Source organism: Oncorhynchus masou, chromosome 8 (genome assembly GCF_036934945.1).
Source record: "Oncorhynchus masou masou isolate Uvic2021 chromosome 8, UVic_Omas_1.1, whole genome shotgun sequence".
Taxonomy (NCBI): Eukaryota; Metazoa; Chordata; class Actinopteri; order Salmoniformes; family Salmonidae; genus Oncorhynchus; species Oncorhynchus masou.
Window position 1 is genome coordinate 19,640,560 of NC_088219.1, and position 60,948 is coordinate 19,701,507.

A 60,948-nucleotide genomic window follows, 5' to 3' on the forward strand; every position below is an offset into this window, starting at 1 on the left:
TTCCTCGCAGCGCAGTGACGATGGTACCCTTCTGCAGTGAAGGTGAAAGAGACTGGGCAGGATTTGGCCTATAAACAAGATGAGAAAGAACACGAACAACCTAGACATCACTAACATAATGGAGGCTCCCAGTAAAATACATACGATTTGGGTAGCATAATCATTCATGTGGCAAAATGGCACAAGCCAGAAAATTAATGTTTCCAGACAGGGCTTGCTTTTGGACTGATAAAGCCAGGCAAACGAAAACATCAGGAGTGTACAGAAGGATTTGTAGCTGTGTGTGACGGACTTAAAGGTGACCTTTATACTGAGTTTTGTCTCACTCTGCTGGAGGAAGAGGGTCACTGCCGACAGGAGGCAGCCTCAAGATGTAGTTGAGAAACAAGATTGAAAGCGGTTCATACTCAACGCTGTGTATTAATTATTTCCCACTTATCCCTATAATAACCCTATGATTATACAATAATAAAAAGGCTACAGAGACTTCAAATTAAATAACGTTGAGTTTGATACTCACTCTCACATACAGTTAGAGCTATTACTGTTCAGTATTTATAAACCATTCAGCCTGTTGAGGCTCATGAAAGATAGATATTCTGCCTACCTTTCCCATCATCCAGTCAAGCTGTTGACTTGATCCAAACCTATAAGGTCGAGATTCAGCCTCAGTGAGTACTGTGATGGTGGATAATTCCAAGCAATCTGGAGGCGAAAGAAATACACACCTGTTTAGGTGAGGTGCTTGCTAGCGGAGTAGAAGACTTGAAAAAGAAAAGGATAATTCCAAGCAGCGATGATTTGATAGTAATTTATTTGACTTTTATGTACCAAAGGGATTGGTTTGCCTATTTAGTAGATGCATGCATTACTACATGTTCATTCTTACATCATTGAAGGTGAATAGACTGACTGACTGTAACGGCGTTCTTCGTTTGTCGCAAGAAAGTTGGACCGAAATGCAGCGTGGTGGTTATTCATGTTTTTAATGAATGAATCGCGGTACATGAAATAACTGATACAAAATACAAAACAACAAAACGGACCGTGAAACCTAATTACAGCCTATCTGGTGAAACTACACAGAGACAGGAACAATCACCCACGAAATACACAGTGAAACCCAGGCTACCTAAATACGGTTCCCTATCAGAGACAACAAGAATCACCTGACTCTGATTGAGAACCGCCTCAGGCAGCCAAACCTAAACTAAACACACCCCTAATCAACCACAATCCCAATGCCTACAAAAACCCCAATACGACAACACAATAACATAAACCCATGTCACACCCTGGCCTGACCAACTAATTAACTAAAACACAAAATACTAAGACCAAGGCGTGACACTGACGAGTTGTGTTTGATTGACAGGTCTGCCCCAGCTGCTGCCGGCGCCCCCGCAGATGGAGCGGCGCCCCCTCCCAACCTCACCAGCAACCGCCGCCTGCAACAGACACAGGCTCAGGTGGATGAGGTGAGGAACATGCAGACACACTCACCTTGTATTACACACGTACTGACCCACAGAAATATCTTTACATTGCTCACATGCTGTGAATAGTCACAAGTTGACATGAACTGGATGAATACATGTCCAACACACTAATGTAAACAATACATTACTCTATGTGACACTGTGGAGAACACACACAGCCACTCAGTCTGAGATGATTGAGTGATTCACCCTGTCCGTTTTCGGCCCATGTTTCTTCCCTCCCCAGGTGGTGGATATCATGCGTGTAAACGTGGATAAGGTTCTGGAGCGTGATCAGAAGCTGTCAGAGCTGGATGATCGGGCCGATGCTCTGCAGGCTGGAGCCTCACAGTTCGAGACCAGCGCTGCAAAACTCAAGAACAAGTATTGGTGGAAGAATGCCAAGGTAAGGGTATAGACTGGGATAGATAGTACATTAATTCATGATAATAGTAATTTCCTTTGAGGCTTTTCAGACTCATGTTAAAACATAATTAAATGAATTAAAATTATACTTTGTGATTAACCTCATGTTTCACCCCCCCCTGATTTACTGCCTCTCCATGTCCAACTCTGCTTCCTCTAGATGATGATTATCCTGGGGCTGATATGTGCGATTGTCCTCATTGTCCTCATCGGTAAGGTTCACACCCACACTCTTCCTGCCATGGCAGTTTGAATGAAGATATACTCTCTGCTTTAAAATTATATAAATATATATATATATTTTTCTCTCTCTCTCTCTCTCTCTCTCTCTCTCTCTCTCTCTCTCTCTCTCTCTCTCGCTCTCTCTCTCTCTCACTCTCTCCTCTCTCTCTCTCTAATTATCTCTCTCCAGTCTACTTCAGCACCTAAGATAAGTGGCTCCTACCCCAGTCTGCAGTCAAGACTGCCCGCTTCCTTGCAACAGAAAATCCTTTAAATTGACGAGGAAATTATCCACTAACGTTGAATTCATTAAATTGCTCCTAAATAGTCTCAATATGACCCTGCCCTGAACGCCCTGACCCCCTCAGCCCCTGCTTCCACCGCCTCACCTCTGGACTCCTGTCAGTCTATGTCCTGTAAATCTGTGGACCTGCCTCCTTTGTAAATATGTCCTGCTTTTCTAATCTGTCGTTCATACTCAGACTCCAATACTTGTTGTGATTGCTACCGATGACAACAACAGAAAAGGAAAATGATGACCCTGGTGATAATTGTTATATACCAGACATATATATATATATAGTTCTTTGTAGAGTTTTATTCTGATATAATGTTTTTGTAGGTTGTGTGTGGGTGTGCGTTTTGTATTTTTTAATTTTTGTATTAATTTGACTTATGCTTCAGATTTGAACTACTGCCTATTAATCAGAGTGTATATCTTGCACATTCTCTCTCACTGTCTCTGCCTGTCTCTGGATTTCTCTCTCTTGCTCTGTCTCACATAGAGTATAGGTGCATCTTTGCACAGTGACATAGTCTCCTTTAACCGAGGTACTTCATCAATATTCCCATCCTCTTCTCCCATCTTTTGCTTCTCCATCACTTTCTCTCTTCTATACCATGTAGCCATACTGTCTCTTCAGAATCCTTTCACCCTTTCTCTTTGTTTTTGTTTCTGTTTCCCTGCCTGTTGTTTCCTAGTCATATACCTTCTCTTTTTAAACTACCATTAGAATTGGACCAATGTCTGTAGATGTTTTTTATTTTACCTAGTGTCTTATTTCGAGAACATTCCTTGATGGCAGTCTAGTACAAATGCTGTCACTGTAGCACATGTATGTGTAAGTATCTTTGAAAACAGAAAATAGATAGCCTGTATAAAGTAACCGTAAATATTATCGTAGAGATCAATATGACAAGCCAGAGTGGGGAAAATAAGAATGTTGATAGAAAGGAGGGCTGACTAGTTTTTGTTTGGTGGATCATAATTTGAACCTGATTCATTTGTTCATTTCAACAACATAAAATTGCATAAAGTTGCTGTGACAATGGACCAATCCTACAGAGATGTCATTACTAACTAAATAATCACAATGACACAGTAAAGCCTTAGTCTCTAATCAAAACGTATCACCTTTAATGGTCAAAATGTTCCCACCCACTCTTTATTTTGTGTAGGGGGAATGGCTGACTGAAAACGATTAGGTGGTGTGAAATGCACAAAGAACTTTGATATTGATGGCGCTGTCTGACTGGTCAACAGAATGACCGCTGTCTGACTGGTCAACAGAATGACCGCTGTCTGACTGGTCAACAGAATGACAGCTTCTGACTGGTCAACAGAATGACAGGCAGAGAGAGAACCTCTTGCAGCAAAACCTCACCTATTGTTGAGCACATACACAGACAACTCAGCCTTATTTGAAAGTGAAGGTACAAGTATTAAGGTAGATGAAGCAACTGGCATAGACAAACAGTAGTAGAACAAGAGGATCTAGAGAAAGGGACTAACTTGGGTCATGGGTACCAGCTTCATCGACAGATTCAGAGTTGCTGTAAAACATAAGTGAACATTCCTAGAAATGTCATTAAAAACGTCTTAGCATTCCAGCACACAAGATAGAGTGAGCGTTTAGCTAGTGCTGTGGTTCTCTCTCTTTCTTTTATTTCTCCCTAGTTACTGCCTTTTTCTTTTTTAAACATAGTAATAGAGTATATTTTATATAGCATATTATTGTGTTTGTGCGAAGCAGGTAATGAGGAGACTGAACTCAAGCAGGGCTTCACTAACTGCTGTGAGCAGTGAGATCCTCTCTACCTTTTTGCGTGTATGTGTCTTTTTGCGGTTTACCTCTGTAAGATAAACACTGCCAAGAAACTAGGGAAAGGCTTTTATTTTCTGTTATTTTCTCATTGGTGCCCTTAATGGTATGGTCTTAGTGGATTGCTCTTGCATGGTTACCTCTTGTCCCATGTCCCTGTAAAGGCCTACCTGTTGCAAGTGCTATCGATCTGCCAGCTCTGTTAGCCTACGTTATGAGTAGTAACAGAAAGACCCCTGGAACTGTGGGATATATAGTTGTTCCCATAGGTTATGTCACTTCAACATGACCTCTTCTCCTCTGTTCCACTGGATCTGCATACTTCCTACATCCTCCTGTTTCACCTCCGTCCCCAGCTGCCCCCTCACTGATTCAGGATCCTACACTGTGAATGTGTGTGTGAGTGTGTGTTGGTGAAACACTGCCGCCCTGGGAATATCCCTAGTTTATCTTGACAGATTAGGCCACTTAGACCTCACCGATGTGGGCAAGCTGTTTCCATGACAACTGAATTCGATGAGCAGAGTGGTGAGGTAACAGATTAGCCCACTGACTCTTTCAGACTGGTCAAGTTTGCCATTTTTCCAGGTATGCTCAAGGAATATTAACTGTCAGAGCCCCCCCCCCCCTAACCACCCATCCCTTTACGAATAAACAACACAGATATTTCCTTGCTCTTTCTCTTGCCCCCCTCACTCTCTTTCTTTCTTTCTTTCTCCCTCTCTCTCTCCTCTCTCTCTCTCTCTCTCTCTCTCTCTCTCTCTCTCTCTCTCTCTCTCTCTCTCTCTCTCTCTCTCTCTCTCTATCACACACATGTTAATGGGAATGGCCTTAACCATTATGTCCCTGTGAAGCATATCCCCCACCCTCCCCCTTTTAATCCATTTAAGTAGAGCAAACTAATTCAGAGGGAAATTACCAAAGATCAGGTCTTCTTACTTATGCTGCCAACTGCCATCAAAAACAAGTAGAGGAACACAACATATTTTACCCGGGTCACTATAACAGCAATAGTACTGGTACCTGTTTTTGAAAGCATACCCTTAACCCAAAATACAAAGTCACATGACCTTTTAACCCTTTCAGATCTTAGTCAACATGTCATACCCGGCAAATAGATGGTGACATTATGTGCTATTTGAAGATATGCAAGAGAAACCAAACCTAAGTAAAATGTGCTTCATCCCCCTCCCCCACCATAAAACTACTTTAATCTGTACCAAGTCTTTAGACATATGCTCCTATAACTAATAATAGCACAACTTATCTTTTGTGTGTCTCTGTCGTGCTGACAATTTAAAGATAAAAAAAAGATGAACGTTATCTATAGCTGTTTAACAAAACAAACAAAATATGTATAAAAACAAGTCTGTATTGTCTGGTGTTGTAGTGTGGGGGTATATTTGGGGGAAGGGGGTTCCTATTTCCTCAGGTCAGGGATTATAACAGTTCATGAAAATCTACAATGTGAAAACGAAAAACTACATGAAGCTATATAAACATTTGAATAGCAAATAATCACAATTTTGAAGGTGACAAAAAATTGAGGGCTGCCTTTGAGTTATTATTGTCTCAGTGGATTGGAGTGACATGACACGACGGGTCGGGGTAGAACTACTGTGTTGTTCACAAATCCAAGGGTTGACCTAAGAGTGCTCAGTAAATTTAGATACAAAAATAGACAACTTTATGTTCAGTGAGTGCTCATTTTCTGTTGCTTTTTTTCTCTGTGGGGATGGGTCGGTGCAACTTTTAATGTCCAGGCACTTTTTCCTGTTGTATTCTGGGTACATTTTGCGGGGCTAGAATATGATGTGGATGAGAATATTGTGTTATTGCCAACCCTAAGAGGTGTTCGGTGGATTCAACATAGGAGGCAACCTTTTGAGGCACTGGACCGACACAGGTTGGCAATAAAATCACAATGCTCTAACTAAAACACATGAAATGTATAAAACATAATGTCGGACCCTATGTTTTCTTTGTAATTTGCTTAAAGTTAGTAATAACTTAGGTATGATGTCAATGGCTTGGGTTGTGTGTACATTGGAAGAGGGGGGAGATTAAATAAAGACTTATTCTCTATGTTAATCATGTCAGACAAGTCAAGAAAATGGGATGTTACTGGAATTTTTTATTTTATTTTAACCCTCTAGTCAAATTTCCAGAATTCTTAGAATGGTGTCACGATTCGAAACAGATTCCTCTGTTGTTAATATGATTATTTTTGTTTGAGCTGTTCATTTTGGGGAGGGAATATTATTTTGTTCTTTGAGGACTGTGGTTGGGGGAAGTGACAGTCAACATTGCCTCTTTTTGCCTTGCCTTTCAGGAGGGAATAGACTGGGGGATCATGGGTAATGTGTTCTGTTCAGTCTGTTTTATTTTATTTATTGTGTTTTTGTTTTGAATGGGATTGTATATTCAACAAAGTGGATTGCAATGTACCAGAGGAAACCAATTTAAAACCAGAAGTACATAAAAAACAATTGTAGTGTAAATCTATCAATCTCTTATTATATTGATGAACATCATGGAAATATATATATATATATATTTCCATGATGTTCATTGGTTTTCCAATATATATATATATTGGAAAACCAATCATTCTGATGACCTGTGTTTATTGTTCTGAGTTTGAAACTAATGATTAAATTAAATTAAATCTATGATAAAATGAGTCCAAATAGAATTGATTTATGTACAACTGCATTGCAAACCAGATATATTTGTCACATGTCACCAAGACAGGATGGCATATCTCACTTGAATTTGAGCAAGAAAGAGATTAATCACACACCAAAAAACATGAACCTAAAATAACTATAAATTGTCAACACAAAATATTTTAGCAGACAGCCATTGCGTAGCTTTCATAGAATGTATGAATCACACACATAATCTCTCACCAATTTAGGGTTTCATCATCCTGGAGAGAAGATGTGGATTATACAATTATATTTAGGCTAGCTAGGGTTACTATGGGAAGGTGTCCATCTATACTAGTAAAGACAACATTTGTTGAGTGTTCAGATCACCAACATTGTGAATCTACTCCAAAAAGCAGGAACCAAAGGCCAGGTCAGAAGAACACTGTGTGTGAACTGTACACTCAGATGAAGTTGTATGTACAGTTGAAGTCGGAGGATTACATACACCTTAACCAAATCCATTTAAACTCAGTTTTTCACAATTCCTGACATTTAATCCAAGTAAGAATTCCCTGTCTTAGGTCAGTTAGGATCACCACTTTATTTTAAGAATGTGAAATGTCAGAATAATAGTAGAGAGAAAAATGTATTTCAGCTTTTATTTATTTCATCATATCTCAATTAGTATTTGGTAGCATTGACTTTAAATTGTTTAACTTGGGTCAAACGTTTTGGGTAGCCTTCCACAAGCTTCCCACAATCCGTTGGGGGAATTTTGGCCCATTCCTCCTTACAGAGCTGGTGTAACTGAGTCAGGTTTGTAAGGCCTCCTTGCTCGCACATGTTTTTTCAGTTCTGCCTAATAGGATTGAGGTCAGGGCTTAGTGATGGCCACTCCAATACCTTGACTTTGTTGTCCTTAAGCCATTTTGCCACAACTTTGGAAGTATGCTTGGGGTCATTGTCCATTTGGAAGACCCTTTTGCGACCAAGCTTTAACTCCCTGACTGATGTCTTGAGAATTTGCTTCAATATATTCACATCATTTTCCCCATCCTCATGATGCCATCTATTTTGTGAACTGCTCCACCTTCAGCAGAGCACCCCCACAACATGATGCTGCCACCCCCATGATTCATGGATGGGGTGGTGTTCTTCAGCTTGCCAGCCTCCCCCTTTTTCCTCTGAACATAACAACGGTCATTATGGCCAAACATTATGGCCAAACAGAGGACATTTCTCCAAAAAGCACGATCTTTGTCCCCATGTGCAGTTGCAAACCGTAGTCTGGCTTTTTTATGGCAGTTTTGGAGCAGTGGCTTCTTCCTTGTGGAGCGGCCTTTCAGGTTATATCGATATATGACTCATTTTACTGTGGATAAAGATACTTTTGTACCTGTTTCCTCCAGCATCTTCACAAGGTCCTTTGCTGTTGTTCTGGGATTGATTTGCACTTTTCGCACCAAAGTACGTTCATATTTAGGAGACAGGAAGCGTCTCCTTCCTGAGCGGTATGACGGCTGCGTGGTCCCATGGAGTTTATACTTGCATACTATTCTTTGTACAGATGAACATGGTACCTTCAGGCGTTTGGAAATTGCTCCCAAGGATGAACCAGACTTGTGGAGGTGTACTATTTTTTTCTGAGGTCTTGGCTGATTTCTTTTGATTTTCCCATGATGTCAAGCAAAGAGGCACTGAGTTTTAAGGTAGGCCTTGAAATACATCCACAGGTACACCTCCAATTAACTCAAATGATGTCAATGAGCCTATCAGAAGCTTCTAAAGCCATGACATAATTTTCTGGAATTTTCCAAGCTGTTTAAATGCACAGTCAACTTAGTGTATGTAAACTTCTGACCCACTGGAATTGTGATACAGTGATATGTGTAATAATCTGTCTGTAAACAATTGTTGGAAAAATTACTTGTTTCATACACAAAGTAAATATCTTAGCCGACTTGCCAAAACTATAATTTGTTAACAAGAAATTAGTGGAGTGGTTCAAAAACAAGTTTTAATGACTCCAACCTGAGTGTATGTAAACGTCCGACTTCAACTGTAATTGAAATGGGCACAGCACATTCATATAATTATTATAACACAGATTTCTACACTTTTGCCATAGGAAATATAGGTTTGAGTCAACATTTCATTGGTTCGACAATAGTGTTTATAGGTATTATCCCCTCACAATGCCTAGAGATTGCAAATGCAGTCTTGTCAGGAGAAGGCCTCAGCAGGGGTGTATTCATTACGGAAACAGTTTACTGTTCAAGAACCAAATGGAAACAAACAGAGCAAACAAGAGTTTCCATTGGACAAATTCAGGTAGGTCTATCCTTGTTTAATTTCCGTTTGCTTCTGTTTAAAGGTGCAATATTCAGAAATCAGTACACCAATTCCTGGTTGCTAAAATTCTAAAAGTTCGCTTAATTTCAGTTTACGTGACAAAACAAGCAAATGTAGAGAATCAATGTACCATCTAAACCACTGTTATTTTTTTGCATTTTGTGTAACTTATTTATTTATTTATTGTGTACATAATGCTGCTGCTACTGTCTCTTATGACCAAAATAACTTCTGGACATCAGAAAAACGATTACTCACCATGAACTGGAAGAAGCTTTTTCCTTTAATGAGTCTGACAAGAAGGATGTCCTGCTTTCACTGGAGCAGGCCCAGATCCACGCCTTTGCGTAAAAAAAAGATGCCAGGAAAGGGGGCGCAGTTCGGGGATCCTTCGGAGAATCCGGAGGCGAGCGAGCAAATTCCCAATGCCTTCCATTCTTCCTGCTAATGTGCAATCTTTAGAAAATAAAATTGATGACCTACTATTAAGATTATCCTACCAACGGGACATTAAAAACTGTAACATCTGTAACATCATATGTTTCACCGAGACGTGGCTGAGCGAAGAAACGGACAATATAGAGCTGGCGGGATTTTCCATGCACCGGTAGAACAGAGACACTACCTCTGGTAAGACGAGGGGTGGGGGTGTGTGTCTTTTTGCCAATAACAGCTGGTGCGCGATGTCTAATAATAAAAAAGTCTCTAGGTATTGCTCGCCTGAGGTAGAGTACCTAATGAGAAGCTGTAGACCACACTATCTACCAAGAGAGTTCTCATCTGCATTACTCGTAGCCTTCTATTTACCACCACAAAGCAAAGTTGGCACTAAGACCGTTCTCAACCAACTCTATAAGGCCATATACAAAGAAGAATATGCAGAAATGGTGTGGCAGGGGACTTTAATGCAGGCAAATTTAAATCAGCTTTACCAAATTTTGTGCAACCAAGGAAAAGCCAGGGGCAAAAATCTTAGACCACCTTTACTCCACACACACAGATGCATACAAAGCTCTCCCCCGCCCTCCATTTGGCAAATCTGAAATCCTCCTGATTCCTGCTTACAAGCAAAAACTAAAGCAGGAAGTACCAGTGGCTCAATACGGAAGTGGTCAGATGATGAGGATGCTACATTTACAGGACTGTTTTGCTAGCAGAGACTGGAATATGTTCTGGGATTCATCCAATGGCATTGAGGAATACATCACCTCAGTCATCGGTTTCATCAATTAGTGCATTGTTGACGTCGTCCCCACAGTGACTGTACGTACATATCCCAACCAGATGCCATGGATTACAGGCAACATCCGCATCGAGCTAAAGGCTAGAGCTGCTGTTTTCAAGGAGAGGGAGACTAATCAGGACTCTGATAAGAAATCGTGCTATGCCCTCAGATGAACCCTCAAACGAGCAAAGCGTCAATACAGGATTAAGATTGAATCCTACTACACTGGCTCTGACGCTCGTCGGATGTGGCAGGGTTTGAAAACTATTACGGACTACAAAGGGAAACCCAGACGCGAGCTGCCCAGTGACGCGAGCCTACCAGACGAGCTAAATGCCTTTTATGCTCGCTTCGAGGCAAGCAACACTGAAGCATGCATGAGAGCACCAGCTGTTCCAGATGACTGTGTGATAATGCTCTCGGTAGCCGATGTGAACAAAACCTTTAAACAGGTCAACATTCACAAACCCTCTGGGCCAGACGGATTACCAGGACGTGTACCAACTGTCAAGTGTCTTCACTGACATTTTCAACCTCTCCCTGACCGAGTCTGTAATACCTACATGTTTCAAGCAGACCACCATAGTACCTGTGCCCAAGGAAGTGAAGGTAACCTGCCTAAATGATTACCGCCCTGTGACACTCACGTCGGTAGCCATGAAGTGCTTTGAAAGGCTGGTCATGGCTCACATCAACAGCATCCTCCCGGACACCCTAGACCCACTCCAATTCGCATACCACCCGAACAGATCCACAGATGATGCAATCTCAATCGCAAAAGGAACACCTATGTGAGAATGCTGTTCATGCAGCTCAGCGTTCAACACCAGAGTGCCCACGAAGCTTATCACTAAGCTAAGGACTCTGGGACTAAAAACCTCCCTCTGCAACTGGATCCTAGACTTCCTGACGGGCCACACCCAGGTGGTAAGAGATGGCAACAATACGTCTGCCGCGCTGATCTTTAACACTGGGGCCCCTCAGGGGTGTGCACTTAGTTCCCTCCTGTATTCCCTGTTCACCCACGACTATGTGGCCAAGCACGACTCCAACGCCATCATTAAGTTTGCTGACAACCCACGACAACAATGAGATGGCCTATAGGGAGGAGGTTGGAGAACTGGCAGTGTGGTGCCAGGACAACAACCTCTCCCTTAATGTGAGCAAGACAAAGAAGCTGATCGTGGACTACAGTAAAAGGCGGGCCGAACAGGCCCCTATTAACATTGAATGGGCTGTAGTGGAGTTGTTCAAGAGTTTCAAGTTCCTTGGTGTCCACATCACCAACAAACTATCATGGTCCAAACATACCAAGACAGTCGTGAAGAGGGCACAACAAAACCTTTTCCCCCTCAGGAGATTGAAAAGAGACTCAGGAGACTTTTGCATGGGTCTCCAGATCCTCAAAAGGTTCTACAGCTGCACCATCGAGAGCATCCTGAACGGTTGCATCACCGCCTGATATGGCAACTACTTGGCATCTGACCGTAAGACGCTACAGAGGGTAGTGTGAATGGCCCAGTACATCACTGAGGCCAAGCTTCCTGCCATCTAGGACATATATAATAGGCGGTGTCAGAGGAAAGCCCATAAAATTGTCAGAGACTCCAGTAACCCAAGTCATAGACGGTTTCCCTGCTACCACACGGCAAGCAGTACCGGAGCACCAATTCTAGGACCAAAAGGCTCCTCAACAGCTTCTACCCTCAAGCCATTAGACTGCTGAACAATTCATAAAAATTGCACCTTGTATCGCCCCTTGTACCCCCCTTGTACACTGTTGCTACTCGCTGTTTGTTTGTTACCTCGTCATAGTCACTTCTCCCCAACCTACATGTACAGATGACCTCAACTAGCCTGTACCCTGACTCGGTACCGGTGCCCCCTGTATATAGCCTCGTTATTGTTATTCTTATTGTTTTACTTTTTATTGTTACTTTTTATTTGAGCCTACTTGGTAAATATTTTCGTCTTCTTGAACCATATTCAGCGCATGTGGCAAATAAAGTTTGATTTGATTTGTTTTGAAGCATAGAAATAACACACATAGAACATAGTGGGCTCACAAGTGGCGCAGCGGTCTAAGGCTAAGAGGCATCACTACAGTTGCTGGTTCAAATCCAGGCTGTATCACATCCAGCCATGATAGGGAGTCCCATAGGGCAGCACACAATTGGCCCAGCATCATCTGGGTTTGGCTGGGTAGGTTGTCATTGTAAATAAGAATTTGTTAGTAACTGACTTGCCTAGATAAAGGAAGGTAAAACATTAAAAGAACAGATCAACTGTTTCCTAGACGTTGTTTCAATGAGAATGACAGATATATAACTCAGGTAGGGTTGCCCCAAAAGCTACATATTGCAGCTTTTGGATTTTTTTTTTGCAACAGAATCGGCTGAATGAATACACCCCAGGTAGGTAGGTCCAAAAAGTCAGTAGCACCACCCAGTGGATGTTTACCATAACAATTACTTCATTGAATTGTGAATGCATGTCACCCCATGTGTCACCCCCCATAGCTGCACCACATGACACATGTTGTTGGTGTTACTGCCCGAGATTAAATGATATTTCATTTTAATGCCCAAAGGGAAATGTAAACAATATAAATAATTAAGATATCATAAGGATCTAGAAACAATTAGAATCTGAAAACAATTAAAAGGGATGGGACTGAATGAATTATGGCTTTTAAAGCGAGAATCCTTAGTTGCTACATCAATTTTTGGACTTATAAATGAATGATACCCATTGATTCTTGAAGAATATAATGTATAAATGCGTCATGAGCTTAGCTCAACTGTCATACCCCATCACAACCAAATATATGAGCGTATTTTACTCCAATGTTTATAAACAATGTACATGTAAACAAACACTGTATAACCTCAACACATGGTTAAAACTATTTTATGGATTTAATGGATGGTCAGTCCTTGCCTCCATAGCTCTGTCTATGAATTTGAGAGGGGTTATATTTCTCCAGGCCCATCCCACAGCTTTTTTTTTTTAAACCAAAACAGAGGCAGGGTTTAATACCTCTGTTTTAACGGTTCAATTAAGTACATTATTTTAATAGTAGGCTAGTGTTATCAGGGGGGTGGGGGTTCCTCCTCTGGCAGTAGTGTAGACCTTTGGTGAGGAAATGATTTATGTCTGTGCAAAGGCTTGTCATACTGATGCAGTAGAATTTGTAAGCTCATTTAGTCGGCCTTTGGATAACGTACAGTATGTCTGGAATTGAGTTCAAATGTGTCTTACCAATTTCCATGCATTGTTTCCTTTATTATTACCTGGTTAGTATGGGGAAACAATTTGATATAAATAATTCCCTACAATGGTACACATGCATGTGTTGTGGTTAAGTAAAGTACACAAGGAAAGGATGGGGTGAGGAAATGTCGCCAATTCAGAGTATTGATGGAGGCACGTTGCCAACAAACGTTCAAGCATGCTTTTGGAACCGACAGGGCACCGCTGGGGCAACGTGATAGAAAAGCATAGCAGAGCCCCGTGCAGCCAGGACACCGCCCTACTCAACCAATGAATGCATTCGCCAGACCTGGGACACTGCACTAGGGCGGAGTCAGTGTTAGTTGAGGACCAATCACTGCAACACATGGGAGCAAGCACGTGTTATTTTCCGTGTTCCCTCCCAGTCATATAAAGCGAATGTGCAGTTCTCTACACATTCTGTGTAGTTATAGGCGATCCACATTAAGTTGTTTCGCAAAAGATGTCATTCTAGGTTTCTGCAATTTCAATAATTTTAAGCCTAACTTTACAGAATACATTGTTGAAGACATTAAAACAAAAAATACCACGGAGCCTACTTTTTCTTCATGGAAAAAGGTGAGAATGTCAACTTTGATCAAAACCTTGCTACCTAGCTAAGTAACTGGTAAAAAAAACAACGCTACTTTGCTAGCTATATTATTAGTAGTACAAGAAATAGTTCCTACATAGCTAATTTAGCTAGCAAAAATATATATATGATCAAGCTATCTGCAACAGCATTGACATTGGCTAGTGTAGCTAACATTGTTGTGGCATGCTGGCAAGAGTACTGACACGTTAAAGGGATTTATGTTGTATATCGATACACATTTCAATATACGGTTAGATATCGAGGTACAATGTAATGTTGTTTTGGTCAATTCGTGTTCCCTACAAGTGAGACCCATCTTTTGCCAGCCTTGTGTCAGGTAGAATAAATGCATGAGCGCATGCGGGTCGTGCCATAGCCAGTCGAGTTGAGGCACGTTGCCTTCGCTGTCGTCAACACAAACATCCCCCACCGGGGTCATCCTGCCCACGTTGTCTTCTGTCGTCAACAATAATATCTCCCAACGGTGTCTTCCTGCTACTTACAGTAAAACCCTCAAGACATGCCAGATAGTGAAATGGGCTGTGAAGTTCGTTTACCCCTATGTCACCTGATATATTCGGTTAACTGTTCTTCGAAGTGATGAAATGATTTATTATGGTCAATGGAATATATGGAGAGCTAGTTTTTTGAGCCCCCAAAAATTAATGTGAGGTTGTTGGAAAAGGGATAGTTCCCCTAGCTAGCTATATTATTTGAATGTCTTAATAGATTGACATTAGGCTATGTACAACTTTTTGAGTATGTTTAGAGCCTAACGTGATTATTTTTGCAATTAGTTAAATCCTTACTAAGAAAGTCCTTACTTGGATGCTTATATGACCTTAGATGATTTAAAATCAAGCCATTTAGTTATGTACATTTGTAGTTTGGGTGAACACTAACTTTTACAGCAGTGTCATTATATGAATGTTTAATTGCAGATGAGATTTAACACTGTCTTTACACAGATGTATGACTGATGTTATGTTACTCACCACTCATAAATTGGGAATTGTTTCTTCCATCAGGTATTCTGTCAAAACCATTTCGCACACTGACTGTGCACATGAGGAAGAGCAAACGGATCAAGGTTTCACCCATCTTCTCTTCAATTGGCTTATCAGATTCATAAGCTTTGTATTTTTTTGTAAATTCTATCTCAAGATCAATGAGACACAGTAGTTTATCTTCTGGCTCATTTTTACTTGACCAAACCATGACTCTATCTAAGTCTAGTAGACCCACCTAGTAGCAGTATTAATGTCACAGTTCTTTGTTTTGACATATCATTTTTGTCAAACAGCAATAGTAAATCACTCATACTGGTTATTATGAGTGATGAGAATGCATATACCACTTCTGTAAATGACACTAGTGGAGTAGGTGTAGAAGAAAATGTGGTGGGACTGAAGGCAGGCTGCCAGTCCCCTGAGTCTGGACTGAGTCAGACTGGCAGCTCTGGTAGCTCCAATGGAAAGAGAACTCGGTCTGGGGGCAAGTCCTCCCCCAAGTCCTCAAACTCTGATGACACCGATGCCCACTCGAGTGGGAACGACTCAGCCGAAAGAGAGGTGGAAGGTCACATGGGACGTGAGACATCAACCTGCAGCAGCTCCCATAACGGGAAAGACTCTGCCATGGAGACAACAGAGAGCAAAAGGTAACACATTTAACAGAATTCATATTTGAAACACCACAACCATTTTCAGATGGTAGGCAGTAGACACCGCTTATAATACTATAAAAGTGTCTGCTCAGCGGTGGTAATAACATGTTATTTTGCCCCTGTCAGCGCCAACTCCCACAGCTCTTCCCCTCCCAACAGCTCTATGGTCTACAGCCTGCTGAGTGGCAGCTCGGAACAGGACCACCCGTCCACCAGCGGATGCAGCAGTGACCAGCCAGCCCGGCTGCAGACCCAGAGAGAGCTGCTCAAGGCTCTGAAGGAGCTAAAGATCCGCATGCCTGCAGACCACTGGGCGAAAGGCCGCTCCAGCACCCTGGCCTCCCTGCAGTATGCTCTCAACTGTGTCAAACAAGTCCGAGGTAAGATGCTGCTTTTTGAGCCTGCCTTTTGCTAGATGTACTGTATGTGTGGCTTTAGCATGAAATAGCAAGCTTACTATCGATATACTATTTATACGTGTGTGTTTAGCGAATCAGGAGTATTATCACCAGTGGAGTGTGGAAGAGAGCCACGGTTGCAGTCTGGACCTCTCTGCCTTCACCACAGAGGAACTGGACAACATTACTTCTGAATACACACTCCAGAACACGGTAGGAACTAGAGCACAATCTTCATCTACTAGAACCAGACCAACAGCTCTGTTTAAGACTAAAAGCTTTTAAACCCAACAAACCATTGTTCTAACCTCCCTTGTTTCTTCTCTCTCCTGTACAGGACACGTTCTCAGTGGGAGTGTCCTTCCTCTCTGGGAAGTTGGTGTACATCTCCCCCCAGGCCTCTCCCATGCTGCGCACTAAGCCTAATCGACTCCAGGGGACACTCTTCTCTAAGCTGTTGGCCCCCCAGGACGTCAGCACTTTCTACAGCAGCACTGCTCCCTGCCGCCTGCCCCCCTGGGCCTCCTGTACTGGTTCCAGTAAGTCTCCTACAGAAGTCCTTTAATTTAGCTCTGAAATCAAATGGAAATGGATGATCACATTTTTGCATGTCTATGTGATGTTAATGTACCCCCCCCCGATCTCGCTCAGTGACCTCCCCTGTGGACTGCACCCAGGAGAAATCGATGTTCTGCCGTATCAGTAGTGGAAGGGACAGTGAGGGGGAAGTGCAGTACTACCCCTTCCGTATGACCCCCTACCAGCTAACCCTACGGGACTCCGACATGTCCCAGCCACAGCCCTGCTGCCTGCTCATCGCTGAGAAGGTGCACTCAGGATACGAAGCTCCCCGCATCCCAGCGGACAAGAGGATTTTTACCACTAGCCACACCCCCGGCTGTCTCTTTCAGGAAGTGGATGAAAGAGCTGTGCCGTTGCTAGGCTACCTGCCCCAGGACCTGGTTGGGACTCCTGTCCTCATGTACCTCCACCCTGATGACAGGCCTGTCATGGTGGCCATACACAAGAAGAGTGAGTACTCCTGTCCAACAGTCATGCCTTTATATATTGTGTAAGGATTTAGAAACCAGCAAATAGATGACTGGTTATGTAGTAATAGTTTTAACATCTTTGGTTCTCTGCTCAGTTCTCCAGTCAGCGGGGCAGCCCTTTGAACACTCGCCCCTGCGTATGTGTGCCCGGAACGGGGAGTATCTCACCATAGATACCAGCTGGTCCTCCTTCGTCAACCCCTGGAGCCGCAAAGTGGCCTTCATCGTGGGTCGACACAAAGTCAGAACGTGAGTAGTCCACTTCTCTGCTACGTCAATGACCTTCACAAGCTTGCAATAGCCACATTTTAACTGAACTGTAGCCTGTTTGTGTAGCTATCAAGCAGTACATATTGCATTGTTCTAAACCCCATTTCCTTGTCCTTCTCCCCTCATCTGCAGGAGTCCCCTGAACGAAGATGTGTTTACCCCTAGTATGGAGGTGGAGGTGCGGGCCATGTCTCCAGAGATCCCCAGGCTCAGTGAGCAAATCCACCGTGTGCTGGTGCAGCCTGTCCACAGTGGTGTCTCCCAGGGCTACTGCAGCTCCCATGGATCCCAGCCACACAGGCCCAGCCCGGGCTCCTCAGGCAGCAGCAGCCCCTCCACTAAGGGGATCATCCAGAGACCAGTGAGTACTAATACAATCACAGATGTTTTACGCAGATTTTAACAAGGTACTTTATAACTTGTGGTTACAAAATAGTAACAAACTACATTATTTTAATTGGTGGAATTGACTCAGAAGAAAGTTGAGGTGTCATCGTCTAACTCTTTACCCTCTCTTATCTGTCCTACAGCAGCAGATGACATTCCAGCAGATGTGTAAGGACGTCCACATGGTGAAGACCAATGGTCAGCAGGTCTTCATCGAGTCCCGCAACCGCCCACCGCTCCGCAAACACGCCAGCGCTGGTGAACACTTGACTTTGTAGTCATATTTGTAGTAAAATGTCTTGTCACGGTGTGCTCTAAAATGTCTGGAACGTTTTCATTACAAAAGTATACCCACAAGGGTCGAGATGAAAATGAAATTCTAACAGTACTTCCCTTTCCTCTTCTCAGGAGACCTCGTGACGCCAGAGAATTTAAACAAAGACTTGGGACCTATTGGCACTCTGGGGCCAACTAAAACCCTGGCCTCCGTGCAGTCAAGGAAAGATCCGTCAGCCAACTACTCCTACCAGCAGATCAACTGTCTGGACAGCATCGTACGCTACCTGGAGAGCTGCAACGTCCCCAACACAGTGAAGCGGAAATGTGGCTCCTCCTCCTGCACCACATCATCAACGTCAGACGATGACAAGCAGAGGGAGTTGTCTGGAACAGCTAAAGGTATACAATACAGATCCAATTGAAATCCTGTTATGTATTTTTATGCCTCTTTTAAGGTCTGCAGGTATTTTGGACCAAATATCTGTGTTTCTCTACAGATCTCGAAGGGTCACGGGGTAAGGAAGGGTCTAAAGGGGGGCCACAGATGAGTCCTCTGGCGCTGCACTGCAAGGCTGAAAGTGTGGTCTCTCTCACGTCCCAATGCAGCTTCAGCAGCACCATCGTCCATGTAGGGGACAAGAAGCCCCCAGAGTCAGGTAGGACACATCCCTGTTATCTGACTGGATATCTGACTGGCTGTTCTTTACCTCCCTCTGTCTCTTCTCTCTAGTCTCAAATATATTGTCAACCTTATTCCCTGCAGATATTATCATGATGATGGAGGAGACACCACCCACCACCACCGCCCCAGCCATTAACAATGCCATCACCACGGCAGTGACCCCCCGTCCCTCAACCTTTCCCAGCCCAGCAACACCCAGCCCTGCCCAGCCTGAGAGGGATAGCCGCAGGTCGGCTGGATGCTCAGGCAGCCTGGGTCTGACCAAGGAGGTGCTGTCTGCCCACACCCAGCAGGAGGAACAGGTGTTCCTGAGCCGGTTCAGGGACCTGGGACAGCTCCGCATGCTGGACCCCGGTCCTCCTCTGAGAGGACACACCACCACACCCAAAGGTAAGATGGACACTTCAAGTGGAGATTTAGTTTCTATTGTGTCTGAAAGATGATGTGGATGAGAATCCATTGTTTTTCCATGCAGCTCACCTGTGTGTGTGTGTGTGTGTGTGTGTGTGTGTGTGTGTGTGTGTCAGGAGTGCACACCTCAAAGGACTACCCAGCAGGTGGTAACGGACGGAGGAGGGGCCGGGGGGCCAAGAAGCCGAAGCACCAGCAGGAGGGCTCCCAGCACGGGGGCCGTCCCAAGACAGGCTCAGGGATGAACAGAAGTTCCAGAAGGGAAGGGCAGGGGCACCAAGGCCCCATGTTCCCCATGGGTCAACCCCTAATGAGACAGGGACCTCTGACCTCGTCCTCTTCCTGGCCCACCTCTGTGGCCAGCCTCCCTCCTGCCGTGTCCCAGTACCCTCCAGGAGTCCTGCCCTTCTTCCCCCCCTACCCCAACGTGCAACAACAACAACTCCTGGCCCACACCGGGGTGAACCCCAATGCCATGCAGATGGGTTACCCCAGCCCCCAGCCAGGCCTCCAGTACCCCCTGCATGCCAATCAGATTTCCATGCCAATGGCTCCCCTGATGATGGTTGTTCTGCCCAACTACATGTTCCCTCAACTCAATGGAGGTGTACCACAGCTCAACCAGCTCAATACAGCCATGCCTCAGTATAACACAGCCATGCCTCACCTTAACCCCAGTATCCCTGGTATGGCACAACTTAACCAGGCACTACCGCAGTTCAACCAGGCTATCCCACTACCACAACTCAATCCTGTCTTGGCTCAATTCAACCCTTCTGTGATGCAGATGAATGGCATGCCTCTAGCTCAACACAACCCGTCACAGGTCAATCCTGCATTACAGGTCAATCCTGCTTTGTCGATGATCCCACAACATTTTCACAATCCCAACCCAACATTACCTTTCCCAAATCCCATTCCGGTGCCCGGGCTTCCTTGCTTTGCCTTACCCAGGATTGATCCCACTTTTGTCCCACGTGGCAACTCCCGCTCCAGCACCCCTCAGTCCACATGCCAATCCCCCCTGGAGGGGACCAACTCGCCCCTCTTCCAGTCACGATGCTCCTCCCCCCTCAACTTGCTACAGCTGGAGGAGTTGCCAGGCAACAGGCAGGAGGGCATGTCAACAGGGGCGCAGCAGACCCCACCCCCACCTGGCTCGTCATCTCAGGTCGGAGGTCAAGGCTCTGTTAACCGCAACAGCAACATGAAGGGTGATGCCAAAGAGTACGATAATGTGGGTTTTAAACTATTTAAACAAAATGTAATTCTGAAAAGGTTTTGAGTCTAGTGAGTTCTTGTCATTAACCGCTGTCTCTCCTGTGTTCCCTTCCTCCAGGCTGATGTTGATAACCAGGACGCCATGTCCACCTCCAGTGACCTGCTGGACCTTCTGCTGCAAGAGGACGCCTGCTCAGGCACCGGCTCGGCTGCCTCTCGCTCCGGGTCCTCTGGCTCCGGGTCCTCTGGCTCCGGGTCCTCTGGCTCTAATGGATGCAGCACCTCAGGGAGTGACACAAGTGAGTTTAAAACCTCTACAGGATCGGTCAGTCCCCCGCGGGACGGTTGAGTTAACGTAGGCTAATGTGATTAGCATGAGGTTGTAAGTAACAAGAACATTTCCCAGGACATAGACATCTGATGTTGTCAGAAAGCTTCAATTCTTGTTAATCTAACTTCACTGTCTGATTTACAGTAGCTATTACAGTGAAAGAATAACATGCTATTGTTTGAGGAGAACACAATTATGAATTTGATAATGAGAACATGTTTTTTTCTTTGTATTATCTTTTACCAGATCTAATGTGTTATTCTCCTACATTATTTGAAAATGTCCACAAACTTTTTAGTGTTTCCTTTCAAATGGTATCAATAATATGCATATCCTTGCTTCAGGGCCTGAGATACAGGCAGTTAGATTTGGGTAGGTCATTTTCAGCGAAAATTGATCCTTAAAGAGGTTTTAACACCGGCCAGATTTTTTTTTCTTAGCACTGTGATGGTCAAGGATATTTGTATATAATGGCTGATAGTTTCAGAACATAACTGAACATGTTTCTTTTTCAACCACAGGAAGCAGCAACACCAGCAAGTACTTTGGCAGCGTTGACTCATCGGAGAACGACCATAAGCAGGCAGCAGGCGGGGCTGAAGAGGCCCAGCTCATGAAGTATGTCCTTCAGAACCCTATCTGGCTCCTCATGGCCAACACAGATGACAAGGTTATGATGACGTACCAAATGCCCACCAAGTAAGAAATCGTCGTAGTCATGGCAACTGTAGTCATAACCTTAACCCGTCATGATTAGTAATTAATGCTACAACTATTTAATTGTATTTATGATTGATGTGCATGGAATGCAAGTAGTATATTTGTATATTATTTATTAATGCAGACTGAAAAATAGAAGCTCTCCACACACCATTATGCTGCTAACAACATTTTAGACTATGGCTTATCTATGGACATGTGTATGATTTTACAGGGACAGGGAGACTGTTCTAAGGCAAGATCGTATGGTACTGAGGGCGGTGCAGAAACAGCAGCCGCACTTCACTGAGGAGCAGAAGAGGGAGCTGATCCAGGTCCACCCCTGGATGGGCACCGGACGCCTGCCACAGGCCATCAACAACCCTGTAAGTCAGCACACAGACACATACTGGAGCTAGTAGCTACACCCTGTCTCTCTGACCCCAAAGATTCACAGGAATCAGTATAGATGACAGTGGAGAGTAATACAAAAAAGAATGTACTTGTAAAAGATGTGTTTATTCATCTCTTGTCCCTTTTGCTTGTGTTTAGACTTGTACCGGGTGCGGTTCTCCTCCAGCTACCTCCGCCCCCCGGACCTTTGATGTGGAGCTGCAGGACATGGATCTGACTGGGGTCCTCCAGCTACAGGAAGAGGCTACCGCGCACACAGAGACACATGTTACCACGGTAACAGACACTTCCATCTCTCCACCACAAGCCCCCCAGACAGAGACTAAAGGGGGTGAGGCTGAGAGGCAAGGGGAGCAGGAAGGAAACTGTAAGGACACCAGAGTGAAGGAGTTGGAGGTAACATCATCATCATCTGTAACAGAGAAAGGGGACTCTGTGGCTGTAAACGGCAACTGAGGACTTCTATATGGCCAATGACTCTAAACCACAATGCATTGGGACAAACGGGGGGCCAAGCTCACAGTTAATGTGTTGTGTTGGAACAAAGAAGTGAAAATAAGGAGTCAAAGAATACCTGTTCCTGTCTAAACACATGGAAAATGAAATACATCAAATATTTACACCTTCTTAGATGCAATATACATTGAGCTACAAATGTCAACTGGAAAGAGAAGCCCTTGGTAAATATTTAATTGGCATGTTTGGTGCCTGGTCCGCTGGACTGAAGACATGTTCCATTTGTAATTCACTGCTTTGGGGTTTTTCTCCCCTGTAGTGACAATTTGGTAGTTTACAATTTATTGCGTGTATCAACGCAATGTAATTTAATAGTCCCAATGTCCATATTGGAAAATTATGTCAAATCAGTCGTAAAAAAATGAAATCCAAAATTCATGTTGAAAAATATATTTGGTAGAATTCTTTTTAATATTTTCAAAGTAATTTCAGTTATTGTACAGTGTTTATTACAGTATACCAACCAAGAGCAGGCATACTACAGTTTTTTTGTGGGCTGTAATGTAATGTTCTGAATGGTTCATTTTATTGTAATATAATTTTACACTGCAATGCTTGTAACAAGATGTCACGTTTTAAGCATTATTGGGCAAACATCCTGACTATTTTGTCTCCTCCAGAGAAATACACATTTTCTAAAGACCATGTTATTTGTTTGCATCGTTATGGGTATTTCTGTACAAAAAGGTATCTTTGATTTGTCAGGAGTAGAGATGGGTGTTCCCATGGTAACAGACCCGATGGAGCCAGTCTTGTTGATTGGACCATACAGTGATGTGAGAGCGTGGGGAGGAAAGGAGCAGGGGCTGACTGAGCTTTACAAGAGCAGGCCTTGATCATACAGAGTTGGTGAATGCCAATATGTTCTGCTGCCTCTTATTCCCCCACTATTTCTCCATTTCATTAGTGTAAATAAAATGATTTGATAGTCTCTATTATTACATCTCTTTGGAGGATTTTGTTATGTAATATAAAAAAATGAAATATAATTGGGTTTCATTCTTTTTGTCTCTTGTGGTGTGCAGAATGTGAGTGGAGCTAAAATCTAGTCATGTGTTCTGCCTTCTCTGCCACTAGATGGTGTTGTGACAGATGTTTTAGGCTCATTTCAAGGGCAGCATCCTGATGGGTGATACAAAATGGACTTTCTGAAGTTGGCCACAGTGGTTGATCTACGTATTTGAACACATTGAAGTAATTTAAAGATGCCACCAATATATTCCTAAGAATGCTGTTGTTTTATTGTCCATCACCCAGGTCCTCCACAGCTTGTTAGAGGGGGCATCATTGATCCTCGCAGCAGGCCACACTCCAGTCCTCAGTAGTATTGACATGGGTCAAAATAATTCCTGGAATCTTCCGCTCCAAATCCACAGGTTCGGTGCAACAGGAAATGGGACTTAGAGTAGATTAGAGCAGCTTGGGTCTTAGGTCAGATAAACCCAGTGTGGTGGCTGTGAGGGGCTCCACTAGGACTAATAAATAGCTAAAAGACCTCGCTTCTTAAATCAAATCGTCTGTATTCTCCCTTTCTGGAATTGCAAAACGAAGTGCAAAGTGTTTCTGAACATTACACTGTCTTTTCCATGTGCAGGAAGGGACTGAGAACTGCTGGACACTGGCCCAGTGAGCGAGGAGGCAGAGGAACTTTTCTTATACTGGCACTCACCTCCACCCACGGATGGACTCATGGTCAAATGGTTAGGGCATTGTGCCAGTCAACTGTGCTTTCAACAGATGCCAGACTATTCACCATTGGGCTAAAGAACAGAGACTCAAATTATTGTCTATTTCGTTGTTAGCCTAGAAGTCGAGTCCTCTAGAAAATTTTACCTATACGCTAGAATGCACTCATGTTAGTCTCTCTTGAAAACCATAAATATCAATCCATTTATTTTAATATTTGCTTCGTCAGCTATTATCTGTTTTGTGGTATTCAAACATTTTCAGCGTGGAGCCCTTTTTTTCCCCCACCAGTATTTCAATCATTTTTTCCCCCCCAAGAATTTCTTGCAATCCCACCCCAAATCTAACGACACAGCCTTAAAATCTGTAAATTTAGATTTTTACGTGCACAAATAACCTTCAATTCATTGCATTTATATCTCTTATCAAAATGAAGAAACCAATAAATACAATTTTATATATCGTTCAAATTGTCTTTCTCAAAAACGGTTGTACAGTGCCTTCAGAAATAATTCATACCCCTTGAATTATTACACATTTTGTTATAGCCTGAAATCAAAATACATTAAATATATTTTTTTCTCACCCATCTACACAAGTCAAAACATTTTTATTTTAACTTTTGCAAATTGAAAATTAAATATGGAAATATCACATTTACATAAGTATTCACACCACTATTCAATATTTTGTAGAAGAACCTTTGGCAGCTCTGAGTATTTCTGGGTAAGTCTCTTCCACACCTGGATTGTGCAACATTTGCCCATTCTTCAAGCTCTATAAAATTGGTTAATGATCATTGCTAGACAACCATTTTCAGGTCACGCCATAGATTTTCAAGTAGGCCACTCGTGAACATTCACTGTCTTCTTGTTAAGCGACTCGTGTAGATTTGGCCTTGTGTTGTAGGTTATCATCCTGCTAAAAGGTGAATTAATCTCCCAGTGTCTGGAAAGTGAAAAACCAGGTTTCCTCTAGTCCTTAAACAATTTTTTTTACAAAAACTCTCCAGTCCTTAACAATTACAAGCATACCCATAACATGATGCAGCCACCACTTTGCTTGAAAATATGGAGAGTAGTACTCAGTAATGTATTGTATTTTCCCCCAAAATAACAATGTGTTTAATGACGAAAAGTTAATTGTTTTGCAACAGGATCCATGTTGTAGACCAGTGGCCAGTGACAAAAATATACATTTAATTCATTTGAATTTCATGCTGTAATAAAAACAAAATGTGTTATTCTAAAAATGATTACATAACAAATGTTTATCAATCTTCACAGAATACCCCATAATGACAAAGTGAAAACAGGTTTTTAGACATTTTTGCAAATGTATTAAACAGAAATACCTTATTTACATAAGTATTCAGACCCTTTGCTATGATAATCTGTTTCCATTGATCATCCTTGAGATGTTTCTACAACTGTGGTAAATTCAATTGATTAGGCATAATTTGGAAAGGCACACACCTGTAATACGGTCCCACAGTTGACAGTGAATGTCAGAGCAAAAACCAATCCATGAAGTCAAAGGAATTGTCCATAGAGCTCCGAGACAGGAATGTGTCGAGGGGAAGGGTACCAAAAAATGTCTGCATATCATGGGTGTCGTCGGATGAAGGATGAGAACAAGGCGCAGCATACTTTGAGTTCCACATTATTTATTAACAAAGTGAATCTTTAGAAAAGACAAAAGAATACAACAACTGAACAGCTTCGTTGTGCAAAACTACCTGCACACAAACAAAGACAAGATCCCACACAGAAGGAGGGAAAAGGGCTGCCTAAGTATGATCCCCAATCAGAGACAACGATAGACAGCTGCCTCTGATTGGGAACCACACTCGGCCAGAAACAAAGAAATAAAAAACATAGAATGCCCACCCAAATCACACCCTGACCTAACCCAAATAGAGACATAAAAAGTATCTTTAAGAGCGAGACATTGCAGCATTGAAGGTCCACAAGAATATAGTAGCCTTCATCATTCTTAAATGGAAGATTTTTGGAACCACCAAGACTCTTCCTAGAGCTAGCCGTCCCACCAAACTGTGCAATTGTTGGAGAAGGGCCTTGGTCAGGGAGGTGACCGAGAACCTGATAGTCACTGTGACAGAGCTCCAGAGTTCCTCTGTGGAGATAGGAGCACCTTACCAGAAGGACAACCATCTCTGCAGCACTCCACCAATGAGGCTTTTATTGTAGAGTAGCCAGACGGAAGCCACTCCTCAGTAAAAGGGACATGACAGCCTGCTTGGAGTCAGCCAAAAGCACCTAAAGGACTCTCAGACCCTGAGAAACAAGATTTTCTGGTCTGAGGAAACAAAGGTTGAACTCTTTGGCCTGAATGCCAAAAGTCACGTCTGGAGGAAAGTGACTGGGTGACTAGTCAAGACCGAGGGAAAGATGAAATGAGCAAAGTACAGAAAGATCCTTGATGAAAACCTGCTTTCGAGCGCTCAGGACCTCAGACTGGGGAGAAAGTTCACCTTCCAACAGGACAACGACCCTAAGCACACAGCCAAGACAATGCAGGAGTGGCTTCGGACAAGTCTCAATGTCCCAGCCAGAGTCCGGACTTGAACCCCATCGAGCGTCTCTGGAGAGACCTGAAAATAGCTGTGCATCGACGCTCCCCATACAACCTGACAGAGATTGAGAGGATCTGCAGAGCGGAATGGGAGAAACTCCCCAAATACAGGTGTGCCAAGCTTGTAGTGTCATACCCAAGAAGACTCAAGGCTGTAATTGCTGCCAAAGGTGCTTCAACAAAGTACTGAGTAAAGGGTCTGAATACTTACGTAAATGTGATATTTCAGTTGTACATTTTTCATAAATTTACAAACATTTTTTTATTTTTTATTTTTTTTTGCTTTGTCATTATGGGGTATTGTGTGTGGATTGATGTGAGAAAAAAATTATTTAATATATTTTAGAATAAGGCTGTAATGTAACAAATGTGGAAAAAGCCAAGGGATTTGAATACTTTCCGAATGCACTTTTTATATACAGTTGAAGTCGGAAGTTTCATACACCTTCGCCAAATACATTTAAGCTCCATTTTTCCTGACATTTAATCGTAGTAAAAAATTCCCTGTCTTTGGTCAGTTAGGATCACCACTTTATTTTAAGAATGTGAAATGTCAGAATAATAGTAGAGAGTATGATTTATTTCAGCTTTTATTTCTTTCATCACGTTCCCAGGGGGTAAGAAGTTTACATACACTCAATTAGTATTTGGTAGTATTGTCTTTAAATTGTTTAACTTGGGTCAAACGTTTCGGGTAGCCTTCCACAAGCTTCCCATAATAAGTTGGGTGAATTTTGGCCAATTCCTCCTGACAAAGCTGGTATAACTGTGTCCGTTTTGTAGGCCTCCTTGCTCGCACACACTTTTTCAGTTCTGCCCACAAATTTTCTATGGGATTGAGGTCAGGGCTTTGTGATGGCCACTCCAATTCCTTGACCTTGCTGTCCTTAAGCCATTTTGCCACAACTTTGGAAGTATGCTTGGGGTCAATTGTCCATTTGGAAGACCATTTGCGACCAAGCTTTAACTTCCTGACTGATGTCTTGAGATGTTGCTTCAATATATCCACATCATTTTCCTACCTCATGATGCCATCTGCAGCAAAGCACCACAACAACATGATGCTGCCACTCTCGTGCTTTCATCTCTAGGAGACAGAACACATCTCCTTCCTGAGTGGTATGACGGCTGCGTGATCCCATGGTGTTTATACTTGTGTACTATTGTTTGTACAGATGAACGTGGTACATTCAGGCGTTTAGAAATTGCTCTCAAGGATGAACCAGACTTGTGGAGGTCTACAATTTTTTTTCTTAAGTTTTTCTTATTTCTTTGGATTATCCCATGATGTCAAGCAAAGAGGCACTGAGTTTGAAAGTAGGTCTTGAAATACATCCACAGGTACACCTCCAATTGACTCAAATTATGTAAATTAGCCTATCAAAAACGTCTATTGCCATGACATCATTTTCTGGAATTTTCCAAGCTGTTTAAAGGCACAGTCAATTTATAATTATAAGTGAAATAATCTGTCTGTAAACAATTGTTGTAAAAATTACTTGTGTTATGCACAAAGTAGATGTCCTAACCGACTTGCCAAAACTGTAGTTTGTTAACAAGGAAGTTGTGGAGTGATTGAAAAATGAGTTTTAATGACTCCAACCTAAGTGTATGTAAACTTCAAAGACTTCAACTGTATATATATATTTTACATTTTGAGGTTTATGACCCCAACTTTGAATACCACTGAAGTAGTGTATGGATTTCCCCATGAGACCTGAGTTGGGTGGAAACAAAAGAATGTGGTGAAGAATGTTGGGCAGAATGGTTGCTGGTTCAAATCCCGAGCCAACTAGGTGAAAAATCTGTCAATGAGCCCTTGAGCAAAGCACTTAACCCTAATTGCTTCTGGATAAGAGCGTCTACTAAAATGTCAATATCTAACTATTTTGTATTTAAAAAATTTTGGCGTCTCAAGTTCATTGCTCCCTCAGTGTCTATGATCCAAATCTAAACACAATACTTCCCGTAAGACATGTGGTCACCTGGCCTATTGGCTGTTTATATCCATAATGTTCACCCTCCTCATGATTATGGACACCACACTGTCTACTTTAGTGTCCGTTTACTGTTTCTCTTTGCCTTGGACATTTCTCTGAATAACCTGATGCACCCATTACTCCGTATGCTTGGATATTTTTACATCTTTATTGTAAGAGTAAATATTTGTGAGGGATTTTATATTCTTTCTGTGTGTGTGCATGTGGTGGACACTGATCTTTTTTTTTAAGCAGGAGCAAATGCTTTAGCGTGAAACCACCAGGAGAGAGAAGAGATTCGGATTTCTTAATTTCTCGCTTTGTTTGTACTTTTGGAATTATGTGTGTATTGTTATCTTATTGCTAGATATTACTGCACTGTTAGAACTAGAAGCACAAGTATTTCATAGCACCTGCGATAACGTCTGCAAATATGTGTACACGACCAGTACACTTGGATGGTTTTTTGATTCTTCTGGGTACAGCAGTTGTAGTTTGTCACCCTCCTCACTCATTCTTCATGGAAGGCTGTTGTCACTCCCATTTCATGCATCTCTCTCTATCGTTCCTTGACGCATTTCTTATTGAATATCCTTTTCCCCACCAATTAGTTCCAGAGATGTTTTGAGTGTGCAGGGGGGATTGAAATAAACATGACTCAATCTACACCATAAATACTTGGCACTGTTGAGTATCCCTTGGTTGTAGTGGCATCTCATTCTCCCACCCCCTTCGTTCCATCGCCTCAGTTCATGTCTTGTTCTCTGCTCCAAGAACCTTCCTTTCCATCCATCCAGCCCTCCCTCCCCCACCACAGACCCATAATGCCCCATTGCAGGGATGTGTGTCTATCGTGACGGACTGTTCTGGAATCCTGGCAGAAACAGAGGTCTACACCCTTGGGCTCCAGCCAGGTGTTTGGGTTACTCATACTGTACTCCTACAGTCCAGCAGCCCTTAAACACAGACACCATCCGCCCCCCCCCAAGCGGACTCACTCTGCAAGTCACCACATTCCTGCGTTCTCTGACTCTCAGAGGAGGCTGGTGGGAGGACGGCTCAGAGGACTATAGGAGGACGGCTCAATATAATGGCTTGAATGGAATACATGGAATGGTGTCCAACATATGGTTTCCATATGTTTGATGTATTTGAGACTCTTCCATTTATTCCATTCCAGCCATTACAATGAGCTTCTCCCACTTGCCTCCACTGCTGCCTCACATGCAGATGTAGTATCTTAATCTGAGCCAGTTTGCATCAGCAGGAAAATAATCCTGCGGCAACAGGAAATTTGAATTTTTAATTAAAACTTTAAAAGCCTTTTTAAACCTTAAATACACTACAAATTAGCATTTCCTGTAGTGCAGGAACATTCTCAGCAACAAAAGAGGTGTCAAATTAAGCTCCTACATCTGTACAACATTCAGCAGACACTGACTTGGGAGTCCAAGGCAAGCTAATGAGCAGCTGTTCCATAGCATTGTTGATAAGAGGGCACATCATAACATTATAATTACAGAACCATAACAACATTTCAAGCAGACCCCTGGCTCTAGCTAGCTTATATAAATCAATCAGTAAGTCATGAATCCATGTTAAAATGAAAACCATCTGTCTATGACTATGGGATGTGAATATATAGACATATGTCCATGCCCCTCCTCTGGGCTCCCCTGTGCTTTGATCATGGTTCTACTGCTCTGTCCCCCTGAATGAGGCTGTTTTTATGGTCTGTATGAAACGGCATTCCCTCTACAGGCCCCAGCCGAGCGATGTGGGTTAAAGGGCCATCATGGAAAACACTCCCCAGCTCTCTCTGGAGTGTTGTGCCCTATCTCGTTGCATTGTGGGGCAGATAAAGCCGCTCTAACTGGGAGTCTGTCTGTATGTGGAGCTCTAGGGGGCTGCAGATACTTGGTGTAGCTTTACATTCTTCCGACTTTGGGAATGTTGCTTAGATAAAGCTGTTCTAATTGTCAACGATATTCATGAATAACAAAAATGTCATGATTTTGATAAAGAGCCATTGATCTAAATACACCAGTCAAGGTACATTCTTAGAAAAAAAGTGCTATCTAGAGCCTAAAAATGTTATTTGGCTGTCCCCATAGGAGAACCCTTTGAAGAACCCTTTTTGGTTCCAGATAGAACCCTTTTGGTTCCAGGTAGAATCTTTTCCACAGAGGGTTCTACATGGAATCCAAAATGGTTCTATCTAGAACCAAAATGGGTTCTAACTGTAACCCGAAAGGGTTCTCCTATGGGGACAGTGGAAGAACCCTTTTGGAACCATTTTTTCGAAGAGTATAGTGGACACTGGTCAGATGGCCGTACTGGTATGTAAAGAGAAGTGACCTTGGTTGTAAAGGTGCAGTTCTTTATGCCTTTGAATAAATCCGTTGCACAAACATTTGTACAGCCATTGTGGGAAGTTAGTCTCTGTTGCTCTCTTTTAGTTCTCTCTTTCCTTTGTGCCCCCCCTCTATGTTTCATTGAGGCAAATGTTAACATTGAGACAGCATCTGGTTCTAATTAAACAGTCCCCTCCCCTTGCGCTGTCTCCCCCATCATGATTCCTTCTAGTTCCTTCTACCCTCTTAGCATCTCTCTCTCTCTCTCTCTCTCTCTCTCTCTCTCTCTCTCTCTCTCTCCTGTGGCTCCCTCCCCACGTCCTCCATCTCTCCCCACTCTTTGCTCCCGTCTCTTTCTTCTGGTTTGCCCTCTTACTGTGTCTGCTTTCGGCATCATGAAGTGTGAGGATTGTATCTGGGGTCTTTCTGTTCTCTTGGCTCTCTGTTTAGGATGGGCACAGGGCCAGAGCCAGAGCCAACCAGGGACTAACTACACCAGGTAGGGAATCTGGGTGTATGAGGTTGTTGGTGTGTGTGTAATGTCTGTTTGCTAGAGGCTTTACAGTGATGGCTCCATTTGGGCAATATCTACAAGGATGTACTTTACATTATTTATATGGTTCACAATATACCATAGCCGTTTCTAGAGAGTGCACAGAGTACTTTTGTTAGTGTGCCATGTTCAGATTTCACACAGTGTGCTTGGAACTCTCCACCTGAGCTTCTTGCATGTGTATATTTGCTTGGGGGTATGGCAGTGTTGTTGTGGTTGTGACTGACTGGTCCATGATGTTGATGTGGTTGAGCTCCCCCAGATGTTAATGCTTTGGGGTCTGTCTGTATGTGCCTGTGTGGGGTTGGATCAGGACCGCCCTGACTGGACACCTAGGCTCTCATCAGCTGGCCTCTCTCTGCTGGGGTTCTGCATGTCTGAGCTCCGATAATGTGAACTTTCTCAATGAGCTCCAGATTCGGTCTGTATTGGCTGGAAAAAACCCTGGAAAAGTTATTTGGTCCTCAGATTGGAATAATTGTAATTGACTGATTTTCTTAACAAGAGGCCAATGAGAACAACGTTTGTTTTGTTTCTTGTTGAGAATGTCTTTATTTAGCTTTTTTGACACTCCATAAAAGGGATGACATGTTTTGCTTCAGCCCAGTTGACAAGACCCAGCTGTTGGAAGTGCACCCAGCAGCTCTGTCTTCTGTACAGACAGTCTCCAATGTGTCTGTCCCCATGACTTTCTGTGAAGCCTCTGGCATAAAATAATATATTTATCCATGAAAGTATTCTGGCAATAGGCTAGCTTTGGGATTTTTCTGTTGTATAAAGCAAGCTTTGTGTTATTTTGAAAAAGGAGTTTGAATTACATATTGGAGCAGACTTGGACCTGCTGCGGTTAGAAACTCGGACAAGCAGAAGGGAGAAATTAAAGCACACATTTAAGGGGAGGTCTCCTTGAGGAAGCTCCAGTCAAGGACACCATAACCCCCACTAACTTAGTCCCCATCCTGTCAACCCCCATCCCCCCCAGTCAAGGACACCATAACCCCCACTATCTTTGTCCAGTCCCCATCCTGTCTATTCCCCCCCCCCACCCCACCCCACACATACACACTCCCAACTCTCATGAAACCAGTGTGCCAAGGGGAAGCATTGTCATTGGGGTGCCTCAGGGATTTAGAGATTTTCTGTTGAGGAAGTGAGTCACAATACTTGTACATCAGGATGTGTGTGTGTGTGTGTGTGTATGTGTGTGTGTGTGTGTGTGTGTGTGTGTGTGTGTGTGTGTGTGTGTACATGCACAAGAGTCACAAACTCAAGGTTAATGTATTATATACAGCATATGATAAACGCTGGCTAATGCTTACCACAACACTGGGTTCCCACCCTGCTCTCTCTCAGGCCTGTGTTTCACTGTGGAGGAGACATGGCTGCAGACTCAGGCTTTGTGGGCAGTGAAGGATTTCCAAGCTACTACAAACCCAACAGCAAATGTACCTGGCGTATTACAGTGAGTCACTAACCCTGCACTACATATCACTCCTCTATTCCTCTGAATGTTGCCTACAGACTGACTTAAAGCCTTTTCTGCCCTCTCTCTGAACTCCAGGTCCCAGAAGGCAATGTGGTCATGCTCTCCTTCCGCATCTTCGACATGGAGGCCGACGCCATGTGTCGTTATGATTACCTGGATGTGTACAACGGCCACTCCAACATGGTGCAGAAACTGGGGAGGTTCTGTGGAACGTTCAGGCCGGGTACTCTCATCTCCACCACCAACACCATGATGCTGGAGATGGTGTCTGACTCTGAGACTGGAGGGAGGGGCTTCCTTGCTTACTTCAATGGAGGAAAACCACATGTGGATGGTGAGCTTTACAGTATAACTTGGGCTCTTTTCTAAGGAACAACACATATCTAATTTCCCATGTCCATTAGCTCACTGTAACAAAGGATAATACCAATGTCAAATCCTGTATTCACTTGATTATTTATTGATCTGTTTATGAATAATTTCAGATCACCAATTCTGTGGAGGCAAGATGACAAAAGCCCAGGGTGAAGTAAAAACACCTAACTGGCCTGAGAAGAATTACCCAGCTGGCATCAGCTGCTCCTGGCTCGTCACAGTAGAGCCTGACCAGGTCATTCCTTACCCACGATGCTCAGATTTTCATGCTCCTTATTCTGCATGGACTTCTGCAAATTATGCTGTCATTGTGTTGCACAAACCACAGAACCGAATGCATAAATATATTTGAGATTCAAGCGACGTTCATAGTGAGTAACGTATTTGTCATTCTGTTTATTTCTGTCTGTGGGTTAGGTGATTGAGGTGAAGTTCGATAAGTTTGATTTGGAGTCAGACAGTTACTGCCGCTTTGACTATGTTGCCTTCTTCAACGGTGGAGAGAAAGATGACTCTCGACGCATTGGAAAATACTGTGGAGACGTCAGCCCCCAGTGAGTGGTACTAGAAAGTACTCTGTTTGTGTGTTTGTCTGACTTCCTGTGTTTACGCTTATATTTATCTGTGGTCTAAGTCTGGGATGATATACAGATGTTGGATCTTAATTTGATCACCCTGTCGCAGGAGAACTTTCCTTCAATGCAGTGAATTTGAGGTTTAAAAAGGCTCCTGAAGTTTATAATTTACCCTTTGAAATTTCAGACTTGATTTTAACTTAATTAAGAAAAATGTATCAACCTCTACAAACATTTTTTATTAATTTGAATCCACATAATAATTCACCTTTCCTGTTATTTCAGGATTATTTTCCTGCTGTAGAAACTGGCTAAAATTAAGATCCTACACCATGTCTGCTTGTTTTTGTCACTTCCTTTAGCTGCGAGCATACATCTCACTGTACTCCACTCTGATCCAATCCTCCCTCTGTATCACTCTCCACCCACAGAACCATTGTGACCAATGGGAACGTGCTCCTTGTGCAGTTTGTGTCTGACCTCAGCGTGACATCCGATGGCTTCATGGCCAGTTACACCAGCGTCCCCCGTGGATCCAGAACCCCCACAGTAGACAACACAGGATCAGGACCTCGTATAGAGTCAGTCCCCAGGAGGCCTGCAGTCAAACCCATCCTACCTGAGAGAACAGTCATCACAACCACCACCACCAAGCCACCCACTACAGACAGATACCAGGCCCCCTCAACCCCACAGCCCAAGGAGCCCACTGTCAAACCCAAACCAGTCAAACCAGTCAGGACCCGCCCACCAAATAAGCCAGGCTCAGACAGGACCAGAGTGACTAGACCAGACGGAAAGAGGCCAGGTAAGAGAAGCTGAAGCACTGGTTTAGCAAGAGCTGAGTTTATATAGACATACGTCTGTGTGTTTGTGTGACCTATGTGTGTTAACAATATGTATATTTTCTAGTTCCCCTGAACCCACTGTGTGCAAAGGCATGTAAGAGGGATGGAAACATCAAGAGCAGTTTCTGTGCCAGCGAATTTGGTGAGTTCCACTAGACGGCAGCATCATTGCCAAATAAAAAATATATTTTGTTTGATTATTGGATCGAGAGAGTTAGAAGAGAGAGAGAATGCTGAAAGGGCAGTGGGTCAGATTTGAACCCATGCTGGCAGCAGTACATGGAACATGTGCTCCAGCAGGAGTAGCTTAGACCCCTAGACCACAGACTGCTGGACAGAAGGAAAAAAAATCAAGCTTAACAATCTGTACCATCAGTACACAGCAATTCTGAGTTCACAGCCAGTTCCCTGCATTTCTTAGGCAATTAAACACAGCAGTCACACCATATACAGTACATTAACACAGTTACACCAGTGCACATCTAATCTATCTATCTCTCTCTTTCAGTGATCACGGGTAAGGTGACAGCGCTGACCCCTGGTCCTCAGGGCAGTGTCTATATTGGCGTGTCTCTCATCAAGGCCTACAAGGCTGGCCGGCTGACTATCACCCAGGCTGGAGAGAACATGTCTGTCAAACTGGTGTCAGCCTGCAAGAAGTGTCCTGTCATCCGCAGAGGTACCCTGTTTTTCTTCCCAGTCAATCTGACTAGCATGTACAATATTTTGCACGCACAAATGCATACATACTGCTGACTTTCAATTCTGTTGTGTCATCATAGACAGTATTGCCGGAATGCCTAGTACATTTATTTCTAATCTATTTCTCAGGAATGCCCTACATCTTGATGGGCCAAGTGGATGAGGATGGGCGTGGCACAATGGCTCCTGGGGCTTTCACTGCCCTATACAAGGCCCCATATCACAAACTGCTGACCAATATCAACAACCAACCATGCTAACCTCATACCCCAGTCCACCAATCAGGGGCCAGGAAATCCAGACTCATGCATGGATACCTTGACAACCAAGGTTATGGTGCCAAAAAATTCTTTATCCCGAGAAGCCCTTACCGAAACGGAATGGTCTTGTTTTTTCACTTTGATGATGCTAATTTAATTTCTGAAAACTCCTTTCATGGGTGTCACTGCTTCAAATTAAATGACAAGCATCACACAGCAACAGTTTTACCCACCTCATAATAGGGCTATATATGGTATTATTTTTGTAGTTTTATACACATGCAAATGTCAGGCCTTAAATGTGTAATTTATGTTTCTAAATAAAGGATTTATAACACATGGTGTTGGTTGTAAATATTTATTACATTGACTTTATATTATTCAAAGCAACACAATGATGGTATGCCACCTAGTGGTCAGATTTACAATAGCGTAGACCTTCCAATGACACAAAACAGGTGCCACCACCCTCTCAAAGCATTAGTATACACAGTTGCTTGCTACAATTCACAGTCATTTAGGACTAGATTCAATCAGATCAAGCGTTAACTGAAAATAGACACCTGCAAAGATGTGGTAAAGAGGTCAAAGGAATGCAGACAGTGGGGGAGAGAAGAAGGACCTGGAATTGGCGCACATTAAACAGATCTGATCAAACAAAGTGGATATTCGTATAGATTGTAATATACTTATAAACAATAGTCTAATGTAGGCTAATATTGCTGGTGGGTAATAAAGAGATTCAGGATCTTTCTCCCATGCGTTTCCATAGCAATTCTAATGTTTTGGTCAAGTTCCAAGACTTTTTTACCGCATCTATAACGGATGTTTTGGCTGTGTTTTAGGTGAAATGGCATTGGAGCCTTCAAATCGGTGAGTAGATAGTGTAATAATGTAGAATGGCGCCGGAGGAGTTGGCTGCCGTTTTACGGGCTCCGAACCAATTGTGTGTGTTTTTTCACGTTATTTGTGACTTATTTTGTACGTAATGTTTCTGCCAACCGTCTCTTATGACCGAAAAGAGCTTCTTGATATCAGAACAGCAATTACTCACCTCGTACTTGACAAAGATTTTTTTCTTTAGCAAGTCGGACGCAAAGGTTTTACTTCAGACGCCGGACAAGGCCCAAATCCCTGTCATTCACATAAAGAAGAGACGAAGATATATAGGGGTCGTAGGCTGGGGTGCCTTATAAGAATCCGCGGGTAACATAACATGCCTCTAACATGCCTCTAACATCAGTCCTATTAGCCAACATGTAATCAATGCATAATAAACTGGATGAGCTCCGATCCGTGCATCGGCAAAAGATTGAACAACTACCTCCGGTAAGACAAGGGGTGGCGGTCTGTGTCTATTTATAAATAACAGCTGGTGCACAAAATCTGCTATTAAGGAAGTCTCGCCTGAGGTAGAGTATCTCATGATAAGCTGTAGACTACACTATTTACCAAGAGAGTTTTCATCTATATTTTTTGTAGCTGTCTATTTACCACCACAAACCAATGCTGGCACTAAGACCGCACTCAACGAGCTGTATAAGGTCATAAGCAAACAAGAAAATGCTCATCCAGTGGCGGCGCTCTGTGTCCGGGGACTTTAATGCAGAGAAACTTAAATCCGTTTCACCTTTTTTCTACCAGCATGTTAAATGTGCAACCAGAGGGAAAAAAAAACTCTAGACCACCTATACTCCACAAACAGAGATGCGTACAAAGCTCTCCCTTACCCTTCATTTGGCAAATCTGACTGTAACGCTATCCTTCTCATTCCTGCATACAATCAAAAACTAAAGCAGGAAGTACCAGTGATTTGCTCAATACGTGTAATGGTTTTCTTGTGGGGAAAGAGAGCCGGACCAAAATGCAGCGTTGTTAGTTTTGTGCATCTTTAATAAAGATGAAAGTACTACAGGCTACTAGGCTCTGGCGCTGGACGTGGAACCCACTCCATAATTGTCTTAGTCCCCCTCCTTAGCTTCCCTTGAGCGGCGACCCTCACCGCTAACCTTGGCCTAGGAACCCTAACAACGGGCCACACTGGACTGAGGGGCAGCTCGGGACTGAGGGGCAGCTCGGGACTGAGGGGCAGCTCAGGCAGGTTGATGGAATCGAGCAGATCCTGGCTGGCTGGTGGTTCCGGCAGATCCTGGCTGGCTGGCGGTTCCTTCAGATCATGGCTGACTGGCGGTTCCTGGCTGACTGGCGGTTCCTGGCTGACTGGCAGTTCTGGCAGATCCTGGCTGACTGGCGGATCCTGGCTGAATGGCGGATCCTGGATGAATGGCAGTTCTGGCGGATCCTGGCTGAATGGCGGATCTGGCGGACTGGCGGATCCTGGCTGAATGGCGGATCTGGAAGATCCTGGCTGACTGGCGGATCCTGGCTGACTGGCGGATCCTGGCTGACTGGCAGTTCTGGCAGATCCTGGCAGATCCTGGCTGACTGGCGGATCTGGCGGCGCCGGGCAGACTGGCGGCGCTGGGCAGACTGGCGGCGCTGGCGGCGCTGGGCAGACTGGCGGCACTGGGCAGACTGGCGGAACTGGGCAGACTGGCGGAGCTGGGCAGACTGGCGGAACTGGCGGCACTGGGCAGACTGCCGGCGCAGGCGGCGCTGGGCAGACTGCCGGCGCTGGGCAGACTGGCGGCACCGGCGGCGCTGGGCAGACTGGCTGCACCGGCGGCGCTGGGCAGACTGGCTGCACCGGCGGCGCTGGGCAGACTGGCGGCGCTGGGCAGACTGGCGGCAGACTGGCGGCGCTGGGCAGACGGGTAGCTCAGGCGCCGCTGGACAGGAAGGCTCTGGCAGTGCTGGACAGAGAAGCTCTGGCACCTCTGGACTGAGGGGCTCTGGCGCCTCTGGACTGAGGGGCGGAAACTCTGGTAGCGCCGGACAGGCGGGAGCACCTGTGTTGATGGGACTGGAGAGAGCCTGGTGCGGGGTGCCGGCACTGGTGGTACCGGGCTGGGGACACACGCCTGAGGGCGAATGCATTGCATACTATGCCAAATCAACTCCTCTCTCTCATCACACTCCCCCAATTCTATTAACCACCTCCTCGAGTGTCTCCTCATCTCCCATCCGTTCACTCTCCTCCATTCTGTCCAATAACTCCTCGACCCTCTCAGACTCAGCCCTCAGCTTTGCAGATAGCTCCGATAACATCCATGGCTCCTTACGGTTAACAAGGGGAGTTGGCTCAGGTCTGGCTCCTGACTCTGCCACACTCTCCATGTGCCCCACCCCAAGAAATGTTTGGGGGTGCCTCTCGGGCTTCCAGCCGCTCTGCCGTGCTCGCTCCTCATAATGCCGCCTCTCTGCTTTCGCTGCCTCCAGCTCGGCTTCGGGGGGCAATATTCCCCTGGCTCTGCCCAGGGTCCTTTCCCGTCAAGGACCTCCTCCCAAGTCTATTCTTCCAAATAGTGCAGCCTCTCCCACTGCTGCTGCTGCTGCTGCTGCTGTTGCTCCTGCTGCAGCTGCTTCTCCTGCTGCTGCCTCTGTTGCTTCTCCCGCTGCTGCTGCTGCTGCTGCTGCTGTTGCTCCTGCTGCAGCTGCTTCTCCTGCTGCTGCTTCTGCTGCTGCCTCTGTTGCTTCTCCCGCTGCTGCTTCTGCTGCTGCTGCTGTTGCTCCTGCTGCACCTGTCGCTTGTCCTGCTGTTGCTGTTGCTGCTGCCTCTGTTTACCACGCCGCTTGGTCCTTGGTTGGTGGGTGATTCTGTAATGGTTTTCTTGTGGGGAAAGAGAGGCGGACCAAAATGCAGCGTCGTTAGTTTTGTGCATCTTTAATAAAGATGAAAGTACTACAATCTACAAAACAAGAAATGTGAAAAAACCAAAACAGTCCTATCTGGTGCCACAAACACAAAGACAGGAACAATCACAAAACAGGCTACCTAAATATGGTTCCCAATCAGAGACAATGACTAACACCTGCCTCTGATTGAGAACCATATCAGGCCTAACATAGAAATGGACAAACCAGACACACAACATAGAATGCCCACCCAGCTCATGTCCTGACCAACACTAAAACAAGGAAAACACACACGAACGATGGTCAGAACGTGACAATACGGAAATGGTCAGATGACGCAGATGCTAAGCTACAGGACTGTTTTGCTAGCACAGACTGGAATATGTTCTGGGATTCTTCCGATGGCATTGAGGAGTACACCACATCAGTCACTGGCTTCATCAATAAGTGCATTGATGATCCCCATAGTGACTGTACGTATATACCCCAACCAGAAGCCATGGATTACAGGCAACATGCGCACTGAGCTAAAGGGTAAAGCTGCCTTTTACAAGGAGCGAGACTCTAACCCGGACGCTTATAAGAAATCCTGCTATGCCCTCTGACGAACCATCAAACAAGCAAAGTGTCAATACAGGACTAAGATTGACCAACTGGCAAGTGTCTGCGCTGACCAACTGGAAAGTGTCTTCACTGATATTTTCAACCTCCCCTGACCAAGTCTGTAATACCAACATGTTTCAAGCAGACCACCATAGTCCCTGTGCCCAAGAACACCAAGGTAACCTGCCTAAATGACTATCGACCCTTAGCACTCACGTCTGTAGTCATGAAGTGCTTTAAGGCTCACATCAACACCATTATCCCAGAAACCCTAGACCCACTGCAATTTGCAAACCGCACCAACAGAAACACAGATGACGCAATCTGTATGGTACTCCACACTGCCCTTTCCCACCTGGACAAAAGGAACACCTACTTGACAATGCTATTCATTGACTGCAGCTCAGCATTCAACACCATAGTGCCCTCAAAGCTCATCACTAAGCGAAGGACCCTGGGAATAAACACCTCCCTCTGCAACTGGATCCTGGACTTTCTGATGGGCCACCCCCAGGTGGTCAGGGTAGGTAACAACACATCTGTTACGCTGATCCTCAACACAGGGGCCCCTCATGGGTCCCTGGTCACCCATGACTGCATGGCCAAGCACGACTTCAAAACCATCATTAAGTTTGCAGACAACACAACAGTGATCACCGATGAGATGACATCCTCTAGGGAGGAGGTCAGAGACCTGGTAGTGTAGTACCAGACAGTTGTGAAGAAGGCAAGACAATGCCTCACGAGAATTAAAATATTTGGCATTGGTCCTCAGATCCTAAAAAAGTTATACAGCTGCACCATCGAGAGCATCCTGACTGGTATGGCAACTGCTTGGCCTCCGACCACAAGGCACTACAGAGGGTAGTGCGTATGGCCCAGTACATCACTGGAGCCACACTTCCTGCCATTCAGGACCTCTATACCAGGCGGTGTCAGAGGAAGGCCCTAAAAGTTGCCAAAGACTCGAGCCACTCTGCTACCACGCGGCTGGCAGTACCGAAGCACCAAGTCTAGGTACGAAAGGCTTCTTAACAGCTTCTACCCCCAAGCCATAAGACTCCTGAACAGCTAACCAAATGGCTACCTGGACTATTTGCAAATTGCTAACCCCCCCCCATTTTTACACTGCTGGAACTCTCTGTTTATTATCTATGCATAGTTATCTATGAGTAGTTTACCTTTACCTGCACGTACAGTACCAGACAAAAGTTTGTTCACACCTACTCATTACAGGGGTTTTCTTTATTTTTTTACTATTTTCTACATTGTAGAATAATAGTGAAGACATCAAATAATGAAATAAAACATATGGAATCATGTGGTAACTAAAAAATTGTTAAACAAATGTAACTATGTTTTATATTTGAGATTCTTCAAAGTAGCCACTCTTTGCTTTAATGACAGCTTTACACACTCTTTCTCTATGGAAAGATGAGACTCTTCGAACATGTAAATGTTGGCTGTTTTGCACGAGGCTGCAACCTGGTCTTAGACCATTTTGTATTATTCTGTACGTAAAGCCGAGACACTCCATTTAGTATGATACTGTATGTTACATTTCGTATGGTATGTATTAATTTGTGGATGTCCATCATCCATTTCATACAATATGTTCCGAATTTGCAAAACATATTATATGTTACGAATTACGAATTTGTTGTTGCTAACGTTAGTTGGGTGGCTAATGCTAATGTAACCATACCAAACATATAATATCATTACTAATTTGAGTGTCACGAATATGTTAGGTCTATGAGACCAGGTTGTGCTCTAGGACAACTCCAAGCCTCACAAGACTAGTCTGAAGGTATCCCCGTACCAGTTTAAAAAATAATGGAAGTATACTGTATATGGAAGTAGTTTAGTGCCCAAAAATTGGTTAAATATGGGTAAAAAAAACTAGAAATAATTTCCTTATCTTTCTTTTAGCTCTCAGATATAGGACCTACCCTTTAAAACAAACTTCCTTTTGATTTATTTTTTTACTCTCTGTTTATCCAACTGTGTTTCTATGGACTTATACCAGTAAGTCAAATTCAATGCTTCATCCACAAAAAATGTACACCTAAAGCATCCTAAAATTCAAAATCAATTAGCTAAACTATCCTTGGTTCGCAACATTTTAAGATTTAAAAACCAAGGAGACCAGTCATATTATCCATGGCTGCAGTTACAGTATACTGCCAACATAATGCTATGATAATGTGTGTTAACATAATGTCTGCGTAATGACATTGCACACATCATAACTGTTTTAACCACATTTGAGACAGTTCACAGTTACAATTAGGTTGACCGTTTATTGTAACCACTGGTTGCTGTTGTCACGTCTAATACCACTCCCACGCTTGACATCGCACGGTCTACTAACTACCGGCCCTGGCAACCCATCATTATGCACACTTTGCAACCATCATTACACACACCTACACCCCATCGTTAGGCACACCTGGACTTTGTCACTACCTTGATTACCTCCCCTTTATCTAGCACTCTGTTGTATTACCCATCAGGCAGTATTTCTGTGTTCTTGTTCAGATGCTACTCCTGTTTTTGTATTCACTCTATGCTCTTTCAGATTAAACTTGCCGACTACACCTGCTTCCCGACTCCCTGCGTTTTTGTTACAGAATATTGCCTCACAAATTGGAAGCAGCAGCCAACCCGAGACATCTCCAAGATGGTCGACGAACAGGGAGACCTACTTTACTATTACCACAACAAGCTGGCGCAACCGGGGACTGCGATGGATGAGGTCCTCAATGTCTAGATCTTCCTTAAGGGCCGTCACCTCCCATGGAGGATCTTCTACCATGAGTCGAGCCAGTACCTCAGCCCATTCAGCAGTCCGCCCAGGTCAGCAATGCCTGTTTGTTCCTCCCGGACAAATATGACGGGATTCCATCCAAATTATATGTCTTCCTCCTCCAGTGCTACCTCTATTTCACTCAACAGATGGCAGCTCCACGTCAAGATTTTGGAGAGAAAGAAAGAAGGGATACTGGGTCTGTAGTTTGGAATTCGAGTGGTAGAAAGTAACTTTCTTGAAGACGGAAAGGACGTCCAGCGGTCAGGATGAGTTGATGAGCGAGGTGAGGTAAGGGAGAAGGTCCCCGGCAGAGCAGAGACAGAGGAGGATGTCGTCGACCTGGTTGACGAAGTCATCTGCAGAGAGGGAGGAGGGGGGAGGAGGATTCAGGAGGGAGGAGAAGGTGGGCAAAGAGCTTCCTAGGGTTAGGAGGCAGATGCTTGGAATTTAGAGTGGTAGAAAGTGGCTTTAGCAGCAGAGACAGAGGAGGAAATGTAGAGAGGAGGGAGTGAAAGGATGCCAGGTCCGCAGGGAGGCAGTTTTCCTCCATTTCCGCTCGGCTGCCCGAGCTCTGTTCTGTGAGCTCGCAATGAGTCATCGAGCCAGGAGCGGGAGGGGAGGACCGAGCCGGCCTGGAGGATAGGGGACATAGAGAGTCAAAGGATGCAGAAAGGGAAGAGAGGAGGGTTGAGGAGGCACTGAGAGGTCCAAGGTTGCCACAGTTATTTCCCTGCTGACCGGGCAGGCGTTGTAGTCGGCTACGGCCGTCTGGAAGAGAAGAGAGGAGGAGCTGGGTTCCTATGAGTGGTTCATGGCTCTGTTCAGAGGAGTCTTCGATCATCCACCAGAGGGCAGAGAGGGGGGTGAGTGGCTACTCCAACTGCGGCAGGATGGCCAAACTGCTGCGGAGTATGCTCTCATCTTTCATACAGTGGCAGCATCCAGCAGATGGAATGAGCTGACGCTCTGCACCTTATTCAGAAGAGGATTGCGTAAAGAGGTCCAGACGTTGGCATGCTGAGACAACACCCTCTCTTTGGTCGCACTCATCGCGATGACCATGCGCCTGGATAACCTTCTTCGGGAGCGTCGGTACCCCCATCACCTCTCTCCCTCCTTCGTGGAACGTTCTGATTCAGAGCCTGAACCCATGGAGGTAGGGGCCACACACCTCTCCGCCGCTGAGCGATGCTGTCGGAGACAGCTGGGGCTCTGTCCCTATTGTGGTCAGGAGGAGTACCAGCTTCAACAGTGTCCACTACATCCCAACCTGGGATCCAGTAGAGCAGAGGGACGGCCTCGTGATTATCCATCTCCTGGGGTAGGTGTGAGTATTCCATCATCATCACTTTCCGCCAAACCCTTTTTAGTACCGATTTCACTAGCTGCTGTTCCTTGTGTGTTGTTTCTACAGCTCTCGTGGACTCCTGAGCCGTGAGGAATTACATTGACCAGGCCCTTGCCTCCTCCCTGAACATAACCTCTTACCCGCTCTCCTTTCCATTTCAAGCGCTGGATAATCGACCACTGGGATCTGGGACAATCACACACATCACAGCACCACTCACCATCTCCGTGGGACCCCTGCACCGAGAAAGCCTTCCCTTCCTCCTCATCGAGGCACCCGTACACAAAGTCATTCATGGCCTCCCATGGCTGCAACGCCATACCCCACCATCTCCTGGTTGAGGATGGAGATTACTGCCTGAGCAGTCAGATGACGGAGGACCTGCTTTCCCTTATCCTATGGTTCCACATCGGTTGAGAGTCCTGTGGTTGCCCTCCAGGCCGATATCCCGGATGTTTACCAGGATCTCTGGGAGGTTTTGTCCAAGACCCGCGCCACCTGTCTCCCTCCTCATCGCCGATGGAACTGTGCTATCGACCTGCTTTCAGACTCTGTGCCTCAGCGCAGTCGCGTCTACCCCTGACATCCTGATCTACAAGGCCACCTTGGAGGATCACATCGCCCACGTCCGGGTAGTTCTGTGATGCCTCCTGGAGAAGTGCCAGTTCCATCAGACCGCTGTCTCCTTCCTGGGATACCGGATCAGCCCGCAGGGAGTGGTTATGGAGGAGAGGAAGGTCGAGGCAGCCAGGTCATTGCCAGTCCAAACCACCATAAAAGGACTACAACGATTTTCTACTACCGCTTCATTAAAAAAACTTCAGCTGCATTGCCTCTCCTCTCACCTCACTCCTCAAGGGTGGCCCCGTTGTGGAGTCCTGCAGCTGATGAGGCCTTCCGCCTACTTGAAGGGGCATTTGACCTATGCTGCCCTTCGTGGTGGAGGTGGATGCCTCAGAAGTGGGGCGTCCGTCAACTGGAGGGTCAATGAGGTAACATACCGATTACAGCTTCCCACTAACTACCGGATCTCACCCTCTTTTCACGTTTCCCTCTTCAGGCCTGTAGGTCCTGGTCTGATACCGTCTCCCACGACAAACCTCCGTCTCCCCTGGACATTGATAGAAGCCCCGCCTACGCCGTCAGATCCCTCGTGGACTCCCAACGTCGTGGGGGTCGGCTCCAGTACCTGGTTGACTGGGAGGGGTATGGTCCAGACGAGCGGTGTTGGGTTATGGTGGATGACATTCTAGATCCCAACATCATCCGAGATTTCCAACTTCGGGGGGAGGGGTACTGTCACATCTTCTCCCGCTCTGGCGCTCTACGTCGTCGGTCTAATAACCACCTGTCCTGGCAACCCATCATTACGCACACCTGGCAACCATCATTAGGCACAGCTGCGCCCCATCATTAGGCTCACCCTGACTTCATCACTACCCTTTATCTAGCACTCCGTTGTATTACCCATCAGTCAGTATTGCTATTGTTTTCTTGTTCAGACGCTACTCATTTTGTATTTTTTTTGTATTCATTCTATGCTCCTCACCGACTGCACCTGCTTCCTGACTCCCTGCATCTTAGTTACAGCTGTTATAATTTGCCATGATGATGAAACAGGTAAATGTATAAAACAGGCAATTGGATCAGAAAGCTATTTGATTTCCATGTTTATTAAGATCTGTAGTACACCTCACAGCTAGTCTGGGTACCAGAGACAGCAACCAGGCTACCTTAGGCTCCGAGACACCTGCTTCATGTTAGTTATGACTATAGTGTTACCAAATATACTGAATAGATGCTTATCTCTAAAGGTTTGATACATACCATGTTACGTGTGTGCCAATTACCATTGCTTATTGCCTTTGGTTTTACAGTAGTTTGTTTTACTGTAGTTTGTTTTATAGTAGTATTTCTCCAGGGAAGTAACCAAGATCTCCTCTCTTTCTTCTTACCATTATATCTGATATGCATTACGTAAATAACCCTTTGCCATCCTCGTATGTAAAACACGTGTCTTGGTGCCAAGACACTGGTTAAAGTGTTAATCTTTAACCAGTGTTTACAGTCTGTCTGTCATAAAGGCCTGCTTGTTAAGTACATCCCCAGGGTTACCAACATACACAGTCTTACTCTGAAAACGTTTGAAAGGATGTGATAAGATAACAGAGATCATGTGCCGAACTAGATAGACACATTAGAAAGGGTTACATAATCAAACGGCAAAAACATTTATTTGCAGCTATCCAAAACTATTTAAAAAGTCACTTGTCACATTACTAGCAATGTAGCATTAGTCTTTTGTTGATTATTTCATAGCAACAATACAAATAGAATATAAAGTGTCAGTAATCATTGACAGTTATTATTACATTCATCGTATAGCTGTGTATTAGTTATGGCCAGTCTACAACCCTAGTTTCTAGATGGGATTTTAAAGAAAATGGACCATTACAAAACATGCCCCAAAAAATATGCAAAACCATTAGGTGTATAGCAGACACACGTACACAACTTTGACCCTAGAACAATAAATAAAGTGACAAATGATAAAACGACAGGAAAACAAGAAGAATGCACTTCAAGGTAATAGCGTAAACAAAGATTCTCAACCCCTATCTAAAAGTGTTTTCTCCCATCTGTCAAATATGTTCTAATGGCTATCAGATAGTTTGCAGTAGTGCTTCTCAGCCTCCATCTTTAGTCAAGCACCTATCTCAAACCTTCAGCTGAACTAAGCTCCTCAAATACAAACAAGAACAGTTTTCTGACCATTTTATGTTTGACCATCATTTTAGTATTCTTCTGTCCAGACACGATCATTGAAGAACTGGGATACTGTCTGTTGTAAGACAAAGATGCTTCTGAGCAGACAGTCTTTGAGGGGTGTTTTTGCAGCAGGGGTTGGAGTTTGGGGGCTCAGTAGGTGGTGTCTATAACGTTGCCCTCCATCTGATGTCTGTAGGCCACTCTTGCCTTGTGGGAAAAGTAGACAACTCCTCCTCCAGCACCATCACTGGCATAGGTTGATAGGGCAAACTGGGGCTCTGTCTCAATGGATGGAACTGGAAGGGAGGAGAGAGGACATAATTAAAAACCCATTAACTTTACATTAATACTGACATTAATCTATCTTGGTAAGTCACATCCCCATATTGTACTACTACTGATGTTGATGAACTGTCAAAGGGTTTTCAGTCCAACATTACATACCAAATAAAATAGTGTTTCGCTTTTTGAAACTAGTGCCTCTGAAAAAATCTAAACAAAAAAGCATCCCACTCCAGCAAAAACTGTAGCTGATGTTCCTACCCTCTTTAGGGAGGCAGTCTCTGCCCTTGACCTTGTCTTTACACCTCTTGTACCAGGGAAAACACTGGAGAACCTTCACACCCATTGGTGCAGCAGCGAGAGGAGCCAGTCTGAAAAGAGAGAACAAGGATTCTGTTATTTAAAAGAAGCATCGACACTAGGCACTCCGTAACTCAGCAGGATATGATCAAGAACTTGAACAATCATATTGCATTATGTGCTCTGTTTCTCACAAAAGAAATGACATGCCTTGTTCAGGGAAAGTAAGAGCTACTCATCCCTCTTCTGAATTACACCATCAAAATTGGGTTATTAGTTATTATCCATTTCTAAAACTGACACACTCCAAATGTGTAATTGTGGTTTGGGTGTAGGACTATCATTTTTCTGTTTGAGAGAGAGAGACAGTAGCTAAAGGGTGTTTTCTTCCTGGTCCTTAATGTTTGGGACCCTGGAGGCAGGCGGTGAACCATTTAGATGATTACTTCCAGCTATGACAGAAGATCAAATAGATGCATGTTAAAAACAGGCACTTCATCAAAGGGAGCTTTTAAATGATGTAAGTTACATATTCACAATCAGTGACCCAAATCTCTGTCTGGCTTTGTGCTGGAGACACAGGCCAAAAAAGTCCCATCTAACAGACATAATCTATCCAGTGCCTACTTATACAGTCTCATTCTACTTTTCTGTTTACATTATGCAACTATGTTGTGACAGCAAGAAGTCAATGTCACAGAGCAAATATTGAGTCTACGCATCTTCTTATGAAAGTTGATTTGCAATAGTAAAGTTAGTTTGTATCCTAAGCTTCAGGTCTGCTTAGGTCAGTGTTTCTGGCTGTTATAATGCCAGGATGCTTAACATGTCTCTAGGGAATTGTGAGAACAAACCAACAAGCTCATCTATAATCTCCTTTACAGTATAAGACTTCAATGTCACCTGCTAGGTAAAAGGTAACCCCAGAAATGGTAACCCCAGTCATGGTAAGCCCAGACATGGTAACCCCAGTCATGGTAACCCCAGTCATGGTGACCCATACATGCCCAACTAAGCTGTTATTGCATGTGTAAAAAATGCAGTCCTGCTCCTCTCCTCGCTACCTAACTTCCCCTCACAGTCCCTTCAGTTTCCCTTAAGTCCCGTTAGTTTGGCTGCTCAGTCTACCTAAGATATCGCTTACCCATCATAGCCCTGCAATTCCCTTGGAAATGCGCATCTGGACTCCGCACCCACCCACTCAGTGTTATTGTCATCAGAAGGGAGAAGACCAATGTTTCTGAGGACTTGTTGTTGTCCACAGTAACACAAACGTCTGAATGTTGTGCGTGCATCGAAATGTAAGTTGTAGGGGGGTTATTGGGGTTTTTACATGCTGTGTAACAATAGGTCATTACCACTAATTACTTACTGTTACTTTGATAGCTGGCAGATTGCACACGAGGCTGGAGAGAGAGGGTGCTATAAATTTTGACCCTTTGTCAATCCAAATAATTGGTTTCTCTCTCTCCAAGAGGGGACTGTTTAAGTTTATGTTTATATTGATGCTGTGTTTATTGGCCTTTATAAACATGTTATAAGTATAATGCCATTTGCCATTTACTCATGTACATACAGTGCCTTCGGAAAGTATTCAGACCCCTTGACTTTTTCCACATTTTGTTATGTTACAGCCTTATTCTAAAATGGATTAAATTGATTTTTCTCTCTCATAAGTCTACACACAATACCACATAATGGCAAAGCAAAAACATTTTTAAATAAATTCCTGCTAATTTACAATAATACAAAAATTAAATATCACATTTACATAAGTATTGAGACCCTTTACTCAGTACTTTGTTGAAGCACCTTTGGCAGCGATTACAGCCTCGTGTCTTCTTGGGTATGACGCTACAAGCTTGGCACACATGTATTTGGGGAGTTTCTCCCATTCTTCTCTGCAGATCCTCTCAAGCTCTGTCAGGTTAGATGGAGAATGTTGCTGCACAGCTATTTTCTGTTCTCTCCAGAGATGTTAGAACGGGTTCAAGTCCGGGCTCTGGCTGGGCCACTCAAGGACATTCAGAGACTTGTCCCGAAGCCACTCCTGCATTGTCTTGGTTGTGTGCTTAGGGTTGTTGTCCTGTTGGAAGGTGAACCTTTGTCTCAGTCTGAGGTCCTGAGCACTATGGAGCAGGTTTTCATCAAGGATCTCTCTGCACTTTGCTCTGTTCATCTTTGCGTCCATCCTGACTAGTCTCCCAGTCCCTGCCGCTGAAAAACATCCCCACAGCATGATGCTGCCACCACACTTCACCGTAGGGATGGTGCCAGGTTTCCTCCAGACGTGACGCTTGGCATTCAGGACAAAGAGTTCAATCATGGTTTCATCAGAGCAGAGAATCTTGTTTCTCATGGTCTGAAAGTCTTTAGGTGCCCTTTGGCAAACTCCAAGTGTCATGTGTCTTTTACGGAGGAGTGGCTTCCGTCTGGCCACTCTACCATAAAGGCCTGATTGGCAGAGTGCTGCAGAGATGATTGTCTTTCTGGAAGGTTCTCCCATCTCCACAGAGGAACTGAAGAACTCTGGCAGAGTGACCATCGGGTTCTTGGTCACCTCCCTGACCAAAGCCCTTCTTCCCTGATTGCTCAGTTTGGCTGGGCGAGCCAGATCTAGGAAGAGTCTCGGTGGCTCCAAACCTTTTCCATTTAAGAATGATGGAGGCTACTTGTTCTTGGGGACCTTCAATACTGCAGACATTGTTCGGTACCCTTTCCCAGATCGGTGCCTTGACACAATCCTGTATTGGAGCTCTACGGACATTTGTGTGCCTTTCCAAATCATGTCCAATCAAGTTGTAGAAACATCTCAAGGAGGATCAATGGAAACAGGATGCAACGGTGCTCAGCTTCGAGTCTCATAGCAAAGGGTCTGAATATTTATGTAAGTAAGGTATTTCAGTTTTTTATATTTTTGAATCAATTTGCAAAAATGTCTAAAAACCTTTTTTCGCTTTGTCATTACAGGATATTGTGTGTTGAGTGCTGAGGATTTTAAAAAATGCAGTCCATTTCAGAATAAGGCTACAAGGTAACAATTTGTGGAAAAAGTCAAGGGGTCTGAATACTTTCCCAAGTCACTAATATGTGTATTTCATAGTTATAACCCTTAGATAATACTGTTTCCATGTGTGCATATCTTTGTCTTATAGAACCACAACAATAAGATTCCAATAAGATTCCAAGTAATTCACATTACCAGATTCACATTGGCATTTTACCTATTTTGTTGCCTTACAACCAGGAATTAAAATAGATTTTTTTAGGGATTTGTATCATTTGATTTACACAACACACTTTGAAGATGCAAAATATTTTTTATTGTGAAACAAGCATGAAATAAGACAAAAAAAACAGAAAACTTGAGCGTATATAACTATTCACATCCCCAAAGTCAATACTTTGTTGAGACACATTTTGCAGCAATTACAGCTGCCAGTCTCTTGGGGTATGTCTCTATAAGTTTGGCACATCTAGCCACTGGGATTTTTGCCCATTCTTCAAGGCAAATCTGCTCCAGCTCATTCAAGTTGGATGGGTTCCACTGGTGTACAGCAATCCTTAAGTCATCCCACAGATTCTCAATTGGATTGAAGTCTGGGCTTTGACTAGGCGATTCCAAGACATTTAAATGTTTCCCCTTAAACCACTCGAGTGTTGCTTTAGCAGTATGCTTAGAGTCATAGTCCTGCTGGAACGTGAACCTCCGTCCCAGTCTCAAATCTCTGGAAGACTGAAACAGGTTTCCCTCAAGAATTTCCCTGTATTTAGCACCATCCATCGTTCCTTTAATTCTGACCAGTTTCCCAGTCCCTGCCAATGAAAAACATTCCAAAGCATGATGCTGCCACCACCGTGCTTCACTGTGGGGATGTTGTTCTCGGGGTGATGAGAGGTGTTAGGTTTGCGCCAGACATAGCGTTTTCCTTAATGGCCAAAAAGCTCAATTTTAGTTTCATCTGACCAGAGTACCTTCTTCCATATGTTTGGGGAGTCTCCCACATGCCTTTTGGAGAACACCAAACATGTTTGCTTATTTTTTTCTTCAAGCAATGGCTTTTTTCTGGCCACTCTTCCATAAAGCTCAGCTCTGTGGAGTGTACGGCTTAAAGTGGTCCTATGTACAGATACTCCAATCTTCGCTGTGGAACTTTGCAGCTCCTTCAGGGTTGTCTTTGGTCTCTTTGTTGCCTCTCTGATTAATGCCCCCCTTGCCTGGTCTGTGGGTTTTTGTGGGCGGCCCTCAATTGGCAGGTTTGCTGTGGTGCCATATTCTTTCCATTTTTTACTAATGGATTTAATGGTGCTCTGTAGGATGTTCAATGTTTCTGATTTTTCTTTATTACCCAACCCTGATCTGTACTTCTCCACAACTTTGTCCCTGACCTGTTGGAGAGCTCCTTGATCTTCATGGTGCCGCTTGCTTGGTGGTGCCCCTTGCTTAGTGGTGTTGCAGACTCTGGGGCCTTTCAGAACAGGTGTATATACAGTGGGGGAAAAAAGTATTTTATCAGCCACCAATTGTGCAAGTTCTCCCACTTAAAAAGATGAGAGAGGCCTGTAAATTTCATCATATGTACACTTCAACTATGACAGACAAAATGAGGGATACAAATCCAGAAAATCACATTGTAGGATTTTTAATGAATTTATTTGCAAATTAGGGTGGAGAATAAGTAAGAACAAGCAAGATTTCTGGCTCTCACAGACCTGTAACTTCTTCTTTAAGAGGCTCCTCTGTCCTCCACTCGTTACCTGTATTAATGGCACCTGTTTGAACTTGTTATCAGTATAAAAGACACCTGTCCACAACCTCAAACAGTCACACTCCAAACTCCACTATGGCCAAGACCAAAGAGCTGTCAAAGGACACCAGAAACAAAACTGTAGACCTGCACCAGGCGGGGAAGACTGAATCTGCAATAGGTAAGCAGCTTGATTTGGAGAAATCAACTGTGGGAGCAATTATTAGGAAATGGAAGACATACAAGACCACTGATAATCTCCCTCGATCTGGGGCTCCACGCAAGATCAAATGATCACAAGAACGGTGAGCAAAAATCCCAGAACCACACAGGGGGACCTAGTGAATGACCTGCAGAGAGCTGGGACCAAAGTAACAAAGCCTACCATCAGTAACACACTATGTCGCCAGGGACACAAATCCTGCAGTGCCAGACGTGTCCCCCTGCTTAAGCCAGTACATGTTCAGGCCCGCCTGAAGTTTGCTAGAGAGCATTTGGAGAATGTCATATGGTCAGATGAAACCAAAATATAACTTTTTGGTAAAAACTCAACTCGTCGTGTTTGGAGGAAAAAGAATGCTGAGTTGCATCCAAAGAACACCATACCTACTGTGAAGCATGGTGGTGGAAACATCATGCTTTGGGGCTGTTATTCTGCAAAGGGACCAGGACAACTGATCCATGTAAAGGAAGGAATCAATGGGGCCATGTATCGTGAGATTTTGAGTGAAAACCTCCTATCAGCAAGGGCATTGAAGATGAAACGTGGCTGGGTCTTTCAGCATGACAATGATCCCAAACACCCCGCCCGGGCAACGAAGGAGTGGCTACGTAAGAAGCATTTCAAGGTCCTGGAGTGGCCTAGCCAGTCTCCAGATCTCAACCCTATAGAACATCTTTGGAGGGAGTTGAAAGTCCGTGTTGCCCAGCAACAGCCACAAAACATCACTGCTCTGGAGGAGATCTGCATGGAGGAATGGGCCAAAATACCAGCAACAGTGTGTGAAAACCTTGTGAAGACTTACAGAAAACAGTTGATCTCTGTCATTTCCAACAAAGGGTATATAACAAAGTATTGAGATAAACTTTTGTTATTGACCAAATACTTATTTTCCACCATAATTTGCAAATAAATGTATTAAAAATCCTACAATGTGATTTTCTGGATTTTTTTTCTAATTTTGTCTGTCATAGTTGAAGTGTACCTATGATGAAAATTACAGGCCTCTCATCTTTTCAAGTGGGAGAACTGACTAAATACTTTTTTGCCCAACTGTATACTGAGATCATGTGACAGATCATATGACACTTAGATTGCACATAAGTGGACTTTATTTAACTAACTATGTGACTTCTGAAGGTAATTTGTTGCACCAGATCTTACTACATGAATTACATAAAATCTCAAACATGAAATCCATTACATGAAATCCATTCAAATTGCAGGTGGTAAAGCAACAAAATAGGAAAAACGCCAAGGGAGATGAATACTTTTGCAAGGCACTGTAAGTATATAGCGGGTGAGGGCATTCACAGTCAACAGCTCAGAGGGGAGAGGGCAAACCTGCCAACCGTTTTGACGTGGTCCTTGTACCCGTATTTAGTGACCAACAGGGTATTATTGCCTTCATTTCTCCGGATGTTGTGACCAATAGTTTTTACAGCGTGTGTGTTTTCCTACATCCATTTCAGTTTGTGACCTCAATTCTGACATACTTTTGGCCGAATGAGGCTATAAAGTGGGTTCCATATCAACGACTTCACATAGTCCAATCAATACAAAAGGTTATAACACAATACTAAATGTGAAAACTAAATGTTGAAAACGCCAAGGACGTCTTGGCGCTATTGAATAGTAAAAGTGGTTATAACTCACCTGGAAATCAAAGATCAAAACGGTATGAATTTATAGTGAGTTTTGTAGTGAGTTTGTTTCTTTAGAATTCTCCTAGAAATGGTATAATTTGCTTCCGGTTTGATGTCTCGAGGCAGTCAGAGCTCATTCCCCTGACAAATGATGGTGTATAAGCAACCTGCCTTGTAGCGCGTCTGTCACTCTCCCTTGGATACAGCAAGAGCATGGAAATTTTCCACTGTCGACTCCGTGTCTTTAAATAGCTAATCCTTCAGCGTTTGGCCACAACACAAAACAAGCCTCCCTTGCCCTCTGACCCCGCCCCTACATTTACTGTATGCTTGTGTTGGCAACTTGGCATGGATGTTAATAGATTTCCAGTGAATTGTTGCTGTGTTCTCTTACAGTGTTGGGGTATGGAAAGCCGATTTAACATATATTCATGGAATATTTGATATCAATAATTGTATTTTTTTATACCAATACTTACATTTTTTATATCAATAATTTGAATTGTTGATATACGAAATTATTGCCTACTTCACCCATATTTTATTTTAGTTGAGCAAAAAAGTATAGTGTGTAGTTCCAGTAGTCCTAGTTAGCTACACCACTACATGGCAAAAATGTAATTCACTGCTGAAAACACTACAAAGATTTTAGTTAGTTCTACTACCAACAACAAGCTACTGCAAAATGTAGTTAAAAATTTAAATACATGTATTTCACTACTCCCCAACACTATTCCCTTTTTAACTGTTTAACAAGGACATGGTGATCCAATTTGCAAGGGATGCAATGTTAGTCAGTCAAGATGATGTGTTTACCCACACTATGTAAAATTTTTTATTGTATCTCCACATGGTCAAATTTTCGACAAATGTCATCATTCTATTCAAGCCAGACAAGTGAATACAAGCAAACCCTTCCAGTTACTAAGTGAAGTTATGCTATAAAAGCGTTTTGATTCTGTATGACATATTTCTATGATGTTCTTACTTGGAATGAATATGTCATTAAAACTTTGATTAAAGAGTCAACATTTGACAGCTGCCATATGGCATCAGAGAGATAGTCGCCTTGGTAACCCACAGTTTTGTGAGGTGATGTAATGGCAGTTGGAATCTCGTGCTCCACTAGAGGGAGATGTTGTAATTTCATGCCAGAGAGAAACTGATTCACTTGTAGTTATTTCTAGAAGACAAAACACCTTTTCTGATATACTGGAAATATTTTATTCTGAACAAACATAATTTATTAACAGTACAGGATAATTCAACATAAAAAACAAACATAATAACAAATAATTGCAGTGTAGTTAAGGTGGTATTTGATAGTACTTCATGTAGCATACATGTTTTTACAGCTTCACCCTTGCACTCTGCAATCTACAAACCAGTGTATTGTAAGATCCACTTCCACACCACCACCACCCCAAGACTCATAGGCATATTGTAACTGTGTCCATAAACATAATCTCCACGAGTCCACACCTCCACTTTCCCTACTACCCTCATGCCCTGTTTTTTTCCTTTCCTTTACATTTCTTCCCTCCCTGCTCAAGGTAGAAGTTGCCTGTATCTACAGATCTAGGATCAGATTACTTGATCCCCAATCCTAACCTTAACCTTAAGAGGGAAGAAAATGTTATCTGACCCTGGATCAGTGGTTAGGGTCAACATATCCCTCCCCTCACACCCACACATTGCCTTTGCCCTCCCCCTCTGAGGCCCCATGCTGGCCGCAGCAGCCTCCTCCACATTGGCGCGAGGCAGGCAGGTTCTTGTAGACGAAACATGAAACAGATGAAACAGAGGCCCAGTTAGAGGTGGCGGGCCAGGCGGCAATAGGCAGCCAGAGCCAGGACCAGGAGGGAGGTGACCAGGATGAAGCCCACCACCAGCAGGGCCACACAGCCACCATCATCCAGCAGGTCTGAACAGTACAGGACGTGCCATTGGGTTGCACCTGGGGACGAGAGGGCCGAGAAATGGTTAATGCTGTGAAACCATCTAACACACACACACACACACACACACACACACACACACACACACACACACACACACACACACACACACACACACACACACACACACACACACACACACACACACACACACACACACACACACACACACACTTTAAAACTACTCATTATGTGTCACACAACAATGCTCAGGTCAGGACTCATGCTCTCTCTCCCTGTATGTCTCTGACTCTCCCCTCTATCACTTTCTGTCACACACAGACTTTCTTCCTGGATGTCAGTCTTACTGTAGAGTGACATAGGAAGCCAAACACAACCATGACCAGCCCTGGGGTCATGATGGTCCCGAACACGATACTGACCAGTGTACTGTTGACCAGCGCGATGATCAGGTTCTGAGCCGTCACCAGTACTGAGCACGCCCAGCAGTCCAGAGAACCTCTCAGCTCCAGAGGGGCGTCCGTAGCCCCCGCCACGCTGCCCGCTACTGAGTACGGGGGTGGCACCACCACCCCTGACCCCCCCCGTAGGCGACCCTGGCACAGAGGTCACAGAGCCTGTGTTCTGGAGGTGGAATTGCAGTGAAGACAGAGGTTCCCCATTGTTAATGTATTGCAGCTGGGTAATGCCGTTCTCCAGGGTCCGGTTCCTCGGCAGACTCATCCTCCCTAGGCCTTCTGGAAACAGAATGATTAGTGTTATTAATTCAGTAATTTATGTGTCTGTCATACAATTTCATAATCATCACTACTAGTGGTAGTGCAGTTAATTATGGGCCAAGTGGTATAGCGCAGGCCTGTTACTGCTCTTCTGTTAGGGAGCCTTATAGTGCTTGCAGTTACAGTGCCTTCAGAAAGTACTCACACCCCTTGACTTTTTCCACATTTTGTTGTTTTACAAAGTGGGATTCAAATGGATTTAATTGTCATTTTTTGTCAATGATCTACAGAAAATACTCTAATGTCAAAATGGAAGAACATTTTTAACATTTGTATAAAGAAAAGATGGAAATAAAACATGAATATTTCTTGATTAGATAAGTATTCAACCCCCTGAGTCAATACATGTGAGAATCACCTTTGGCAGCGATTACAACTGTGAGTCTTTCTGGGTAAGTCTCTAAGAGCTTTGTACACCTGTACTGTACAGTACTTGCACATTATTATTAAAACAATTTGAGCATACCTATAACATGATGCAGCCACCACCATGTTTGAAAATGTGAAGAGTGGTACTCAGTGATGTGTTATGTTTAGGGCAAATCCAACACAACGCTTTGTATTTTTAGTGCATAAAGTTCCTTCTTTGCCAATTTATTTTGCAGTTTTACTTTAATGCCTTATTGCAAAGCGGATGCATGTTTTCTTCTGTACAGGCTTGCTTCTTTTCACTCTGTCAATTAGGTTAGTATTGTGGAGTAACTACAATGTTGTTGATCCATCCTCAGTTTTTTTCTCTCACAGCCATTAAACTCTGTAACTGTTTTAAAGTCAACATTGACGTCATGGTGAAATCCTTGAGAGGTTTCCATCCTCTCCGACAACTGAGTTAGGAAGGCCACCTGTATCTTTGTAGTGACTGGGTGTATTGATACAACATCCAAAGTTTAATTAATAACTTCATCATGCTCAAACGGATATTCAATGTCTGCTTTTTTTTAACCCATCTACCAATAGCAGCCCTTCTTTGTGAGGCATTGGTAAACCTACCTGGTCTTTGTGGTTGAATCTGTGTTTGAAATTCACTGTTCAACTGAGGGACCTTACAGATAATTATATGTGTGGGGTACAGAGATGAGGAGGTCATTCAAAAATCATGTTATACACTATTATTGCACACAGAGAGAGTCTATGCAACTTTGTATATGACTTGTTAAGCACATTTTTACTCCTGAACTTATTTAGGTTTGCCATAACAAAGGGGATGAATACTTATTGACTCAAGACATTTCAGCTTTACATTTCTAATTCATTTGTAAAAATGTTTAAAAACACAATTCCACTTTGACATTATGGGGTATTGTGTGGAGGCCTGCTACACAACATCTCAATTTAATCTATTTTAAATTCAGGCTGTAACACATCAAAATGTGGAAAAAGTCAAAGGGTATGAATACTTTCTGAAGGCACTGTACAGTCGTGGCCAAAAGTTTTGAGAATGACACAAATATACATTTTCATAAAGTCTGCTGCCTCAGTTTGTATGATGGAAATTTGCATATACTCCAGAATGTTATGAAGACTGATCAGATGAATTGCAATTAGTTGCAAAGTCCCTCTTTGCCATGCAAATGAATTGAATCCCCCAAAAACATTTCCACTGCATTTCAGCCCTGCCACAAAAGGACCAGCAGACATCTTGTCAGTGATTCTCTCGTTAACACAGGTGTGAGTGTTGACAAGGACAAGGTTGGAATTCACTCTGTCATGCTGATTGAGTTCGAATAAAAGACTGGAAGCTTCAAAAGGAGGGTGGTGCTTGGAATCATTGTTCTTCCTATGTCAATCATGGTTTCCTGCAAGGAAACACGTACTGCCATCATTGCTTTGCACAAAAAGTGCTTCACAGGCAAGGATATTGTTGCCAGTAAGATTGCACCTAATTCAACTGTCGTGTCTTTGGCTATGCCGGATTAAGTGATATGACATGCTATTCTATAAAATAATTTCTCTGTAATTAATATTTCCTTATTGAACTAATCATGTAAATGTAATTAACTAGATAGTCGGGCACCACAAAATAATATTTATAGAGCTGTTATCTTCCCGAATAAACTCTTAAACACCTAGTAATATTTTACATCAATAGCAGTAAATATTAATCGTCAGCTTAATTCAGTCTCATCTGAAAGTTGCAAAATCTTAGTTATCTGCATGAACCCTGGCTAACAAGTTGAATAAGCAATACAAAATTGGGTTAAATTATTTATTTACTAAATACCTAACTAATCACACAGAATTACACGTACACATAATTAAATCATAACTTGATTACAAATTACATCATAAAGGAAAAGGTCCCTCACGGGCGGAACAGATATGACAGCTTGTTACACAAAAGAAAAGGGGCTAGGTGAAAGTGAAAGAGCGGGAAGACTGAGGAACAAAGGGCGAAGCTGTGCTATCGTAAATACAGTATCTTATGCATTCTAAATTACCGCCCATTTGGAAAAGGAAAATGCAATAAATATTTACTCTGAGCTGCGCTTCGGTAGGTTGGTGGTAGATGGAAGGCTGTGTTGCCAAACCGAGTCCTTTGAAGAATGTCTCTGGTGGTCGATTGGATACGTTGTAGTAACGTTGTTGTGTGATAGACGGGATACGCTGTCTGTTCCTTCCTAACCCTCGTTTGCATCTGCTGTTGATAACTCAACGGCGAGGAGGTATCACTTCTGAATTGAATAAGAGTTCAAAGTTCATACCATTCGCAACCAAAGCTCACGCTGATGTTGGCTTCGTTCTGTAATTATTATCTGAACCATTCTGACATAGGACCGTCGTCCTCACGTCCTCGGAACAGGAGGTTACATTGTCGTCAAGGGCTTATATAGGAAGGGAGAGGTGGGCGTGTTTGAATTTTTTTATAGCCCATGTCCATTCACAGGGGCGGGCCACTGATTGAGCAGAGCCCTATTTTATGAAAACCCAAATCTCACATTTTAAAATCACATTTCATCCCATCACAAATAATTTCATATTCAAACATTTAAATTGAACAACAATTCCATGTGAATCCGTTAACTCTGATGTGTAGACTTTCCACTGTAAGAGTTTATGTCATCTTTTCATTGGTGAGAATGTCTCAGATGACAACCGAACTGACATCATATTCATTAAGTACCACCGCATATGTTTCATTGGTCGGATTACCAGAATATAGTTAATTTCCCCCCACCTTCTGATGTTCTCTATATTAACCAAGGGTTTTGCAAATGTAACATCAGTAGGGTAGAGAGAGGAAAAAGGGGGGAAGAGGTATTTATGACTGTCATAAACCTATCCCCAGGCCAACGTCATGACAACCATTTATCGGATCATCAGGAACTTCAAGGAGAGCTGTTAATTGTTGTGAAGAAGGCTTCAGGGCACCCAAGAAAGTTCAGCAAGCGCCAGGACCGTCTCCTAAAGTTGATTCAGCTGTGGGATCAGGGCACCACCAGTACAGAGCTTGCTCAGGAAGGGCAGCAGGCAGGTGTGAGTGCATCTGCACACACAGTGAGGCAAAGACTTGTGGATGATGGCCCGGTGTCAAGAAGGGCAGCAAAGAAGTCACTGGTCTCCAGGAAAAACATCAGGGACAGACTGATATTCTGCAAAAGGTACAGGAATTGGACTGCTGAGGACTGTTGTAGTCATTTTCTCTGATGAATCCCCTTTCCGATTGTTTGGGGCATCCGGAAAAAAACTTGTCCAGAGAAGA

General features: G+C 43.8%; 4 protein-coding genes and 1 long non-coding RNA gene across 9 annotated transcripts in view; 3 read left to right on the top strand and 2 right to left on the bottom strand.

Moving 5' to 3' along the window:
• LOC135544336 (vesicle-associated membrane protein 2-like) overlaps positions 1 to 3,456 on the top strand; it is a 6,564-nt gene extending 3,108 nt beyond the window's left edge. Inside the window, exons 2-5 of the mRNA XM_064971872.1 lie at positions 1,376 to 1,478; positions 1,726 to 1,884; positions 2,065 to 2,116; positions 2,317 to 3,456. Of these exons, the coding sequence (XP_064827944.1) occupies positions 1,376 to 1,478; positions 1,726 to 1,884; positions 2,065 to 2,116; positions 2,317 to 2,333 (331 nt within the window). The 3' untranslated portion in view covers positions 2,334 to 3,456. The remainder of the gene's footprint in view (positions 1 to 1,375; positions 1,479 to 1,725; positions 1,885 to 2,064; positions 2,117 to 2,316) is intronic.
• A 10,667-nt stretch (positions 3,457 to 14,123) lies between these two features.
• On the top strand, positions 14,124 to 23,642 carry LOC135544337 (period circadian protein homolog 1-like). Of its 5 annotated transcripts, none has more exons than XM_064971874.1 (17): positions 14,124 to 14,311; positions 15,356 to 15,987; positions 16,120 to 16,373; positions 16,483 to 16,604; positions 16,729 to 16,930; positions 17,043 to 17,423; positions 17,539 to 17,692; positions 17,846 to 18,074; positions 18,244 to 18,358; positions 18,509 to 18,778; positions 18,877 to 19,035; positions 19,143 to 19,451; positions 19,589 to 20,709; positions 20,812 to 20,992; positions 21,546 to 21,723; positions 21,959 to 22,109; positions 22,276 to 23,642. In XM_064971874.1, exons 2-17 carry the CDS (start codon positions 15,659 to 15,661, stop codon positions 22,591 to 22,593), a joined length of 4,473 nt encoding a protein of 1,490 aa, XP_064827946.1. In that variant the 5' UTR covers positions 14,124 to 14,311; positions 15,356 to 15,658; the 3' UTR covers positions 22,594 to 23,642. The 5 variants fall into 5 exon arrangements, 4 of the variants coding, with proteins under 4 accessions (XP_064827946.1, XP_064827948.1, XP_064827947.1 ...); XM_064971876.1 differs by having other exon boundaries at positions 21,546 to 21,642; XM_064971875.1 differs by having other exon boundaries at positions 16,153 to 16,373.
• Positions 23,643 to 31,563: 7,921 nt separating this feature from the next.
• Positions 31,564 to 36,405, top strand: LOC135544338 (procollagen C-endopeptidase enhancer 2-like). Its single transcript, XM_064971878.1, has 9 exons — positions 31,564 to 31,766; positions 33,174 to 33,282; positions 33,382 to 33,640; positions 33,792 to 33,916; positions 34,099 to 34,235; positions 34,688 to 35,064; positions 35,169 to 35,246; positions 35,613 to 35,783; positions 35,936 to 36,405. The coding sequence occupies exons 1-9, from the start codon at positions 31,663 to 31,665 to the stop codon at positions 36,064 to 36,066; spliced, it is 1,491 nt and encodes a 496-aa protein (XP_064827950.1). The 5' UTR covers positions 31,564 to 31,662; the 3' UTR covers positions 36,067 to 36,405.
• Positions 36,406 to 46,800: 10,395 nt separating this feature from the next.
• Positions 46,801 to 54,793, bottom strand: LOC135544340 (uncharacterized). The gene is made up of 3 exons (XR_010456327.1): positions 54,561 to 54,793; positions 47,898 to 48,007; positions 46,801 to 47,650 (listed from the first exon to the last, which is right to left on the bottom strand). It is a non-coding gene; the product is annotated as an uncharacterized LOC135544340 (long non-coding RNA).
• Positions 54,794 to 56,361: 1,568 nt separating this feature from the next.
• LOC135544339 (uncharacterized) lies at positions 56,362 to 60,146 on the bottom strand. Its single transcript, XM_064971879.1, has 3 exons — positions 59,724 to 60,146; positions 56,892 to 57,206; positions 56,362 to 56,507 (listed from the first exon to the last, which is right to left on the bottom strand). The coding sequence occupies exons 1-3, from the start codon at positions 59,881 to 59,883 to the stop codon at positions 56,362 to 56,364; spliced, it is 621 nt and encodes a 206-aa protein (XP_064827951.1). The 5' UTR covers positions 59,884 to 60,146.
• Between the last annotated feature and the right edge of the window lie 802 nt (positions 60,147 to 60,948).

Bases quoted from the DNA above. Each gene is read 5' to 3' on its own strand.
- LOC135544339 (XM_064971879.1), bottom strand. From the start codon at position 59,883: ATGCAAACGAGGGTTAGGAAGGAACAGACAGCGTATCCCGTCTATCAC. The intron at 57,207-59,723 runs GTAAATATTTAT...TTCTGTTTCCAG, and splicing joins CTACCGAAGCGCAGCTCAGA to AAGGCCTAGGGAGGATGAGT. The intron at 56,508-56,891 runs GTCAGTATCGTG...TCTCGTCCCCAG, and splicing joins CGCTGGTCAACAGTACACTG to GTGCAACCCAATGGCACGTC.
- LOC135544337 (XM_064971874.1), top strand. From the start codon at position 15,659: ATGAGTGATGAGAATGCATATACCACTTCTGTAAATGACACTAGTGGA. The intron at 16,605-16,728 runs GTAGGAACTAGA...TCTCCTGTACAG, and splicing joins AATACACACTCCAGAACACG to GACACGTTCTCAGTGGGAGT. The intron at 18,075-18,243 runs GTGAGTACTAAT...TCTGTCCTACAG, and splicing joins AGGGGATCATCCAGAGACCA to CAGCAGATGACATTCCAGCA.
- LOC135544338 (XM_064971878.1), top strand. From the start codon at position 31,663: ATGAAGTGTGAGGATTGTATCTGGGGTCTTTCTGTTCTCTTGGCTCTC. The intron at 33,283-33,381 runs GTGAGTCACTAA...TCTGAACTCCAG, and splicing joins AATGTACCTGGCGTATTACA to GTCCCAGAAGGCAATGTGGT. The intron at 35,065-35,168 runs GTAAGAGAAGCT...TATATTTTCTAG, and splicing joins ACCAGACGGAAAGAGGCCAG to TTCCCCTGAACCCACTGTGT.